General features: G+C 39.6%; 1 pseudogene; it reads left to right on the top strand.

The window, feature by feature from the left end:
* Positions 1–13512: 13512 nt before the first annotated feature.
* On the top strand, positions 13513–64348 carry LOC121458679 (annotated as a pseudogene).
* Positions 64349–72089: the final 7741 nt, after the last annotated feature.

Genomic DNA, 72089 nt, shown 5'->3' with positions numbered 1-72089 from the left:
CGGGAGAAATACAGAATGGGCAGCAGAGTGTGGCAGCTCTAAATACCATCTAAAGTCACGTGACTATTGCAGCAATGAGAACTTTAACTGATATGAGTGCTTCTGTTGTATTTTGTTGACAATGTATTTGTAAAGTTATTTCTATGTCTTTTAAATTTCCTTATCATATGTTGCAACATCAATTAAGAGAATATTTGTGGTTATCAGAACTTTGAGATACTAGAATGATATCCTCCATGAGACCTTGCCAATATTCTAAATATATAATCACTTGTATTTGACATAATTATGTTATGTTTAGTCATAATTACAACCCAGTTATTGATTTTCATTTGGAAATTAATAAGGTGATATGATTGTATGTCATGTTGACAATGAATTGATTATGACAGTTGTTCTTGGTTTTCAACTGTATTATATCGGGAATGAACTACAATTCAAAACTGGAGGGCACAGTTGTGATCTGTACCTTAAGGGAGGAGGACCACAGGCCAATGATCCAAATAGTAAGGATGAATGACACTCAACGTTGATCTAGACCTTGAAGCTAGAAGGCACAACTTCAATTTGTGTCACACCATGCTGGAAGGACAATGGAAGAAGAAAGATGGGGTATTATTTCTCTCTACCAGGGAGCCTTGAGTGCCAGCCTCAGTACCCCCAGAATGCTTAGAATTGGATGTGTACAACAGGCAAGTATCTGAGTGTAAAAGTTAAACTGAAGTACATTACCACTGCATCTTCTTTATTTTTCATGTAAGGGGAGAGAAATAAAGTGAAGAAGGGAAAAAAAAGAAAAGAAAAGAAGAAGAAGGAGGAGGTGAAGGGGAAGGGAAAGAAGGAGAAGGGGAAGGGGAAGGGAATCAAGGGGAAGGGGAACAAGGGGAAGAGACTAAGAGGAAGGAAAAGGAGAAGGAAGGAGAGTAAGTGGAAGAAGTAGAAGTAGTGAGGAGAAGAAGAGTAAGAGTAAGGGCTGGTCTCCATGAGGTTTCTAGTCTTTACAGACACAGTTGGAATATTCCCCAAGCAATAACAATGATAATAGGCATATCAGAATGACAAAATCAGGTAGAACCAGACAAAGCAGTACTCCTGAACAGGTGACCTGAGCCAAGAAAGAAAGAGCTAGCAGTCAAGGGGAATACCTGACATTCCAAACCATTAGATAAAGTTAATAAACTTGCCTAAATCCTGGATTCACCCATTCTCCTTATCTAATCTCTTTGTGATAACCAGTTTTGGGACTGCCCAGATTTGTTTTTTAGTAAAGGTGGGGCATGCTGTCTTACTGCTCAATGCCTGCCTTCTATAGAAATTTCTATGTGGTCTGTTAGAGGGTAAATTTGTGGGACTGACAAATGTCAATTTGACTGTTAGAAAAAGGAATGAATGTTATCACTCTAAAGCCCACTGGTGTGGCGAAGCAAGGTCACACCATTGCGCTGCAGAAGTCACACTGCTGAGGTGTTTCGGGAAGAATCATGGCTCCACAAAGTTAACACAGAAAGGTACGACAGTGACTTTTGCAAAAGAGAAGTGTTTCCGCAGCTCAGCAAAATAGCTTGTTCCATGTTTGGGTGGATGTATTCACTTCCTGTGGATCTGCCTAGTGCTCTGTCACATGTGCATTTCCTGTATAGTCATGGGGTCTTCAACATCTCTGCATTCCCTTACCTCGTCAGCACAGGTATTCCTTCATTGTCATTGAAGTCTACTTCTTTGAGATTCCAGCATATACACAAAACAGCTGAGAAACCCGGTCTTGTCGGTCTGAGGTAGATTCCTGAACCTTCCTTTCACTGACAGCCATTTTTGGACTGCACTCTGAAAGTTATTCCCCCAAAAATCTTCATATGATCACAGATGATAGATAGATAGATAGATAGATAGATAGATAGATAGATAGATAGATGGATGGTAGATAGGTAGGTAGATAGATAGACAGACAGACAGAAAGGCAGACAGATAGATAGATAGATAGATAGATAGATAGATAGATAGATAGATGAATGGAGAGGGATTTGGTCCATAAGTCTATGACTCTAGAGAACCCTAACTAATACACTGTAACTTTTAGTCAATTAAATTTTTAAACTTTTAGTTTCTAATTTTTCAATTTATACTCTGTTGGACTAGAAGCCCAATCATTAGGGAGGAGTTGCTCCAGACACCACTCACAAAGCCTCAATTGATATAAAAGCAAGAGGATTTTTATTCTGTCATGACAGGACCCTTCAAGTTCGGGATATGAAGGACCTCTGATGCCTGATACAGTCCATCTTTTAAAGCAAAAAGCCACAGACACAAGGGGGGAACCTGTAGGTTGTTTTCCACCTTATTGGATTGGCTTATTCAAAGGGTTACTAGCAGTGATTGGTCTATTCCAGGGCAGGAGAATAGCTGCGTGGTCAGGTGATAAGGGAGAGCATCTCTGTGGTCTTCCTGACCTTGTTCTAGGGACTAAATCAACACATCAGGAACTGAGTCACCATCTGTGGGTTGTCTTTGCCTCAATTCCGAGAGTGGAGTTATGTTTGAAGATTATTAACAAGGACATAGGAAGATAAGCAGTCCAGCAAGTGTGTGTGTGGGCAACTGTCCCATTTCCAAGAGTGAATGTAAGGTTTTAGAAGAATGTCTTAGGGTTGAGGGGGCTTAGAAATGCATTTAGAATCTTTCATTCCCTTCTCTTGTTTTGTCAAATCCCAATCTTGGGATTTCCTGAGGTCTCTCTTGAGAGCCTGAAATTGTTGAGTCAGTACTAAAACTTGGGTAATATTGAGTTGTTCACAAATGAACGTCAGGAGTTGGTATTTTCTACAGACCTGGGACTCAAAAGAATCTAGCTGGGGTTTTTAGGGCGGGAGCTGGGAAATGGCAGGGCCTTAGGGCTTGGTGTGGTGCTTAGGGCCCCTGCAGGAGGGGGCTAGTTCAGCTCCCCCCACCTTGTCAAGTTTGCTTACATCCCCTCCCCCCAGACAAATATATCAGTCATAATGTCTACATGTAGGGAAGAGTCCTGGGAGAGTTCATTTGGTATTTTTTTAAGAGTTCTTAGTTTAGCTTTGGGTGTGCTGAAGCTTTTACCTGGAGGGTCCTGAGTCGTCCTGTGGAGGTGTCAGCATTATGTGAGATGTGTTGATCCAAATCACAATGTCATCTACTTTGAGAGCAGTGGTTGTCATAAGGAGTATGGTGTAGGGTCCCTTCCAGGAAGGTTTAAGGCTCTGGGACTGATGGCTCCAGACATATATGGAATCACCAATGGATGATCTCTGGGTGTCTGGACTGGTAGCCAGCAGCCAGAGGCTTCCACACTGGGCTTGGATGATCAGGAGGGCTTTAGGTGGGCAGATAACAGTCTGGGAAAACAGCATCAGGATTATATACCTCATTTGCCTTAGTGAGCAGTGGCAGCCCTCACATAGGATCTCATAAGTAGTGAATTTAAATAGCCCAGGGGTGTTTTGAAGCCAGAACAGGACAGAGGGATGGAGGTCTATCCAGTCATTTTGCCAGTCTCTAGGGCCAATTTTTGTTAATTTGTAAAAATTTTCTTTTAGAATTTTATTTATCTTATCTATCTGACATGACCTTTGGGGTTGGTAAGCACAATTTTCAATTGATGCCCAATGTCTTGGCCACACCCTGATCTACCTGGGCAGCAAAGGCAGGTCTATTATTGGACATGATTACCTTGGGCATTCCAAACCTCAGGAAGATTTCTTTTATGATCTTCTTAGCCATTACATTGGCTGTCCCAGTCCAGGTCAATGTATGATGGCTATCTTCTTTGTCAACTGTGTGGCCTCGAGGAGGCTCAAAATAATTTCCGCAGATGTCAACAGTCCTCTTTGTCTGTATATTGCTCCATGTATGTGGGTAGTGGCAAAAGCATACCTGCCGTCAGCGTAGACATTCCCTCTACCATCTGTAGAGCTTGTATCAAAGCCACAAGTTCTGCTTTCTGGTCGGGCCAATGTCCCTTCAGGGAGATTACTGGCCCAGATCATTTGCTTCCTGTCCACCATTGCTGCCCCCCACCTTCCGCTTACCTTCAGTCTTGTATACCTGCTTGGCTCAGACCCCCAGCCTTGTGCCACTGGCAAGCTTCGCCATCATTTCCGGCTCTGCCTGGCACAGCTCAGTCTGCCATTCTGCCAGTCACATGTCCTTTCTGCAGATGCTGGTAGGATCCATAGTCCATCGGTGTGAGCAGGGCACAGGAGCAGCAGCCCAGTGCAGGAGGGCACCTGTGGTAGCATTGGGAGTGCTCTATCACAGTCTGACATGTGTGAGGGGAGTGAGACTGCAGGGTGAGCAGCCAGGGCTCATGCAGGCTTTAGGGCAAGCATGGCACCAAGGCACTTGCTAGGAGGCAAGGAGTTCTCTGGTGGTGTGGCAGGGGGAGGTGGTCATCCTGGTGAGGAGGGTGTGGTGGAGGTTGAGGCAGACAAGCAGCCTGCATCTCCTATAGATCTGAAAACAGCAGGGAAAGCAAAGTCCCTCGTTTGGTCAACAAAAGGCTTTGATCATACATTTAGGGGTGATCAGGGAGGAATGAGTCATTTATTTGTTCTTGTCCCAAATTTATAGTTCGTAAGGTGTCCATTTTGTTCAACAGTTGTTTTAGTACAGAGTGGTCAGTCCCTGTGTCCCTTAGAAAATCTATAGAGGAATCTAATTCCTTTTTCTTGCCATAAGCACATTGGCCTTTTTCCAAGGAGTGCCTCTGTCCATCTTCATTTGTCTTTGATCTTCTGTTGCCCAGGCTCCCTATCTGTCTGAGTCCTCTTTTTTTTTCTAGTCAAATTTCTTTCTTGCTTATGATCCCTCTGTTTTTTTTCTTTTCTCTGCCTCCCGCCTTTCTCTTTCACTTCCCTCCTCTCTCTCTTTCGCTACATTTTCTCTGTCTCTCGTTTAACATTTTCTCTGTCTCCCCAAATTCTGCAAGCTATAATCTTGCAACCTATCTACTTGCTGTAACTTTCTCCTTATATCTGATGCTGACTGTCCTATGAAGGTCATGGCTACCACTGCCTGCTGACCTTTAGTGGCTGGGTAAAATGCCTGTAAACCTCCAGTGAACATTTAAGAAACACAGATTTTAACTTGCCCCTGAAGAACCTGTTTTACCTTGGCCAAATTAGTGGGGTGCCTTGACCCTGAGATTTCCCATGAGCCCGGCATTTTGACTGTCAGTTTCTCCCTTTAAGAATTAATTAGACATAGAAGAATGAAAATAGATCCATATTTATCTCTATGCACAAAACTGAAACCCAAACAAATCAAGACCTCAACATAAAACCAACAATACTGAACCTCATAGAAGAAAAAAGTTTTAAATACATTTTCAAACACAGCCTCAGTGGCATAGATTGAGAGAAACAATCAATAAATGAGATCTCCAGAACTGAGAAGCTTTTTGTGTAGCAAAGGATATAATCAACAGAACATAATATCAACCTATAGAATGGGAAGGTATCTTTATCAATTATTTTTTTTTTTTTGGTTTTTTTGAGACAGGGCTTCTCTGTGGTTTTGGAACCTGTCCTGGAACTAGCTCTTGTAGACCAGGCAGGTCTCAAACTCACAGAGATCAGCCTGCCTCTGCCTCCCGAGTGCTTGGATTAAAGGCATGTGCTACCACCACCAGGCTGTATTAATTATTTTTAAAAAACATAAAGAACAAAAAAACTTAGTCCTAATAAGAACAAATAATCCAATAAAATTATGTTACAGACCTAAACTGTAAATTCTGAACAGATGAACTTAAAATGACTGAAAGATATTTAAAATTTGCTTAAATATAACATCCTTATTCATCGGGGAAATGCAAATCAAACAATTCTGAGATTTTATCTTATCCCTTTAAAAATGACCAAGATTAAAAATATTGTTTGGCCGGGCGGTGGTGGCGCACGCCTGTAATCCCAGCACTCGGGAGGTAGAGGCAGGCGGATCTCTGTGAGTTCGAGACCAGCCTGGTCTACAAGAGCTAGTTCCAGTACAGGCTCCAAAACCACAGAGAAACCCTGTCTCGAAAAACCAAAAAAAAAAAAAAAAAAAAAAAAAAGAATGTGGAATAGCTGGGTGGTGGTGGTGCACGCCTTTAATCCCAGCACTCAGGAGGCAGAAGCAGGCGGATCTCTATGAGTTTGAGGCCAGCCTGGTCTACAAGAACTAGTTCCAGGACAGAAACCAAAAAGCTATGGAGAAACCCTGTCTCGAAAATCCAAAAAAGAAAAAAAAATAAAAGAATGTGGAATAAAATTCCTCCATTTTTGGTAAAAATGCAAACTGATACAGCTACTTTGAACATTAGTATGATGAATTTTCAGAATTAGGTAACATATTACCTCAAAACTCAGCAATATCCCTTTTGGGCCTATTTTACATTATTTTCTCATAGACAGAATCTGAAAATAACTGAAAATGTACCTTTTTTATATCAATAATAAATGAGAATCGTCACCATGTGGGGCAACTCGGGGTCCCCACCTCATCACAAGTATTGCGAGCAGTCAAATGTTAAATTCAGATCTGAACATGGGCACATGGGTGGCTTAGAAGCTCAGCTGGGCTGTTTACATGGCCCTGTCCTGGGGCCAGGGCTTTTACAGCAATAGTTCTTGAAGGCAGTGTAGTTCTGTCCATCTAACAGAGCTGGGAATTTACTTTTTTCTGTACACACTGTTTAGTAAGAAATATAGAAACCAACAATCTGTAGTTTTTTATAAGCACATTTTTAAAAGTGACTTAGCTCAACTTTCCCCAATTTTTAAACCTGAAGCTTTACCCTGAACACAGCACGTGATGACCAGAACAGAGCATCCCTAGAAGAAAGATGTCACAGGGCTGGGAGGCCCTTCTGATGTTGGCTTGCCCTACTACCTGTTGCTCCTGAATCCACATTTGTGGTTTACCAAAAGCCACAGGGATACTTATTTGCAATCTTTCTATCTGCTGCCAAAGTGAAAAGGTCCAGGCTCTTTACAAGACTTTAGCTTTCTAATAGGGTATCTGACCCCAGAGAAACAGCCCCCAGGCTTACTGGGTCCTGTGGGGAGGAATTAGCACCAGTTTGGACCCTGCTGGCTTGTGGGCCGCCTGCAGGGAAAAGAGACGGGGGAGGGGCAAACTGCTGTTATCAAAGTCAGAGGGAAGGCAGCCTTGGTGCCCGCACTGTGCTCTGTAATGAAATGGTTTGACCCAGAGTAGGGGGGTTCTCTGGACAAGTTCTCCCAGGTGACAATATAGGGAACCTGGTCCGGGTGGCCATAAGGGTAAGGCTGGAAGACTTTTTCTTTTACCTGCAAAATAGTATCTAGATTGAACGTCCCACCCTGTGGCCAGCCCACATCAAAAGTGGGCCATTCCAGCCGGGCAGCAGTGGCACACGCCTTTAATCCCAGCACTTGGGAGGCAGACACAGGTGGATCTCTGTGAGTTCGAGGCCAGCCTGGTCTATAAGCGCTAGTTCCAGGCCAAGGAACCAAAAGCTACAGAGAAACTCTGTCTCGAAAAATCCCCCCTCCCAAAAAAAAGTGGGCCATTCCAGGAAGCAGACCACTTGCCAGTATTTCTTTCGGATTTCCACAGCTTGGTCTACAGCTTTTCTGTCAAGTCAGAGTTAGGGTCAGAGAGGTGGTTCTCACTGCCCCATCGTACCAGATTTAGACTCGAATACAAACAGATATACAAAAACAAAGACACGACATAAAAACAAAGACACAAAAAGCCAAACCAAACTCAAAATCAGAAACTGCACAGCACTACAGATTCAGAGGAAGTGAGTGGCAAAAAGCCCTGCCTCTTGGGAACTAGAGGAGTGACCTGGTCACTTTTAGCCCCTTTGGATACTGGAGTGTCCTCCAGATTTACAGATTACTGGAGCATCCCCCAGATTTACAGATTACTGGAGTGTCCTCCAGTACAGATACTGGCCCTACATAGGTACAATTTCAGAAGCTCTGCAGCACTACAGACTCAAAATAACAACAAACACAGACTACAATAATCACAGAAACAAAGCAGACAGACAAAGACAATAAGAGCACTCGATGTTACCTCCAACTGTGCCTGGATTGAGTCCAGAAGCAACTCAATTCCTGACCAATGCATCAAAATGTTGGACTAGAAGTCCAATCATCAGGGAGGGGTTGCTCCAGATACTACTCACAAAGCCTCAATTGATTCAAAAGCAAGAGGATTTTTATTCTGTCATGACAGGACCCTTCAAGTTCAGGATATGAAGGACATCTGATAGCTGTTACAGTCCATTTTTTAAAGCAAAAAAACCACAGACACAAGGGGGGAACCTGTAGGTTGTTTTCCACCTTATTGTATTGGCTTATTCAAAGGGTTACTAGCAGTGATTGGTCTATTCCAGGGCAGGAGAATAGCTGCGTGGTCAGGTGATAAGGGAGAGCATCTGTGGTCTTCCTGACCTTGTTCTAGTGACTAAATCAATAAATCAGGAATTGAGTCAACATTGAGTATGCGATGAATTAATTCATGTAATGGAATATGATTTTAAGATGTGTTACATGAATTTATGCTGTGGAATATTTGTTTAATGATGCAAAGATGTATTGCATTCATTTTTTTCATTTGTTTAACTATATAAAGCTGTATTACTGTGCCTGCCTAAAACACCTGATTAATCAACTATAGAGCTTAATAGCCAATAGCTGTACTAGAGAGAGAAATATGTGGGGCTGGTGGGCAGAGGAACTCTAAAGCACAGGCTGAGAGGACACAGAGCGGAACAAGAGGTGGGTAAGCACCCACCCCACTAGGCACTCACTCTCTAGGCCCTTGGCTCCATACAAAACCCTGGGCCCTCCCCTACCTGCATCAGCTTCTCTAGTCAGCCAGCTGGTAAGATTCCTACAGGTAGGATGCTCCAAATCCACCACCCTCTCTATTGCAGCCTGTAAGCTACAAGTCCCAATCCACCCCCGAAACCATCATATCTCCTGTGACCTAAGAGGAACTTGCAAGCACAGGCTGCTACTGCACACAGCAGACAAAGAGGTAAGTGAACACCCACCCAGCTTGATACCCCACTTTAAGTACAGTAAGGTTCTGGTTATCCAGCCAGTCAGAAGACAAGCTTCCAGCAGTTTGGCTGTTCCAAAATTCTCAGAGTAGGAGGCTTCAAGCTAGAAGTCCTACTCTGGCCCCAAAACCTCTATCCCACATGGCTTCAGAGGAACTCTGAAGCATAGACTGTTAGTGCACAGAGAATATCAAGAGAGAAGACCAAGACAGTGGACCAAGACAGAAGGCCAAAAGAGTCCTCCGTCACTCCATAAGACACAAACAGTGTCAGTACAGAGCACGTAAAAACAGCTCCCAAAGACACAGACAGTAACTGCAATGATTGTACCAAGAGGCAAAGACTCTGTTAGCAAAAATTTGAGGAAGAGATGGGTAGGTACCAATGGAAGAGCTTATTCAACAACCTAAAAAGCAACATGGTATCACCAGAACCCAATAGAAATACTACAGGAAGACTTGACCAGCCTAACCCAGAGGAGGCTGAGAGAAATAATTTTAAACATAACTTTAAGAGGATGATGGACAGATTTAAAGAGGAAATAAAAAATTAATTTAAGGAAATGGAGGAAAAGGCAAACAAAAAAATTGGAAGAAATCAACAAATATCTTAAAGAAAACCAAGATAAAAGAATCAAACATGTGAAACAAAGAGTGGAAACACTTAAGACTTGAAAACTGAAATAAAGGCAATAAAGAAAACACAAATAAGGGGAATTCTATAAATGGAAAATCCATTTAAACAAATGGGAACAACATACATAACATACATAACTAACAAAATAGAAGAGGGGAAAGGAAGAATATCAGTAGTTGAAGGTACTAAAGAACCAATAGATTCATTGGTCAAAGAGAATTTTCAATTCAACAAATTTTTAATGCAAAAGATCCAGGAAATCAGGGACATCATGAAAATTCAAACCTAAGAATAACAGGGATAGAAGAAGGAAAAGATCTCCAGCTCAAAGGCACAGAATCCATATTCAGCATAATTGTTGAAGAAAACTTTCCCAACCTAGAGAAGTATATCACTATGAAAGTAGAAGAAGCTTACAGAACACCAAATAGATGGGAACAAAAACAAGTCCCCTCACCATATAATAATCAAAATGCAGGGCTGGAGAGATGGCTCAGCAGTTAAGAGCACTGCCTGCTCTTCCAAAGGTCATGAGTTCAATTCCCAGCAACCACATGGTGGCTCACAACCATCTGTATCGAGGTCTGGTGCCCTCTTCTGGCCTGCAGGCATACATGTAGAAAGAATATTGTATACATAATAAATAAATAAATATTTTAAAAAATAAATAATCAAAATGCAGAGCATACAGAAGAAAGAGTGAATACTGAGACCTGCAAAAGAAAAAGAGCAAGTAATATTAAAGCAAACCTATCAGAGTTACACCTGAATTCTTAAGTGAAACCATGAAAGCTAGAAGGTCGTGGACAAATTTGCTGTAGACATGAAGAGACCATGGATGGAACACAGACAATTAGCCCCAGTAAATCTTTAAATGACCATCGATGGAGAAAACATAATATTCCATATAAACCCAGATTTAAACAATAATTACTCACAAATCTAGCATAAAAAAGGAAATAAGAAAAACTCCAACTTGAGAAAACTAATTGTACCCCCAAAAAAGCAACAGATAACTCCCTATCAGCAAACCCCAAAGAAAGGAAACACAAGCATTACCACCAAAAATAATAGTGATTATCAATCACTGGTTATTAATATCTCCAAATATTATTGGACTCAATTCAACTATAAAAAGACACACAGGCTAAGAGAATGGATATAAAAGCAGAATATATCCTTCTGCTGTATATAAGAAACACACTTCAACCTCAAGGACAGACAGTGCCTCAGAGTAAATGGTTGGGAAAAGATTTTCAATTAAATGAACCTAAGAAACAAGCAGGTATAGCTATCCTAATATCTAACAAAATAGAGCCTTCAAACTAAAATCAATCAGAAGAGATGGGGAAGTACACTTCATAGTCGTCACAGGAAAAAATCCATGAAGACTAAATCTCAATCCTGAACATCTATGCCCGAAATACAAGAGGACATACATATGTAAAAGAAACAGTGCTAATGCTTAAATTGCAGTCAAATTCTACACATAAATAGTAGGAGATGTTAAAGGCCACTTTCCGCAGTGAAAAGGTCAACCACACAGAAACTTTTTTTTGTTTTTGGTTTTTTTTTTTTTTTTTTTGAGACAGGGTTTCTCTGTAGCTTTGGAACCTGTCCTGGAATTAGCTCTTGTAGACCAGGCTGGCCTCAAACTCCCAGTGATCCGCCTGCCTCTGCCTCCCGTGTGCTGAGATTAAAGGAGTGCGCCACCACTTCCAGCTTAACCACACAGAAACTTAACAGAGAAATAAGATAACTAATAGATGTCAGGACTCAATTGGACTTAACAGACATCTAGAGAACATTCCTCCCAAACACAAAAGAATATGAATTCTTCTCAGCACCTCATGGACCTTCTCTAAAATTGACCCCATACATGGTGATAAAGCAAACCTCAACAGACACAAACAATTGTAATAAGCACCTGTGTCTTATCAGATCACCATGTTTTAAAGTTAGAATTCAACAACACTAATCACAGAAATCTACAAACCCTTGGAAAGTGAATAGTGCTCAGCTGAATCAACAATGGGTCAGAGAAGAATGAAGGAAAGAAATTAAAGACTTTCTAGAATACAATGAAAATGAAGGCACCACAAACCCAGACCTATGGGACTCTATGAAAGCAGTGCTGTGAAGAAAGTTCATAGCACTAAGTGCCTGCATAAAGAAAGTGGGGAAATCTCACACTAGTGGGTCAACAGCACAACTGAAAGCTCCAGAACAAAAGAAGCAGACTCACCCTGGATGAGTAGATGACAGGAAATAATCAAATTTGCGGGTGAAGTCGATAAAATAGAAACAAGGAAAAGACTATAAAGAATCCATGTAAAAAAAAAACTGATTCTATGAAAAAGAAAATCAAGAAGCTAGACAAACCCTTATCCAACTTAGTCAAAAGGCAGAGAGAGAACATCCAAATTAACAAAATCAAAAATGAAAAGGTGGGTGGAGCAACAGATACTGAGAAAATCCAGAGAATCATTTCATCATACCTCAAATCCTGTATTCCACAAAATTGGAAAATGTAAAGTGAATGGACAATTTTCTGAATAGGTACCACATACCAACATTAAATCAATACACAGTGAACAATTTAAATACAGCTGTAACCTTCAAGTTAATAGAAGTAGACATCAAATGCCTTCTTCCAACCCCACCTCTAAAAAAAATCCCTGGACTTGATGGTTTCAGTAAAGAATTCTACCAGAACTTCAAAGAAGAGGAAACAGCTGTACTCCTCAAATTGTTACACAAATTAAAAACAGAATGAACATTTCCATACAAACATTTCCATTTTATGATGTTACAGTTACCCTGATACTAATCCCACACAAAATATCAAAAAAAGAATTACATATCAGTCTCCCTCATGATCATTAATGCAAAATTATTCAGTGAAATACTGACAAACTGAATCTAGGAATACACCAAAAAAATTATTCACCATGATGAAATTGGCTTCATCCTAGAGATGCAGAATAGTTTAACATATGAAAGTCTGTCAATGTAATCCACCATATAAATAAATTGGAAGAAAAAATATAATCATCTCATTAAATGCTGAGAAGCATTTGACAAAGTTCAACACCCCTTCATGATAAAGGTCTTGGAGAGATCAGGGATACAAGAAAGGTATCTTAACATAATGAAAGGAATGGACAGAAAGCCTACAGCAAACGTTAAAAAAATGGGGACAAACTCAAAATGAGCCCACTAAGATAAGGAACAATACAAGACTGTCCTCTCTCACCATACCTAGTAAACTTAGTCCTTGAAGCTCTAGCTAGAGCAAAGAGAAAACAAAAGAAGATCATGGGAAATCAAACTGGAAAGGAAGAAATCAAGCTTTTGCTATTCACAGATGATATATTAGTATACATAAGTGACGCCATGCACTCTATCAGGGAATTGATTATACCTGAGAGAGATTTTACTTAACGATTTTGAAATGGGAAAAACCTCCATTAATCTGTAGAATTTGAGATGATATGACCATCTTTAACTGCTTGGTGGCAGTGCACACTTTTAACACCATGACAATTATCTTTTTTTGTTACCTTAAAATTCTCTTAGCTGTTAATATTCTGAACATCTTTTTCCCTCTGGGACAGGAAATCACTACACCCACCTAGATAAGCACAGTGCACAGTACAAGCCAGCTAGCCACACTGGGTCCTGGAGGAAAAAGGGAAAGTTCCTGTGGAGTGCAGGATTGTGACATTGTCTGCTTTTGTAGCCTAGGACAAGTGCTATTGAAATGCTTACCTTGGCCTATGTAGAAACGATCTTTGAATGGGGTGGGAGAAATGGTCAGGAATCACTCTGCAGAGTCTTTAAGCACGCTACAGCCCTGTGGACAGTGTCCTTGTCACTCAGACTGCACGAGCCAATCAGACCCTCCAGGTGACCTGCCAGTCATAGGCAGTGCAGGGTTCTTCCGGGCAGCCACGTTCAGACTTGGCTTTGCCGAGGAGCTGTTCCCAGTGGTTTCATGTGCTGCAGTGAAATTGCTGCTGCTGGAAGAAGTTGATGACCTGAGAGCTTTGGCGAGCTGGGAAACAATAACATGGTGAGCGGGGGGGGGGGGGGGGGGGGGTGGGGGGGGTGGGGTGGGGGGCGTGGGGGGGGGTGGGGGGGGGTGGAATGCTGTCTCCAGATGGGGAGGAGCAGAGGGTGAGGTGCAGGAGATGGCATGGTGCATCCTCCTGGGATCAGTGTGGGAACCTGCTGCCATATTCCCTGTGTTGTAAAGTCCCATGTGGTCTTTGTTAATTCCTAGATTTAAGGAACAGGCCTCTGAATAACTTTGTGCTGTGGGTTTAATCCGCTTAGAGAATTGGGAGCAGGGTGCTGTGTGTACAAACATCTTTCTTGTCAACTTCAATATGCCATACTCAGAGAGGCCTAGTTTCTCCAGTATCTTCTTGAAATTGAGCACTTTGCATTTAACCTTTACATACAATCTCCATTTGTGTTTAACTTGTGGACGGTATCAAGGCATCTCACCTGTTGGGTAGCACTGCACTTCTAAGCTGCAACATAGAAGAGTTGAGTTGCTGATATAAAGGATTTTCCAATGCCTTGGAAATAGTTCAGTCTCACAAAGTAGAATTAGCTGAGGGAGGACTGCCTCTAAATCACCCAAAAGTTAAATGTATTTTAATCAGGGCTACTAGAGATTAGGATGCTAGGGTACACATTGTTCAATCGGATTGTCCAGATATTTGGCTCCAAAAAATTACAAAGAAGCCACCACTGACTTAAAACCAGACACAAGGCACATCCCCATATCAAAAAACAACCTCTAACAAGCTTTTAAAGGAGGCATGACAGGTTCCTAAGCTATTTTAAAGCCTGGTGTGATGTAAAGTTCCAGTTTTCTATTTGAGAAAAGCACAGTTCTTCCAGATGGGCAATATGACACCAGGTGACATATAAATGAAATGCAAAACATTGTTGTGTGGAGGAGTAACCTGAACAATCAAGGGTTTTCTTTTATGTCCCCTTGAGGAAGGAGGAACAATCCTGGCAGACCTAGTAATAGCCCGGGGCCTTAGCCTTGTGAGTTTCCCTAAGTATCTGATCTACTGATAATAAAACACAGCTCCTTTTCTAAAACCAGGAATATGCTTAGGGGAGCTGGTAATGTTCTGGTGCCAAAGCCTTTGTGGAGGGGTGGCTTCAGATTCTAAGAACCTCACTTGGGAGGCAGAGACAAGGCAGATCTCTGTGAGTTTGAGGCCAGCCTGGTCTACAAGAGCTAGTTTCAGGACAGGAACCGAAAGCTACAGAGAAACCCTGTCTCGAAAAATCCAAAAAAAAAAAAAAAAAGATTCTAAGAACCTAACTCTTCCCACCATATGGAGCTATAGTTATCAGTCCCATGGCCACTCTGCTCGTAGTAAAGTTCTTGAGATACCCTGTGTTCCCATTGTATAGATTTGTTTGAGTAGCCTCCTCCTAAATTCATGTGATAATTTGTACTTATAATTCTCTAATTTCTTTCATTTCTCCCTTGGAAGTATACTGAAAGACCCCAGTGGTGGGCAGTCTTTCAGGCTAAGGAGACAATCCCAAGGAACAGCGAGATCACTCTTCGGATGCAAATAGCAAGAGGCTTTATTCAGTACACAGGTACCTGGGGCGACTTAGTCTCTCGAAAGACAAAGCGCGCCTGCAGACTGGGGGAAGGTCTTTTTATAGGAAAGAGGGCAGCAGAAGCAGATTACAGAAGCAAATGCATCGTTAGTGGTCAGTTGGAATGGGGCAAGGGGCACAGGTGGTTTTTCCTCTCCCAGCACAGATGTATGGGAACAGATATCCTGTTAATTGATGTCCTGCCCGAATCTATGGATATAAATATCCTGTTTTGCAGCCAGGGACCCTGACCTTACTCTGCACTTACAGTCGTTCATCAAAAGCTTTGTGAAATGACGTTACAGCAGCCAAGCTGGGATCTTTCATAGGGGGAGTTGTCTCTTCTGTGAATTACTGATATTCTAAGTTGGGCACATGTGCTGACTATAGGCATCCTGTTTCCTTAAGCAAACGGGAGGTTCTCATTAGAGCAGGCCAGCTGTGGGTTCCTTATCGCTTGGGGCCAGATGGCTGACCGGCTGACCGCAGATATCTTGCCTGGCTTCTCCGCCCTTGTTCTCAAGTTGAACTTCCCTGCTCTAATGTTACTTGTGTTGCTCCAAAGTTTAAGCCTGGCATTGCTGCTGCTTAGCTGTTTGTCTATACTGTGGGGGTCTTTCAATACAAGATGCTATTCTCCATTTTAAAATTCTTTTGAGACAAGGTTTCTCTGTAGGAGTGTCCAGACTATTCTGGAACTCACTGGGTAGAAGAGGCTATCCTTGAACTCACAGAGATTACTTGGCCCAGCAAGGGTGTGTGCCACCAATGCCCAGAAAAATGCAATTTTTCCTAGGAAGCTTTCTAGGCATCTGCAAGACCTCCCCACCCTAGCTTTTTATCTTTTTTACAATTTGGTTTTCCTATCCTTCTCATCCCTGTGACCTTCACCTCAGGACCCTGTCACTGAAGGAATCACCTGCTGATTATGGTTACCAGTTTAATGAAGAAATTACCTTGATAATATCTTTGCTCTGTAACTCTCCTATCTGCCTAAATGTCTAGCCTGGCAAGTTGCCTGTTTCTATTTCAATTGTTCAAAGTGTAACCCAGAGCCTGAACCTAAAGGACACTTAAGGTGAACTGCAAATGTGGAATCTGTCTAGCTGGCACCTCTTTGAGCGTTAGCTAGAGATTGATGTCTACCATCATTAAAGAGGTTTTTCTTTATTAATCTCCTAGTGTGTAAAGTTATTTCTCAATGGAAAGGGATATTAGTTCTAGAACAGCTGCATTTCCATCCTGTTAGAAAATAGTTTCTGAGAGAAGTTCTCTTTTTTTTTATTTATTATGTATACAATATTCTGTCTGTGTGTATGTCTGTAGGCCAGAAGAGGGCACCAGACCTCATTCCAGATGGTTGTGAGCCACCATGTGGTTTCCGGGAATTGAACTCAGGACCTTTGGAAGAGCAGGCAATGCTCTTAACCACTGAGCCATCTCTCCAGCCCCCGAGAGAAGTTCTCTTATGTTGACTCAGGTGCCCTAGGTCTGCTGCTGTCCAGGGCAATGACCTTGCTGTCCTGTACATTAGACTTTCAAAACCAAAAGCTATGGAGAAACCCTGTCTTGAAAAATCCAAAAAAGAAAAAAAAAACACAAAATTCCTAAAAAAAAAAAAAAAACCTCACAGTTTTAAAATTATGCATTTGTGTCATGTAGTTGACTGTGCATTGCAGTTGCAGGGAAAGGATTTGCATATGGTGCATATGGAGCATTCCTTATGTCTTCAGACCACAATAGGATGAATAGTTTATTGTGTACACTGCAGGGGAAACAGTGGAGGCAATCAACTATTAGAGCCACCATTATGAAGATGTTCCTGGCTGGGCAGAGGTGGCACAGGCCTTTAATCCCAGCACTAGGGAGGCAAAGGCTGGCTGTAAATTCAAGGCCAGCCTGGTCTCCAGGAGCTAGTTCCAGGAAAGGCAATTAGGCAACAATTCTATGCAGACATGGTTGATCTTGCTTGACACAGTTTTGTCTGCTTAGAGATTTGAGAAACAGGCCATTAACTAACTTTATGTGTCAGGTTACAGATCTCAGTAGCCAACATATGTATATAGAAACCATTAATCTATCTCTTATTAATGACATTCCCTCTCCTATACAAAGGCCAACTCTGTTTCAAAGTCAATATAGAAAGTTTTATTTAATCTCAAGAGTGCAATATTTTTATCATTTTAAAATCTCTTATTGGTATTTTTTTTTGGTTTTTCGAGACAGGGTTTCTCTGTGGCTTTGGAGCCTGTCCTGGAACTAGCTCTGTAGACCAGGCTGGTCTTGAACTCACAGAGATCCGCCTGCCTCTGCCTCCCGAGTGCTGGGATTAAAGGCATGCGCCACCATCGCCCGGCTCTTATTGGTATTATTTTCAGATGTTTTCATTAAGTGTATTGCTGCACTTGTCTCTATTTCTGTTCTCCAATGTTTCAAAGTTATTAATAGTTGCATTTTATGTCTCTCAAGTGATGTTAATTATTGATTTCTGTGGAGAACAATGTCTCCTCTAGTTTAGGCTTGCCTCATACTACATAATTGAGAATCATTTTGAACACCTAATCTTTCCTCTGCTCCCCAGTGCTGGGAAAACAGTCCTGCAACTTCTTATAGGCTTGGCCTTGACTTGTCAATGAAGAAGAAATGTAGAGTAGTTACTGAGTGTCTGCTAATCTTTCTAGTTTTTATGGGGACTTAGAAGAAAAGGAACCTGTGCAAGAGGTGAGCTCATTGACCAATTTTGAAGCTGCTGGAGACACAGGGCACAAAGGGAGAAGTTGTACTGAGGGTGAAAGCTTTCTTCCGTCAACAGTAGTTGAGATTAGCTATGTGGAATCAGGTAGTCAATTGTAGATATTTCATGAATGTTCAGATTGACAATTGTTTTCAGTCCACAGACCAAGGCAATCAAGAATCTGGGAAAGAAACTGACATTATCTTTAAACCACATTGCTATATTTACAGTAGCTCAGCTAAAATACAAAATCTGGGTAAAAGGTTGTGGCCCTGCTTAACAGGACTGTTATATTTCTGCATTAAGATGTTCATCTTTTGAGAAAATGTATGAGAAATCTTTAATGTGCTCTAATACAAATCCCTAGTCTCTGGAGCACATGGCCATAAAGTCTATTTCAAGTTTTCAAAATAATTTTAGAGATGAAATCCACATTATACTTACATTTTCCTGGTTGCCTTCAAACCCAAATATGCCTGGATTGTTTTCTAATTCATGGTATGTTTTTCTTTAGCAACAGTTACAAAGTAACCACAGTTACACAGTAACAGGAGTTACTTTATGAATGTGGCCTGTGTTAGTCTGCAGGATTTCCCACTTCTGATGCAATGGGATGGATGCACTGTAAAGTGAGTGTGCAATGGAATGTGCAACAAAGGATCCTGTACTTTGGATGTGGAACAGGATGTGCTCTAGGGTAGTGGAATAATGTATACTAAATACAATCTTTTTAAACAGGGGCCCTGTCTGCTGGGCTGGGAGGGCAGAACTGGTTGGATTGTACTGTCTGAGTCATTTGGTCTCTGATCCTCCAGTAGAGAAGCTGCTAATATTGTGAGTCCCAGCTGGGTGGCCCTAGCCAATGAGGGATTCTGGGAAGCCTTAGCAATCAGGAGTTCTAGTGGGAGAACAGGATTAATTTGGCTTATATTGTCATATTGTCATTCACTACTTAAGGATGTCAGGAAAGAACTTAAAGAGGGCAGGATTCTTAATAGATTTTTGTATGTTGAACCATTCTTGTATCTCTGAGATGAAGCTGACTTCATCATGGTAGATGATTTTTTGGTGTGTTTTTGGATTTCCTTTCCTAGTATTTTATTGAGTATTTTTTGAATGTATGTTCATCAGTGAGATGGGTCTATAATTCTCTCTTGGTTGAATCTTTGCATAGTTTTGGTATAGGGGTAACTGTAGCACCATAAAAGGGGTCTGGCAATGTTCCTTCTGTTTCTATTATGTGGAACCCTTTGAGGAGTATTGCTATTGGGTCTTAGTTCTGATGGAATTCTGCACTGACACTCTCTGGCCTTGGACTTTTTTTGGTTGGAATGACTTCTCTTTCCTTGCAGGTTATAGGTTGATCTAAATTATTCACCTGGTCTTGATCTAATTATGGTATGTGATACCTATTCAGAAAATTGTTGATTTCTTTTTTTCTCAAAATCATTGATTTAGTATAATACAAACAAGGAAATCTTAACATTGAAATACAAAGATTACAATATTGACTAAAGAATTTTTTCTTTACTACACAAAACATGACCCAGCATAAAAAACAAACCATTTTCCTTTTCCCATTAAAAGAAATGATATTGTTAGGAGCCAATTTCCTTCTAAAATCATTACAGGAACCATCACCCTGGGGAGTCTGCAGAGACCCCCACACCCTTAATTGTGTTAGGAATCCTTCTATTGACAGAGCCTACCCCACACCCAAATTGGCTGTTTATGGAGAGCTATCTGTTAGCGGAACCCACCCCACATTCCAAACTATCTAGGGAGCTAGGTGTGTCAACTCGTGACTTCTTGGCCTACAGTGACCTGACCTAAGACAACCTCCTGCCTACGTGACCAACTCGGACCATGTGACCAACATGAACCACGCGGCAAGAGCCCAGGCCCCTGTGCCCATCCCCCAACTCTTTACCCTATAAAAGTTGTACCCCGTCTCTAATAAATGGAGGCTTTGACAAGAACTCTCGCTTAGCCTCCTTCCGCTTTCCTAGCTCATATCTTCCAGGTAGTGCCTCTCCGTGACCCTGGAATAACTGACTGCCGGGTGGGTTACTAACCCTAGATTGAGTAACCCACCCAAAGGCAATCGACATGATATAATTAGTGTATTAAAATAATTTTGAATATAGCCCAACTATATTTACCTATTATCCAGTCAGAAAGTTTTATTATCATTTAGTGTATTGCTTGTATCTCCACTAACAAAATATTTAACCCCTAAAGCAGCAGTCATTTATAGCAACTCTGGTACCAACATCAAAGGGGAAAACTGGTTTAAAAAATTTCACAAAAGCCATTCTTGACTGTAAAACAACATATCACAGAAAGAGTAGGAATACAAGTTTGTAATTGTATATATACATACTCCAAGAAGTTTGTCAGTACTGAAATTCTTTTTATTGCTGTATTAGCAATGGAATTTTTGGAATATATTTTCAATGCCACATAGAAATAGATTCAAGAAACAAATTAAATTGAAGTCCTAGATAAAATGTTTCATTTAAAATATTTTCTACATCAAATTTCATGTTTATGTATGAAAAGTTATATAACATTATATGAAAAAAAATGTCATGAAGTATTTTTCTACACTATACTAAATGTATTTCCCAAGAGGAAAAAGTTAAAAATATCTAAAATATTTTAGATTAAGATTATAAGACATCATAGATCTTATGAACATGCATCTGTTTACAGAATTAACTGTATACAAAATGTATTTTTCTTTTTTTTAATTTTCTATGGTTTATTTAACTTTATTTTATGTGCATTGGTGTAAGGGTGATCAGATCGCTGGAACTGGATTTTCAGACAGTTGTGGACTGCCATGTGGGTGCTGGGAATTGAACCTGGGTCCTCGGGAAGAGCAGTCAGTGCTCTTAACTGCTGAGCCATCTCTCCAGCCCCCACAAAATGTATTTTTCATTAGAGATCATAAAGAAATGAGTTGGGGACAACCACCCTTTACACCACATTATCAGCTCACTTTAACCACAAGTGTGTCCTTGGTATTTGAGTATATGAAACATTCACTCTTCATGAAATCATCCAAAGATTTACTTAGAAGATGAAGGTGCAGAAATATGAAATATGTTACTTATTTTTTTTCCTTTCTTTCCAACAATATCCCAAGCATGGCATAGCAGCCTGAAATTATAAAATACTTAACTCTGCTTTAGTTATCTATACAGGCTGCTTGAATGTGAATTAAGTTCAAAAATTAGCACATCAAATAACAAAACCAGCCATAAAGCAGGCTGAAAGCATTAAACATTTCATATATAAGTTTTAAATCATTTAATTTCTATAGAACAATTTTATTCACAATATAATGTGACAGAAATCACCACAGGAATGATATACTCATTGCAATCAGGGTGCATGCAGCAGCAGCTTTGCATTTTTATAACTATTATTTGTTTATAAAAATTAAGCCTCTCCAGTCATGCTTACCACATTTTAAGTTTGCAAGGTATGGGAATACAACATAGTTCAAAGAGAAAATGTCTCATCAATTTGAATGTAGCTTATCTGTATGAAACATGAAATATATTACTAAACCCTGAAATGTGCATGTCTAGATTTGCTTTTGTCCAATTTCAGGCCATTTGCAATCGTGTTCTGTTTATATAATATCAAGAGGACCTATTAGCAATTGTGGGTGAATGAGCTGCGGTTCCAACTGTGGTGGCAATGAAGTGTTATCATTGACTCCACCAAGTCCTGGATTTGTGGGTGAAGGAAGAGCCAAAATGTTCTTAGTTTCTACAATTCCTCCATTGGAAAAGAAAAACTGACACTGTTGAAGGAATGTTTCAATGACAGATTGATGGATTATAGTGGTAGACAGGAACTCCCGATTTTCAAAATCAGGTCTCATAAAAGTTGGTCAAAAACAAATGGATAAGTTGCCTGCTGTCATTGGGTTGATTTTATTTTGCTGACTAACCTTGTTTAAATGTGTTTAACCTTTCCAGTTTTGTGGAGAACAGCTTTTTTATAGTATGTCTTTATTTTCTCCTTGACACAGGGGTAGTTTAATAGAGCACTGTTCAATTTCCATGGGTTTTTAGGCTTTTTGTGGTTAGTGTTGTTGTTAAATTGTAAATTGCATATCATCATAGAACCTTCATCTGGTGATGGATGGAGATAGAGACAGAGACCCACACTGGAGCACTGGACTGAGCTCCCAAAGTCACAATGAGGAGCAGAAGGAGGGAGAACATGAGCAAAGAAGTCGGGACCACGAGGGATGCACCCACCCACTGAGACAGTGGAGCTGATCTATTGAGAGCTCACCAAGACCGGCTGGACTGTGACTGAAAAAGCATGGGATAAAACTGGACTCTCTGAACATGGCGAACAATGAGGGCTGATGAGACGCAAAGGACAATGGCACGGGGGTTTGATCCTACGTAATGTGATGGCTTTGTGGGAGCCCAGCCAGTTTGGATGTTCACCTTCCTAGATATGGACGGAGGTGGGAGGACCTAGGACTTACCACAGGGCAGGGTACCCTGACTGCTCTTTGGACTGGAGAGGGAGGGGCAAAGGAGTGGGGGGAGGGGGAGAAGGGTGGGAGGAGGGGGCGTAGGGGGGGAGGAGGGGGAGGGAAATGGGAGGCTGGGAGGAGGTGGAAACTTGTTTTTTTTTCTCCTTTTCTCAATAAAAAAAAGGAGATAAATTACAGTTAGTGCAAAAATAACTAAATTTATATAATTATATATGTATATATATTATTGTGTGATGGATAATTTCAATTGTCAACTTGATGGGATTAGTGCTCAAGTTATTAATATGACACATTATTTGTTGTGCTCATGAGAACTGTTTTTCCTAAAGAGAAAAGACTTAATGGAGAGTAACCATGTTGTGAGGGGAGCAATCCACATAGTCAAGAGAGAAGACGCAGCATTGAAGAAAGTGCTTGTGGGAACAGCCAAGGCTAGTGGAACACAGAAGAGAATATCACAGGCCCAGGTGCCACATCCGGGCATTTGGTGTTGAGTCGGCTGGGATTCTGCCTGACTGTGGCCCAGTATTTCTTTGATCTTCTATTCCTTCCTTCTGGGGATGGTTACACTGTGCTGTTATATACTTGAAGTATGCAGTATGGTGGTCTTCCTTTCTTTGTTTTTGATCTTACAGGCCTCACTGTCAAGAAACTGCCTAAGTCTCAGTTGAAACACTGACCTTAGACATTTGAGCAATGTTAGAATGTTAAGACTTTGGGAATATTGGAGACAAACTGAAGGCATTTTTATGTAATGAGTGCAATGTTATCTTTTGGAATAAAGTATTTGTTTATCAAGTTGATAACAGATACGCTTGCTATGGTTACTTTCCATTGTCAGCTTGATTAAATGAACAAATGCCTAGCGCATTTCATAAGACATGTCTCAGGAATTTTCTGTGAGTGCTCTCCCAGAGAGAGCTAACTGAATGGAGAAAACCTGTCACAAACATGCAAAGGACTACCCCATGGGTTGTGATTGAAATCAGTAAAAATGAAAACTGAGAAATGCAAAAAAAAAAGAGTTAGAAATGTATTTACAGTATGTTTTATCAAAAATAACCGTGAATTTGCATGAGTATACACAAATATGTTAAGATTAGAAACATCTATAATATAACAAAAATAATCTCAAATATGTATTAATATACAAAAGCCATACTAATGTAAAATATTTAATAAAAATAGTTGTTTTTATTTAAAGTCAATTTAGTAATCTATCATTTATCCTATAATTTATACATCTTCCCTTTTTCTTTTCAAAACAACTGAATATAATCTCCTTTGTTTATATTTTTTACCATTACCCATAGTATCTTGTTACCACCTCCATCTCAATGAACACATGAATCATGACCTAATGCATGTCCAAACTGCTTACCCAAACTCTTGGAAATATGGGCACCATGTTTCAAAAATTATTTTTGGTTGTTTGTGGGCAATGGCATCTATAAGAGACCCTGAAATAAACCTAGGATAATTTCAATTCATGGGAGAATTGTCCAGTCTTTGTGTAATGGGAAAGTGGTGGAATTGTCTCATGTCCTGGCTAGTGTAGTGCATGAGGACCATCTTAGATAGTAATCTTGGAACTGTCCTGAATAATTTATAGCCCAAAGCTGACCTTTGGAGGAGGGTAGTCAGTTTAGTGGCATTACCACACTCTAGGAGGAATCAATGGTGTGGGGCCCTTAGCCCTTGTTTAAGATTTTAATGGTCACTGCTAAGAATGATCATGGTTTACTGTAGAAAACCTTTTAAGTGCTGTATGGCTGTATGTAGTAAAGCTAAAAGAGGTTAAAGGAGCATAGTTTTTTTTATTTATATACATAATTCAAAATCTTAATTTTAAGTTACTTGACAAAAATTTAGACCAAAAATCATGAAGAGGAATTAAGAAGAAGCCTTTCTTAAAATTAGATTTTAGACGTAGTACAAATTGATCTTATTCATAAATCCTGTAGTCAGATAGTAGGGCTGAAGGCTGAAAGATTAGAGAAGCACAGCATCCAGCCACTAGTTCTTAACTTTATGAAATTCACAGTCCAATGTGGGAGCCCACGTGTGACTCAGTTTCCATCTGGAGTCATTTCAGACTTAAAGATTCCATTTGAGGGGCTGGAGAGATGGCTCAGGGGTTGATAGCACTGGCTGCTTTTCCAGAGGTCCTGAGTTCGGTTCCCAGCAACCACATGGTGGCTCACAACCATCTGTAGTGAGATCTGGTGCACTTTTGGCATGCAGGTTACATGCAGCCAGAACACTGTTTACATAAAAAATAAATCTTTAAAAAAAATTCCATTTGAGTTCAAGCATGCCTGCTGTTCTTACAGTAACTCGTGGGCGATGAGTAACATCTCTGTTTCTCAACAGAAAAAGCATTTTTCTCAGCTAAAAGAGCATATTTTTTCTATTAAGATTTGGGCTTGGAGGCCAGCCAGGGGCACTCCTTGTTAGTGATTAGAAGCTGCTTAGCTGGATCAGATAATGCACAGGTTTGAGCTGCCTCCAAGCACAGTGCAGGGAGGTGGGGAGCTGACTGTACTGCTTTTTGATCTGCCTTTTGACTGTGTTTAGTATATATGCTGGCTGAGAAATAAACTCAGGCTGCTTTCTATTGACCTTTCATCCTCTCAGTCTAACCTATGTTTCTGTCTTCATTTCTCTTAATCTAACTTTTCCTTAGCCTCAGCATTCCCTCCAAGGGAAGCTCTAGATAAATGTTGTTAGACTCACCAAATGGGGTATCCTGTCTCTGTAAGTCCTCAGAGTGAATGCTGTTTCTACAAAACACTCAATCCTCAGCTCCTCTCTCGTACCACCTTATATTCCTCTCTCTGCCCAGGCATGCCACTTTCTATCTGCAGTTCCTTAGTGATAGGATTAAAGATATTAGACACCAGCATTGACTCTACAACAAACTAGTGTGACTACTGGGATTAAAGGTGTGTGTCAGTATTGCCTGGGGTGTAAGGCGGGCCATGGAATCTGTTTACTTTATGATCTTCAAGCAAGCTTTATTGTTAAAATATAAATGAAAAAATAAAATTAAATAATTAGAAGCAAGCATCTGAGATCAAGAAGAGAAAACTAAAAATGTTTATCACCAAAGAATATAAAAAATATTCTGAGCTGGGCGGTGGTGGCGCACGCCTTTAATCCCAGCACTCGGGAGGCAGAGGCAGGTGGATCTCTGTGAGTTCGAGGCCAGCCTGGTCTACAAGAGCTAGTTCCAGGACAGGAACCAAAAGCTACGGAGAAACCCTGTCTCGAAAAATCAAAAAAAAAAAAATATTCTGAGTACAAACTGGAGAAGGTCCATCAATTTTGCAAACAATGAATGATATAATTAAATTATGGTTCACAAAATCAATAATATAGATGACACCATTGACAAACACAAATCTACACACACACACACACACACACACACACACACATATTATTGTTTCTTAAAGAAGAACAAGAAGTTTCTATTCAAAATCAATTCATTAGAAATCATTGGCCATCACGCACCCTGTACACTCCTGTTCTCTCCTTTACCAATAATAGAAAATGGGTTCGGTGAGAAGGGCTCTTTCACCAAAATTTACAATATTCACTTGAAGTCTTCTGATGTTTTTCCTTTAGAGAAAATAGATTTGATTACTGAAAGCATCTCATTCTCTTGTGATAAAGAAAATTATGTCTGTTAGGATCACTTACCATGTTTCCTACAATTGGTGATGGAATCCAAGTCTGCATTACAGTGAGAAAATGAAAACTTTTAAATTGGATTATCAAAAGAACAGAATTTTAAAGAATCAGTGTAGGAATGCAAGCTGATACAGTCCCTTTGGTTGTCAGTGTGGAAATTTCTCAGAAAATTAGGAAACAAGCTTTCTCAAGACCCAGTAATACCACTTTTGGGTATGTAACCAAAGGATGCTCAATCGTACCACAAGGACATGTGCTCAACTATCTTCATAGCAGCTTTTTTTGTCACACCCAGAATGTGGAAACAACCTAAATGCCCCTCCATAGAAGAATGGATAAGAAAAATGTGGTACATTTACACAATGGAGTGCTACACAGCAGAAAAAAAATAACGATATCTTAAATTTTTCAGGAAAAAGGATGGAGCTAGAAAACATTATTTTAAGTGAGGTAATCCAGACACAGAAAGACAATTATCACATGTACTAACTTATAGGTGGTTTTTAAGCATAAAGCAATGAAAGCCAGCCTACAAACCACAATCCCAGATCTTAGACAAAAATGAGGATGCTAAGAGAGACTTACATACATCTAATCTATATGGGAAGTAAAAAGTATAAAAAGACAAGATCTCCTGAGTAAATTGGGCACATGGGGATCTTGGGAGAGGGTTGAATGGGGGAGTGGAGAGGCAGGGAGTGAAGCAAAGAGAATTGTAGAGCTCAGTAAATATCAATAAACAAAGATCAATCATATCTGCAGGATAATTGTATAATTGTAAATTCAATGTTACTTGACTCAAGATAACCTTCCTAATGTGGACACCCACACAATCTGGTCTGTGTTCATTCACATGACATTAATTTACACATGCTGGGCAATTACAAACCTCTCCTGCCACCTCAATCAGGCCCTTTTCCATAGTGATGTCTCCAACGGCTGATTGCCTACATTGTGCCCCTTGCAGTGCACACAATAATCTATTTTTCCTATTGTGGTCTGAGGAGAGAATAAAAGCTCCATATGCAAACCCTTTTCCTGTGACTGCATTGCACAGTCAACTACATGGTTCAAATGCTTTATTTTATTTTATTGGTTTTGTTTGAGACAGGGTATCTTTGTAACTTTGGTGCCTGTCCGGGAACTAGCTGTTGTAGACTACACTGGCTTCAGTCTCACAGAGATCTGCCTGCCTCTGCCTTCCGAGTGCTTGCTTTAAAGGCATGCACCACCACTGACCGGCAAATACATAATTTTAGAACTGTGAATTGGTACACTTATTTAAGAACTTTGATGGTGAGCCAGACGGTGGTGGTGCACGCCTTTAATCCCAGCACTCGGGAGGCAGAGGCAGGTGGATCTCTGTGAGTTCGAGGCCAGCATGGTCTACCAGCGTGAGTTACAGAACAGGCTCCAAAGCCACAGAGAAACCCTGTCTCAAAAATCAAACAAACAAACAACAACAAAAAAAGAACTTTGATGGTGTAATATAGAGGACACTCAAGGTCACTGTCCAGGAAAGCAACAGACAGGGAACAAGGCCAACTGAGTCAACGTAACAGAAGTTGCCTCAGCAAAATATTTCTATCAGGATGGAAATGCATCTCTTCAAGAATTAATATGTCTTCCCACTGAGAATTCACATCACAGACTTAGAAGACTAATAAAGAAAAGTCTCTTTAATGATGTTATGCATTGATCTGTCCATTGCTCAAGGGGAGCTAGGTTAGATAGATTGTGCATTCAATATATGCTGTTATCCATAAGTATCCCTTAGGATAATGATCCAGATTATACTCTGTACAATTGAAATAGAAACAGGCAACTTGCCAGTCTAAATATCTAGGCAAGAATATTCCCAGACTATTTTCTCAAGTATGCCCATGACTTGTTACAGCAGGTCATTCTTCACTGACAGGGTTCTAAGGTGAAGATCACAAGGGAGGAGGAAGACTGGACTGGACAAGTAAAAGATAAAAATGATAGGGTGGGGAGGTGTTGCAGAAGATACATGCAATGCCGAGTAAGCTTCTGAAGAAAAATAGCATCTTTGCTGGGCAGTGGTGGTGCACGACTTTAATCCCAGCACTCAGGGATTTTTCAAGATAGGGTTTCTCAGTACCTGAGGAGCCTGTTCTGGAACTCTTGAGAGATCAGGCTGGCCTTGAACTCAAAGAAATCCACCTGTCACTGCCTCGAGAGTGCTTGAATTAAAGGCGTGCTCTACCACCACCTTTAAATCAGTGATGGCTTCTTTGAAATGGTTTGGGGTCAAATATCTGGACAATCCTGGTGAACAATCATTCTAACAGGCATTCTAATCTCTCCCAGCCCTAATTAGCATATACTTACGTTTTGGGTGTTTTAGATGCAGTTCTCCCTCTGATAAATTCTTCTTTATGGGACTTAATTATTTTTTAAGCATTGGTCAATCTATTGTATCACCAATTCTACTATTCATCATTATGATACAGTAGTCGAAAGCTACACAACATGTGAGAAGCCTTTGATAACCTCCACAAATTTAAATATTAATTCAGATTATATTTAAAGCTTAAATGCAAAGTGGTCAATATAGAGAAGATACTGAGGAAACGAGGCTTCTCTGAGTTTGGCAACTTGTATCTATGAATGCATGAACCCTGTTGAAGTTGACTAGGAAGGAGTTTTGGAGCTTACTGCTCCCAATACTCTAAGGAGATGAAGTCACAAAGCAAAGTTATTCAGAGGCCTGCCCCTAGGTTCAGGAGTTAGCAGGGACCATGTGGGACTTCACAATACTGGGAATATAACAGCAGGTTCCCACCCAAACCCATGGAGGTAACACCATAGTGTCTTCCGGACTTCGCCCTCTGCTCCTCCCCATCAGGGGGCAGCATTCCCTCACTCACCATGTTATGCTTCTCCATTTTGCCAAAGTTCTCGGATTATTGTCTCTCTGCAACAGCAACTGCACCCAAAACAGGAATCCACTGGCGCCAGCTCCTCTTCAAAGCCAGGCCTGAAGGCGGCTGCCCTTAAGAGACCTCTACTGCTTCTGACTGGCAGGTCATCTGGAATGCTGATTGGCTAGTGAGTCCTGAGTGGCTAGAGCACTGCCCATAGGGGTATAGTGTGCTGAAAGAGACACAATACTTGTTCCTGTCCAATCCATTTACCCCAACAGAGATCTGAGACCATATGCATTTCAATAGCACTTGCCTTTGTCTACAAAAGCAGTCAACGTCATCTTTTTTTTTTTTTTCGAGACAGGGTTTCTCTGTGTTTTTGGAGCCTGTCCTGGAACTAGCTCTTGTAGACCAGGCTGGTCTCAAACTCACCGAGATTCGCCTGCCTCTGCCCCACCCCCCCCCAAGTGCTGGGATAAAGGCGTGTGCCACCACCGCCCAGCTCAATGTCATCTTCTTGCACTCCTAGGAACTTTCCCTTTTTCTTCCAGCACACTATGTGACTTGTACGGTGCACTGTGCTAGGTGGGTGGAGTAATTCCTGTCCCACAGAGGTAAGGATGCCTGGAATACTAAGAACAAAAGAGAGTTTTAAAATTACAAAATGAAATATTTGTTCTGTGGCTTCATTCTGAGGTCAGATGAACTGTAGGTACTTTTTACATGGTTTTCACAGGGATTTTACACAAAAGGAAAGAGAAAAGCAGGACCCATGTCTCAATCAAGATGATTAGTCTTTCCCCCATCAGAAAGCTGGATAATGGCTCCATTGCTTTATGGGTTTTATTCCTTAAATTCGAAGCAAACTCCAGGCAACTGAATAGTAATAAAAAGAGCAGTGTTCATGAAAATTTGAATACATAGAGAATAATGGAGCTAGAAAAAAATGTCTTTATGAGCACTATTGTTAGCCAGCACATCTCCCTCCTTGGTCAGGTAAATAAAATATACAACTGCAGTATTCAAGATTCTCTACGTGAACAGGACAGATAGAATAAATCTCACCATGACGTAAAAAGTAAGCTTATTAGAATGTCTGACAAGCTGTTGTTCAGGTGCCTTAAGAACAGCTGCTTACCAATGGCAATTGAAGAATCCAATAGCTTGCTTCTCAGCCTTTTGAATCCAGTAGCTGTTCTGTCCACAAGGCTCTGTGACTCAGCTAGTTTTAAGTATTCACCAAAATTACAATGAAGTAGGCACTAATGCTAGTAAAGGAATGAGCTTGGTAAGCAGAGCTAGAGCACAGAGGCAAAAAAAGGACTTTTCACTCGGGAGGCAAAGGCAGGCGAGTCCAGCCTGGACTACAAGAGCTAGTTCCAGGACAGGAACCAAAAGCTACTGAGAAACTGTGTCTCGAAAAATTTGAAAAAAAAAAAAGGACTTTGCTTCTTCATCAAAATACTTTATATGTGACTGCTGTTAGCAGAATGGGAGTTACTGATTAAAGTTGGGTCATAGTCTTTGTATAATTCAGTTTTTTTTGTGATTTCAAGACAGGAGTTTTCTGTGTATTTGTAGAGCTCATTCTGTAGGTCAGATTGATCTCAAACCAGAAAATCCCACTACCTCTGCTCATGAGTGATGGTGTTAAAACTGTGCACAAACATGGGCTGAAGAAATGGCTCACTGGTTAAGTGTACACAGAAACCAAGAGGGTTAAGGTGGGTCTAATCATCTCAAATTATATGGATTAATGTAGGATTTTCTGATTTCTAAACCTTAAAGTAAAATCTCTCAGGTATAATCAATTCTTTGTGTATAACATGATCCCAGGGGTAGTCAGTTTTGACTACCAAAAATAGACATTTCAACAGCCAAGACAGAAGAAATGAGAAAAAAATTCTTGCCTGCAGAAGGCACAAAAAGCATGGGAGTTGTTTTCAAAACAGTGTTTTCCCCAACAAATGAAGCATGGGGATTTTATATAGGGAGTCTGTTTGTATTATTTTTATTTTTTTTGAGACAGGGTTTCTCTGTGGTTTTGGAGTATGTAGGGAGTCTGAACATGGTCATGCAAAGTTCTCCCTTTCCTGGAGCATGCTCAGTTAACAAATCCACTTCTAACCATAATCACAATGTAAAAGCAGAGACTCTTAGGGACGTTATCCTACTTAACCAAAAGGCAGAGAGAGAACATCCAAATTAACAAAATCATAAATGAAAAAGTGGGCATAGCAACAGACACTAAGGAAATCCAGAGAATCATTTCATCATACCTCAAATCCTGTATTCCACAAAATTGGAAAATGTAAGGTAAATGGACAATTTTCTGAATAGGTACCACATACCAAAATTAAATCAAGACCTGGTGAACAATTCAAATACACCTATAACCTTCAAGTAAATAGAAGCAGACATCAAAAGCATCCCTTCCCCTAAAAAAAAGCCAAGGACTGGATGGTTTCAGTGAAGAATTCTGCCAGAACTTCAAAGAAGAGGTAACAACAATACTCCTCAAATGGTTACACAAAATAAAAACAGAAGGAACATTTCCATACAAACATTTCCATTTTATGATGTTACAGTTACCCTGATACTAATTCCACACAAAGAATCAAAAAGGATTACATGCCAATCACCCTCATGATCATTAATGCAAAAATATTCAATAAAATACTGACAAACTGAATCGAAGAACACACCAAAAAAATTATTCACCATGATGAACCTAGTTTCATCCCAGAGATGCAGAATGGTTTAACATATGAAGCATGTGGTCTGTCAATGTAATCCACCATATAAATAAATTGAAAAAAAATAATCATCTCATTAGATGCTGAAAAAGCATTTGACAAAATCCAACACCCCTTCGTGATAAAGGTCTTGGAGACATGAGAGATACAAGGAAGGTATCTTAACATAATAAAAGAAATATACAGAAAGCATAGGGCAAACATCAAATTAAATGGAGAGAAACTCAAAATGATTCCACTAAAATTAGGAACAATTCAAGGCTCTTCTCTCTCACCATACCTAGGAAACATAGTTCTTGAAACTCTAGCTAGAGAGAAAAGAAAACAAAAGAAGATCATGGGGATCTAAACTGGAAAGTAAGAAGTTAAGCTTTTGCTTTTCACAGATGATATGACAGTATACATAAGTGACCCCACAAACTCTATCAGGGAACTCCTACAGCTCATAAATACCTTCAGTAATTTGTCAGGATACAAGATCAGCTCAAAAAATTCAGTAGCCCTCCTATATAAAAATAAAAAAGCTAAGAACGAAATCAGAGGAGCATCACCATTTACAATAGCCACAAATAATTTAAAATATCTTCAGGTAACAGTAACCAAAGAAGTGAAATACCTATTATTACAAAACTTTAAATCTTTAAAGAAATAAACTGAAGAAAATACAAGAAAATGGACAGATGCTCTTGGATAGGTAGAATCAACTTGATAAAAATGGCAACCCTACGAAAAGCAATTAATATATTTATGCAATCTCCATCAACATCCCAAAACTCTTCTTCCCAGGCCTTGAAAGCACACTACTCCAATTTATAGCAGAAAACAAAACACACACAATAGCCAGTCTCGTCGACAGAAAAAACTACTGAATTCTTCACTTGATCTTAGACAAAACGTTGAGAAGTGATGGACTGGATTTTTCCAATTACCATTGCTAGCAAGGTATTTTTACGTTACCTGGACTACAGCTTGTGAGACATTCTAATAAACCCACTTTTTACATAATGGTGAGATTCATTCTACCTGTCCTGGTCATGTAGAATGATAAATACTGCAGTTGTATATTTTATTTACCTGACCAAGGAAAGAAATGTGCTGGCTAACAATAGTGCTCATGAAGACATTATTCCTAGCTTCATTATTATCTATGTATTCAAATTTTCATGAACACTACACTTTTTTTTTTTTTTTTGGTTTTTCGAGACAGGGTTTCTCTGTGGTTTTGGAGCCTATCCTGGAACTAGCTCTTGTACACCTGGCTGGTCTCGAACTCACAGAGATCCGCCTGCCTCTGCCTCCCGAGTGCTGGGATTAAAGGCGTGCGCCACCACCGCCCGGCAACACTACACTTTTTTATTAGCATTCATTTGCCTCGAATTTGCTCTGAATTTCAGGAATAGAACCCATTAGGCAATGGAGCCATCATCCAGCCATCAGTTGGGGAAAGACTAATCATCTTGTTTAAGATCTGGTTCCTCCTTTTCTCTTTTCTGTTGTGTGAAATCCCTGTGAAAACCATGTAAAAAGTACCTTACGTTTATGTGACCTCAGCATGAAGCCACAGAACAATCATCTTTAGTGACCTTAAAGTTATTTTTAGCTGTTAATACTCTGTGCACCCATCCCCCTGTAGGACAAGAAATCCCTGCATACACCTAGCACAGCACAGTGCACAGTACAGGCTAGCTAGGCACACTGTGTCCTGGAGGAAAAAGGAAAAGTTCCTATGGAGTGCAAGATTGTGAAAGTGTCTCCTTTTGGAGCAAGGGGCAAGTGCTATTGAAATGCAAAGCTTGGACAATCTAGAAAAGATCTTTGACTCAGGTGGAAGGAATGGCCAGGAACCACTGTACTGTGTCTTTAAGCACACTATAGCCCTGTGGAGAGTGTTCTTGCCACTCAGACCGCACCAGCCAATCAGGCCCTCCAGGTGACCTGCCAGTCAGAAACAGTGCAGGGTTCTTCCGGGCACCCGCCTTCAGACTTGGCTTTGTGGAGGAGCTTGTGCCAGTTGTTTCCTGTGCTGTGCTGAAGTTGCTGCTGCAGGGAGATGACGATGTGAGAGCTTTTGCGATCTGGGGAACCACAACATGGTGAGCTAGGGAATGCTGTCTCCAGATGGGGAGGAGCAGAGGGTGAGGTGCGGCAAACAGCATGGTGCATCCTTGCGTGATCTGTGTGGGAACCTGCCGCCATATTCCCTGCCTCGTGAAGTCCCTTGTGGTCCTGTTAATTCCTAGACCTATTGCTGTGTGCTTAATCTGCTTAGAGAATTGGGAGCAGGGTGCTATGTATACAAACATCTTTCTTCTCAACTTTAACTTGCCTTACTCAGAGAGGTCTAGTTTCTCCAGTGTCTTCTCAAAATTGAGTACTTCCATAAATCTTGATTTGTGTTTAACTTGTGAATGGTATCAAGGCAGCTCACCTGTTGGGTAGCGCTGCACTTCTAAGCTGCAACATAGAAGAGTTGAATTGCTGATATAAAGAATTTTCCAATGCCTTGGAAATAGATCAGTCTCACAAAGTAGAATTAGCTGGGGGAGGACTGCCTCTAAATCACCCAGAAGATAAATGTATTTTAATCAGGGCTGTTAGAGATTAGGATGCTAGGACACACTTTGTTCAACTGGATTGTCCAGATATTTAGCTCCAAACTGCTACAGAGAAGCCACCACTGATTTAAAACCAGACACCACGCACATGCTCATATAAAAAAAAAACCCTCAAGCAAGCTTTTCAAGGAGGCATTACAGGTTCCTAAACAACCTTAAGGCTTGATGTGGCTCAAAGTTCCAGTTTTCTTCTTATGAAAAGCACAGTTCTTCCAGATGGGCAATAGGACACCAGGTGACATATATTTGAAATGCCAAACATTGTTTTGCTAAGGAGTTACCTGATCAATCAAGGGTTTTATTTATTCCCTCTGGCAGAGATCAGGGACATTCCTAGAAGATCTAGTAACAGCCTGGGGGCTAAGTCTTGTGAGTTTCCCTAAAGACCTGATGTATTGATAATAAAACAGAGCTCCTTCTCTAAGGAATATTCTTTGGAGAGCTGGTAATGGTCTGGTGCCAAGGCCTTTGTGGAGGGGTTCCTTTAGGACCAAGAACCCAAGCCTTTCACCATATGGAGCTATGGTTATCAGTCCCCAGGCCACTGTGCTCTTTAGTAAAGTTCTTGAGATAACCTGTGTTCCAATTGAGTAGAAATGTCTGACGAACCTCCTCCCAAATTCACATGATATTGTTTACTGACTTCTTATAATTCTCCCATTTCCTTCCATTTCCACTCTGGAAGGATCCAAGTTGCTATTCTTCTTTTACTCCTTTTTAATAATATTTTGAAACAGTCTTTCTCTGTAGGACTGTCCTGACTATCATGGAACTTACTGGGTAGACCAGGCTGTACTTGAACTCATAGATCTCCCTTGGCTCATCAAGGGTATGTTCCATCAATGCCCAGCAAGTTGCTGTTTTTCTCAGGAAGCTTACTAGGCATCTGCAAGACCTCCCCACCCTAAATTTTTAACTTTTCACATTTTACTTTTCCTAACTTATCATCCCCTGTGACCTTCAACTCAGGACCCTTTTACTGAAGCATGATCTGCTGATTCAGGTCACCAGTGTACATAAGAAATTATGCTGGAAATGTATTTGCTCTGTAACTCTCCTATCTGACTAAATGTCTAGCCTGGCAAGTTGTCTGTTTCTATTTCAGTTATTGAAAGTGTAACCTAGAGCCTAATCCTAAAGGAGGCTTAAGGACAACAGCAAATGTGAAATCTGTCTAGCTGATTCTTCTTTGAGCATTAGCCAGAGATTGATGTATACCATCATTAAAGAGGTCTTTCTTTATTAATCTCCTAAGTGTATGATGTGATTTCTCAATGGAAAGGTGTATTAATTCTAGAACAGCTGCATTTCCATCCTGTTAGAAAAATAGTTTCTGAGACAAATTCTTATTTTGACTCAGGTGTCGTTGGTATACTACACTCTCAAAATTCCTATAAAAAATGACCGTAAAACCTCACAGGTTTTTTTTTTCTTTTGTTTTTTCGAGAATGGGTTTCTCTATGGCTTTGGAGCCTGTCCTGGAACTAACTCTGTAGACCAGGCTGGTCTCGGACTCACAGATATCCGCCTTCCTCTGCCTCCCGAGTGCTGGGATTAAAGGCATGCGCCACCATTGCCCACCCACAGATTTAGACTTACACATTTGAGTCATGTAGTTGACCATGCAATGCAGTCACTGTAAAGGATGTGCATATGGAGCATACCTTCTGTCTTCAGACCAGAATAGGATGAATAGTTTATTGTGTACACTGCAGGGGAAACAGTGGAGGCAATAAACTATTGAAGCCACCATTATGAAAAAGGGTCTGATTGTGGTAGGTTCAGTGAATTTGTAATTTCCCAGCATGTGTTATTAATTTAATCCCATGTGATTGAATGCATATCATTTGTGGGGGTGTACAGATTGGGAAGGTCATCTTGAGCCAATGAACATTGAATTTGCAATTAGGCCACTATCCTGTGCAGATGTGGTTGATCTTGCTTGACACAGTTATGTCAACTCAGAGATCTGAGAAACAGGCCATTGACTAACTCTTTTTTTTTCAATTTATTTATTATGTTTACAATGTTCTGTCTGCATGTGTCTCTGCAGGCCAGACGTTGGCACCAGATTTTATTACAGATGGTTGTGAGCCACCATGTGGTTGCTGGGATTGAACTCAGGACCTGTGGAAGAACAATCAGTGCTCTTAACCACTGAGCCATATTTCCAGCCCCCCCATTGACTAACTCTTATGTGTCAGGTTACTGATCTCAGCAGCCAACATATGTATATGGGCACCATCAATCTATCTTTCATTAATGACATCCCCTCTCTTATTGAAGGTCCTACTCTGTCAAAGTCAATGTAGAAAGTTTTATTTAATCTTAAAAGTGCAGTATTTTTGTCATTTAAAAAATCACTTATTGGTGTCATTTTCACTTATTCTCTTTAAGTGTATTGTTGCTCTTGTCTCTGTTTTTGTTCTCCAAATTTTTTTTTTTTTTTGCTTTTTCGAGACAGGGTTTTTCTGTAGCTTTTGGAGCCTGTCCTGAAACTCCCTTTGTAGACCAGGTGGACCTCGAACTCACAGAGATCTGCCTGCCTCTGCCTCCTGAGTGCTGGGATTAAAGGCTTGCCACCACCACCAGGCAGTTCTCCAACATTTCAAAGTCACTAATATTTGCATTTTATTTCTTTCAAGTGATGTTGATTATTGATTTCTGTGTAAAGCAATGTGCCCTATAGCTTAGGCTTGCCTCATGCTGTGTAATTGAGGATCATTTTGAACTCCTAATCAATCTTTCCTCTGCTGCCAGTGCTGGGAAAACAGTTCTGTAACTCCTTACAGGTTTGACCTTGATTTGTAAGTGAGAAAGAAAAATAGAGTAGTTAATGAGTGTCTGCTGATCTTTCTGGCTTTTGTTGGGGACTTAGAAGCAGAGAGACCTGTGCAAAAGTTGAGCTCATTGACCAACTTGAAGCTGGTGGAGACACAGGGCAGAAACAAAAAAGTTGGCCGGGTGGTGGTGGCGCACGCCTTTAATCCCAGCACTCAGGAGGCAGAGGCAGGCGGATCTCTGTGAGTTCGAGACCAGCCTGGTCTAGAAGAGCTAGTTCCATGACAGGCTCCAAAACCACAGAGAAACCCTGTGTTGAAAGAAAAAAATAAGGTTGGACTGAGGGTGAGAGCTTTCCTCCTTCAATAGAAGTTGAGATTAGCTATGTGGAATGAGGGAGTCAATTGTAGATGCTCTATGACTGTCCTGATTGACCATTGTTTGCAGTCCATAGACCAGAGCAGTCAAGAATCTTGGAAAAGGACTGACCATATCTTTAAATCTAATTGCTCTATTTACAGAAGTTCATCTAAAATAGAAGATGTAGTTAAAATGTTGTGGCCCTGCTTAAAAGGACTGTTACTTTTCTGCATTAGGACATACATCTTTAGTAAAATATATGAGAAATATTTAATGTGCATGAATACAAATCCCTAGTCTCTGGAGCACATGGGCAGAAAGTGTGTTTCAAGTTTTCGAAATAATTTTTGAGATGAAAACTATGTCATATTTACATTCTCTTTGCTGCCTTCAAGTCCTAATATGCCTGAATTGTTTTCTAATTCATGGTCTGTCATTTTGACAACAGTTACAAAGTAACCACAGTTACACAGTAAGAGTAATTACTTTATGAATCTGACATGATTTTCTCCAAAATTTCGCATCTCTCAGACAAGGTGATGGCTGCACTGGAAAGTAAGTGTGTAATGGAATGTGCACACAATGGACCCTGCACTTTGGATGAGGAACAGGATGTGTGTGCTCTAGGAGAGTGGAATAATGTGTGCTAAATACAAAGTTTGTTTTTTTTTTTGTTTTTGGTTTTTCAAGACTGGGTTTCTCTGTGGTTTTGGAGCCTGTCCTGGAACTAGATCTTGTAGACCAGGCATGTCTCGAACTCAAAGAGATCCACCTGCCTCTGCCTCCTAAGTGCTACAATTAAAGGCGTGAGCCACCACTGCCCGGCAAATAGAAAGTTTTTAAACTGGGGCCCTGTCTGCTGGGCTGGGAGGGCAGAACTGGAAGGGCTGTGCTGTCTGAGTCATTTGATCTCTGATCCTCCAGTAGAAAACCTGCTAATATTTTGAGTCTTAGCTGGGAGGTCCTAGGCAATGAGGGAATTCTGGGAAGCACTGACAATCAAGAGTACTAGTGGCAGATAGTTTGTGGGTTATTTCCATGACTCTCCTCTGCCTCTGTAGGAGGTACCTTTAAGGAAGACCACAAGCTATCCCTTGCTGAGTGGGGGTGGTGTATAGAGCAGGTCTGTTGAACTGTTATTTCTGCTGTGATTTGGAAGGATCATGAGCCAGACTGTGGTTATGTTGGTTCATGTGGTTCATGCTGACAGTGGCCCTTGTTCTCTGAGCCTCCCTGTGTGTAGATTTAGTGGGGAAGGGGAGACTCTGCAGCCCTGGAATGGAAAGATATGATGCTGGTTGTATCTATGTCCAGAGTATACACATGGGCACTGCTTTTGTTGTGCAGTGAGAAGAGAGATTAGAAAAGTGAAGTTCTAATTTCTAGACTATTGAATATCTGAATATTGCTTTCCAATTTCAGGTTTCTGTTCTAAAGATTACAAATTGTTTAGGAACTGGTAGAGCAATACTTGAGTAGAATTCTGTTAATGTGATTCTGCCACTTGCCACAATGGTGTGATCCAGTGAAGCTTACCAGGGGACAAAAGGAGTTTCTTTTTTTTTTTTTTTTTGGTTTTTCGAGACAGGGTTTCTCTGTGGTTTTGGAGCCTGTCCTGGAACTAGCTCTTCTAGACCAGGCTGGTCTCAAACTCACAGAGATCCGCATGCCTCTGCCTCCCGAGTGCTGGGATTAAAGGCGTGCACCACCACCGCCCGGCTAAGGAGTTTCTTATGTGCAGAGATTTCTCAGGTGTGCGTTGTGTTAGCCAGGTAGATAGGGCACAATCTACCAATTCCGTCATAATTCATGTAGCAGGAAGCAGATTTTAAATCATTTTTTAGGTTGTTTTGTGATTGGACATTAGTGGGACTGTGTTTACCTTCAACCAGAAGATAGCACAAGGATCTGGAGAGCTGTAACAAGAGATCCTCTCTATTTGCAAAGAGAGCATCTATATCATGTGGCTGCATCTCAGAAGACAGATCTGTGGTCAGAAACAACAATTTAAGGGTCACTTTGAGATATCTTTGTGAAAGTTGAACAGTTTATGTTTATTTAATTTCTGTACACATATAACCAAAGATCGCTGGGTAGCATTGACCAAGATCACACTTTTCCTTGCCTAAGTTTACTTTGATCTTTTGATTTAAAATTGACTACATATTTCTGCTTTTGTTCACGGTTCTTTCTCTTTAACACTTTATTCTTTCACAAATATTGTACACATTCTTGATTGATGGATCTTTGTGAAAAATGCAGAAACCATATCATGTGAATCTGTATATGATTTTTTTGTAATCTACAACTGAAATCTAATTTATTATTCACTTTCTTGAAAATGATGGACCTTCACCAATTTTATTCAGAAAATTTCTTACTTCATCAGTTCCTTAAGTTTGAGGTTTGGGGGATGTTTCCGTGCGGAATTTTTTTTTTCATCTTAGATGCCAGCATCTTTCCATTTCCTGGCATATGTTCCAGTTGTTGCTATCTTCATATTTGAGTCTTTGCTACTTAAATGTTGATGTGATTAACACATAATCCCAATGAGCATTCTGAGTGTTTCCACTGTGAATGTTACTTTGTAATTAGCTTTCCTCTTATAAATTGTTGGAATAACCTTGTTTTCAAAATTCTTTGCGATTTAGAAAGCAGTCTGAATAAAGCAAGTTACTTCACATGTACAGTGATTCTTTAAAAATCTGTTCTCTTAAAATTTCATTTAAAAAGCTTATATTTCCTCACTCTGATACAGACTTAGAGGCAATCACCAATTGTACGAAATGAAATGTTGTGTAAGTGATCCTAACAAACATCATTTTCTTTATCATAAGAAAATGAGGTCCTTTTAGTCATGAAAATTCTTTCCACAAAGCAAAAATATCAGAAGGCGTCAAGTGAATCTTTTGAATTTTGGTGGAATAGCCCTTCTTACAAAACCCTTTTTTTTATTATTGTTAAAGAAGAGAACTGGAGTGTACAGGATGAATGATGGCCAGTGATTTTCTGAAGTTCGATTTTGACTAGAATCTTATAGTTCTTTTTAAGGGACCATAATGTATATTCATAGGTCTGTCTTTGAGTCTTGTTTTGGCACTGGTGACATTTTTGTTGATTTTATGAACCATAATCTATTTATATCATTAAAATTTCAAAAATAATGAACCTTCATCAATTTGTATTCAGAATATTTCTTCTGCTATCATGTTTTTGTTTTGAATAGTTTCTTTGGATTGAAAGTTTTAGTTTTCTCTTCTTGATCTTAGATCCTTATCTCTTTCCATTTTCTGGCAATCTGTGTTTTCCATTTGTTGTTACCTTCATGGGTACGTGCTGCTTAAGTGATTGACAGGAATAATACATTATATTTTTTGTTCTTTAAAACATTCTCATACAATATTGTCTCTGTGTGATAATTAGCCTCAGCTGTCAACAAGACAAAGCCTAGGGTCATCTGAGGAATTATCAATTGAGTGTGTGCTTAGATCAGAATGTCTGATTTCTGTCTGAAAGTGATTATATTGATTGATGATTGATGTTTGAAGAAGACTCTTCCACTGAGTTGGCAATGTCTCTAAGCAAGTGGGCCTGGGCTGAATAAGGGGGCTAGCTGAGCACAAAACAGTGACAAAGCACAAGAGAAAACCAAGAAACAATGGTTCCAAATGTTTTGCCTCCAGTGATTAACTTGAGTTCCTATCCTAAGCTCCCACAATGGTGGATTCTGACTTAGGGGTAACAAATCAACCTGTCCATTACTAGAGTTGCTTTAGGTTAGATAATTTAATCACAGGAACAAAGAAGCAAGTTGAAATAAAAATGGTACCAGAAAAATGGTTTTGTTGCTGCAATGGACTTGGGAATATTGACTGTGGAAGAATTTTAAAGCTAACAGGACTTTAGATGGCAAAAGTCATAGAAAACTCTACACAGCTTAACTGACTGTCGTTGTAGGACCTGAAAGATGGGAGTGTTGGCAGGCACTAGAGTTCAAGGTTATAGGATTTTAGTGGGCAAAGACTCTGCAGGGAACAAAGGAGTTGGATTGGCCCATCTACCCTGAGAGATGTGTGTCTTGGTTATGTCACATTAAAGTCCATGGCTCCTGGGGCACAGTGTGCTTTTTTAAGTTGCTGACATAGGGATGCACTCTCTGGAGCAGTGAGTCATTCAGACTAATCTGTGTTTCTCTGAGTAATCCCTTAGTGGTCAAGGAAGTATGGAAGTTCAACAGTACACTTGATCTGAGACCACAATTCTTTATTCCCTGTATAGCTTGCAGTTCATGATATCCTGGCAACTACACTGTATTGATCCTGGAAATTGCCATTATTTTCTGTTTCTCATAAAGATATAATAATTATGATTGCTCTCATAACCTCATCTTGTTCTGGTCCCTCCATCCCAAGCTTGACTTTATTCCTTGTGGCACTATTGATTTATTTTGGCCTGGTAAGTAAGTAAAGGAACTTAGAAGACTTCATAAAAAGTTTGCTGGAGATCAGTTGTGTGACACTTTGGCCCCCAGTCTTTCTTAATCTTTCCATGTCCCAAGAAAGTGACAAAGGCAGAATTAAAAATTAATGGACTGATATCTTAGACAAAATATTATTTCTGCTGTATGGTTATTACTGCTGACTCCTTCAAATCTACAGTGAAAAAGAAACACATAAAAAGAATGAAAAAAATCTAGGTTTTTGATGAGGAAAAAAAGCACTAGGTTGTTTTAGATGGCTGTCCAGTAGTGAAAGCAAGAGGGATTTTCAAGAATTTTACACAGCTAAGGAGAAGGCCCTTGCTTTACATTTTAATCTTAACAAGGTGCCCTAATGTGTAAGGCTCTATCCAGCTAAGCTCTTAATTTATGGACAGATTATGCAAAGTAATTCCTTGTATCAAAAGCAGCATCATACAGAAACTGCAGTAAATTTTGTTCATGCATAGTTGGATACCCCATATGGTCTGTCCAACAGAATTCAGCTGGGAGTTCTCTGGGAAGGGATGCTGAGGCTGAGGAAATGTTAGATTAAGAGAAATGAAGACATAAACATAAAACAGACTGAGACGACTGAAAGTCAATATGAAAGGGCCCCAAGTTATTTCTCAGCCAGTATAAATACTGGATATTTTATGAGTTATTCTATTTTATTTTATATGTGTTGGTGTGTAGGGATCAGATCTTGTGAAACTGGATTTACAGATATTTAGGAGCTGTCACGTGGGAACTGGGAATTGAACCCAGGTCCTCTCAAAGAGCAGTCAATACTGTTAACTGCTGAGCCATCTCTCTAGCCCAAATTTATTCTTTTTTTTATTTTTCTAGTTTAATAACTTTATTAGAAAGTGTAATTGATTACACGTAGGCATAAATGCAATTAAATTGTTTAGTTTTTTTAAAATTTATTTATTTATTAAGGATTTCTGCCACCTCCCCGCAACTGCTTCCCATTTCCCTCCCCCTCCCCCGATCAAGTCCCCCTCCCTCATCTGCTCGAAGAGCAATCACGGTTCCCTGACCTGTGGGAAGCCCACCTCTATCCAGGTCTCGTAAGGTCACCATCCAAACTGCCTAGGCTCCCCAAAGCCAGTACATGCAGTAGGATCAAAAACCCATTGCCATTGTTCTTGAGTTCTCAGTAGACCTCAATGTCCACTATGTTCAGCAAGTCCGGTTTTATCCCATGCTTTTTCAGACCTAGGCCAGCTGGCCTTGGTGAGTTCCCGATAGAACATCCCCATTGTCCCAGTGTGTGGGTGCACCCCTTGTGGTCCTGAGTTCCTTGCTCATGCTCCGTCTCCTACTGCTCCTGATTTGGGCCTTGAGATTTCTGTCCGGTGCTCCCATGTGGGTCTCTGTCTCTGTCTCCTTTCATCGCCTGATGAAGGTTAATATTCATGAGGATGCCTATGTGTTTGTCTTTGGATTCACCTTCTTATTTAGCTTCTCTAGGAACATGAATTATAAGCCCAATGTCCTTTATTTATGGCTAGAAACCAAATATGAGTGAGTACATCCCATGTTCCTCTTTTTGGGTCTGGCTTACCTCACTCAGGATAGTGTTTTCTATTTCCATCCATTTGTATGCAAAATTCAAGAAGTCCTTGTTTTTACTGCTGAGTAATACTCTAATATGTATATATTCCATACTTTCTTCATCCATTCTTCCGTTGAAGGGCATCTAGGTTGTTTCCAGGTTCTGGCTATTACAAACAATGCTGCCATGAACATAGTTGAGCATATACTTTTGTTGTATGATAGGGCCTCTTTTGGGTATATTCCCAAGAGTGGTATTGCTGGGTCCAGGGGTAGGTTGATCCTGAATTTCCTGAGAAACCGAAACACTGCTTTCCAGAGTGGTTGCACAGTTTGCATTCCCACCAGCAATGGGTGAGTGTACCCCTTTCTCCACAACCTCTCCAGCAAAGGCTATCATTGGTGTTTTTTATTTTAGCCATTCTGACAGGTGTAAGATGGTATCTTAAAGTTGTCTTGATTTGCATTTCCCTGATCGCTAAGGAAGTTGAGCATGACCTTAAGTGTCTTTTGGCCATTTGAACTTCTTCTGTTGAGAATTCTCTGTTCAGCTCAATTCCCCATTTTATAATTGGGTTGATTAGCCTTTTACGGTCCAGTTTCTTGATTTCTTTATATATTTTGGAGATCAGACCTTTGTCAGTTGCGGGGTTGGTGAAAATCTTCTCCCAGTAAGTGGGTTGCCTTTTTGTCTTAGTGACAGTGTCCTTTGCTTTACAGAAGCTTCTCAGTCTCAGGAGGTCCCATTTATTCAATGATGCCCTTAGTGTCTGTGCTGCTGGGGTTATACATAGGAAGCGATCTCCTGTGCCCATGTGCTGTAGAGTACTTCCCACTTTCTCTTCTATCAGGTTCAGTGTGTTCGGACTGATATTGAGGTCTTTAATCCATTTGGACTGGAATTTTGTACATGGTAATAGACATGGATCTATTTTCATTCTTCTACAGATTGACATACAGTTTTGCCAGCACAATTTGTTGAAGATGCTCTCTTTTTTCCATTGTATACTTTTAGCACCTTTATCAAAAATCAGGTGTTCATAGGTTTGTGGGTTAAAGTCAGGGTCTTCTATTCGATTCCATTGGTCGACTTCTCTGTTTTTATGCCAATACCAAGCTGTTTTCAATACTGTGGCTCTGTAATAGAGTTTGAAGTCAGGGATGGTAATGCCTCCAGACAATCCTTTATTGTATAAGATTGTTGTGGCTATCCTGGGTTTTTTGTTTTTCCATATAAAGTTGATTATTGTCTTCTCCAGATCTGTGAAGAATTTTGGTGGGATTTTGATGGGGATTGCATTGAATCTATAGATTGCTTTTGGTAGAATTGCCATTTTTACTATGTTGATCCTCCCAATCCAAGAGCAAGGGAGGTCCTTCCATTTTCTGGTGTCTTCTTCAATTTCTTTCTTCAAAGACTTATAGTTCTTGTCAAATAGATCTTTCACTTCCTTGGTCAGAGTTACCCCAAGATACTTTATGCTATTTGTGGCTACCGTGAATGGTGATGCTTCTCTGATTTCCCTCTCTGCGTCCTTATCCTTAGTGTATAGGAAGGCAACTGATTTTTTTGAGTTGATCTTGTATCCTGCCACATTACTAAAGGTGTTTATCAGCTGTAGGAGTTCTTTGGTAGAATTTTTGGGGTTGCTTATGTATACTATCATATCATCTGCAAATAATGAAAGCTTAACTTCTTCCTTTCCAATACGAATCCCCTTGATCTCCTTATGTTGTCTTATTGCTATTGCTAGAACTTCAAGCACTATATTGAAGAGGTATGTAGAGAGTGGACATCCTTGTCGTGTTCCTAATTTTAGTGGAATGGCTTTGACTTTTTCTCCGTTTAATTTAATGTTAGCTGTCAGCTTGCTGTAAATAGTTTTTATTATATTTAGGTAGGACCTTTGTATCCCTATTCTCTCCAAGACCTTTATCATAAAGGGGTGTTGAATTTTGTCGAATGCCTTTTCAGCATCTAATGAAATGATCATATGGTTTTTTTCCTTCAGTTTATTTATATGGTGGATTACATTGATAGTTTGCGTATGTTGAATCAGCCCTGCATCTCTGGGATGAAGCCTACTTGATCTTAATGGATAATTTTTCTTATGTGTTCCTGGATTCGGTTTGCCAGTATTTTATTGAGAGTCTTTGCGTCGATGTTCATGAGTGAGATAGATCTGTAATTCTCTTTCTTTGTTGGGTCTTTGTGTGGTTTTGGTATCAGGGTAACTGTAGCTTCATAAAAGGAATTTGGCAATGACTCTTCTGTTTCTATATTGTGAAATACATTAAGGAGTATAGGTATTAGTTCTTCTTGGAAGTTCTGGTAGAATTCTGCATTGAAACCATCTGGTCCTGGGCTTTTTTTCAAAGGGAGATTTTTGATAACCGCTTCTAATTCTTCGCGAGTAAACCGGTCTGTTTATCATTCACCTGGTCTTGGTTTAGCTTTCGTACTTATTTAAAAAAATGTCCATTTCTTTTTTATTTTCCAGTTTTGTGGCATACAGGCTTTTGTAGTAAGATCTAATGATTCTCTGAATTTCCTCTGTGTCTGTGGTTATGTCCCCCTTTTCATTTCTGATCTTATTTGCGTGTTCTCTCTCTGTCGTTTAATTAGTTTGGATAGGGGTTTGTCAATCTTGTTGATTTTTCTCCAAGAACCAGCTTTTTGTTTCATTGATTCTTTGGACTGTTTTCTGTGTTTCTATTTTATTGATTTCAGCCCTCAGTTTTATTATTTCGAGTCTTCTACTTCTCCTGGGTGCGTCTGCTTCTTTTTTTTTTCTAGAGCTTTCAGGTTTGTTGTTAAGTCCCCAATGTATGCACTCTCCATTTTCTTTAAGTGGGCACTTAGTGCTATGAACTTTCCTCTTAGCACTGCTTTCATTTTGTCCCATAGGTTTGAGTATGTTTCCTTTATTTTCATTAAATTCAAGGAAGACTTTAATTTCTTTCTTGATTTCTTCCTTGACCCAGGTGTGGTTCAGTAGTTGACTGTTCAGTTTCCATGAGTTTGTTGGTTTTTTGGGGGTAGCGTGGTTGTTGCCTTCTAACTTTAATCCGTGGTGATCTGATAAGACACAGGTGGACACTGATTTTTTTTTGTATCTGTGGAGGTTTCCTTTGTTTCCGAGTATGTGGTCAATTTTTGAGAAGGTTCCATGAGCTGCAGAGAAGAAGGTATATTCTTTCCTATTTGGGTGGAATGTTCTATAGATGTCTGTTAAGTCCATCTGCTTCATTACCTCCAATAATTCTCTTAATTCTCTATTAGGTTTCTGTCTGATTGACCTGTCCCTTGGAGAGAGAGGTGTGTTGAAGTCTCCTACTACTAGTGTGTGTGGTTTGATGTTTGCCTTGAGTTCTAGTAATATTTCTTTTACATAAGTAGGTGCTTTATATTGGGGGCATAGATATTCAGGATTGAGACGTCATCCTGATGAATTGTTCCTGTTATGAGTATAAAGTGACCTTCTCGGTCTCTTCTGATTGATTTTAGTTTGAAGTCAGTTTTGTTAGAAATTAGTATGGCCACACCTGCTCTTTTCTTAGGACCATTTGCTTGAAACACCTTTTCCCAACCTTTTACTCTGAATAGGTGCCTGTCTTTGTGGTTGAGATGTGTTTCTTGCAAACAGCAGAATGTTGGATCCTGTTTTCGTATCCAGTCTTTTAGCCTGTGCCTTTTTATAGGTGAATTGAGCCCATTAATATTAAGTGATATTAATGACCAGTGGTTGTTTACTCTGGTTATTCTTATTGCTTTTGGTAGTAGAGATTGTGTGTCTCCCTTCTTTGAGATGTGCTGGTGAAGGGTCACTAGATGCCTGAGTTATTGTAGGCAGTGTTGGCAGTGTTGGATTCCTTGGGTTGCGATTTTCCTTCTATTACTTTCTGTAGAGCTGGATTTGTGGCTACGTATTGTTTAAATTTGTTCTTATCCTGGAATGTCTTGTTTTCTCCATTGATAATGAATGATAGCTTGGCTGGGTATAGTAGTTTGGGTTTGCATCCATGGTCTCTTAGCTTCTGCAGTACATCTATCCAGGACCTCTGGCTTTCATGGTTTCCATAGAGAAGTCAGGTGTAAGTCTGATAGGTTTACCTTTAAAAGTTACTTGCCCTTTTTCCTTTGCAGCTCTTAATATTCTTTCTTTAACCTGTATATTTTGTGTTTTGATTATTATTGGCAAGGAGATGTTTTTCTTTTTTTGGTTTTTTAAAGACAGGGTTTCTCTGTAGCTTTGGAGCCTGTCCTGGAACTAGCTCTTGTAGACCAGGCTGGTCTCGAACTCGCAGAGATCCGCCTGCCTCTGCCTCCCAAGTGCTGGGATTAAAGGCGTGCGCCACCACCGCCCGGCAAGGAGATGTTTTTCTTTGATCCAGTCTGTTTGGTGTTCTGTATGCTTCTTGAATATTTAAGTGAATATCTTTCTTTAAGTTGGGAAAGTTTTCTTCCATAAGTTTGTTGAAAATATTTTCTGGGCCTTTGAGCTGTGACTCTTCTCCTTCTTCTATTCCTATTATTCTTACGTTTTTTTTTATTGTGTCCCATATTTCCTGAATGTTTTGTGTTGAGAATTTGTTGTCTTTGCTGTTTTCTTTGATCTGTTCGTTTATTTTCTCTATGGTGTCCTCAGCATCTGAGATTCTTTCTTCTAGCTCTTGTATTCTATTGAATGTGCTTGTTTCTGTAGCCTCTGCTTGTTGACCTAGATTTTCCATATCCAGCTGGTCCTCAGTTTGTATTTTCTTCCTTGCCTTCATTTCAGTTTTCAATTCTTGAACTGTTTCCATTGCCTGTTTGATCGTTTTTTCTTGGTTTCCCAGGTATCATGTACGTATTTACTCATTTCTTCAAACGTTTTGTTATACTTCTCATCCATTTCTATAAGGACATTTTTTACATGTTGTTTAAGGGACTCTATTGTCTTCATAAAGTCAATTTTTTCCACTTCTTCTGTGTTAGGTTGTTCAAATACTTCTGTTGTAAGATCATTGGTTTCTGGTGTTTTCATGTTGTTTTTCAGATTATTGGGTGAATTCTTGCCTTGGCGCCTGCCCATCTCCTCCTATTGATCCTATCTAATGGGTCTTTTAAAAAACCGGATCAGGTTTCCCTGCTGGCCAAGGGCTCCGCTTACAAAATGCCCTCGCTCTGTTTCCTGGTTCCTGCTGCAGACCAAGAACCCTCTCACCCCTCTGAAGGGTCTTCAGGACAGGACCAGGCTCCCCGTGTGCCAGTGACCTGGCCAACCAAAGGCCTACCTCTTTGATTTAATTGTAGTAGGGCGATCTGCTCTGCTTATCGCACGCCGGTCCCCCAAAGCCTCTTCCTGAATGGTCTGGCTGCCTCGCCGCTCCACCTCTGTGTGTCTAGCTGTGGCGCCGCTCTGCCTCTGTGCGTCTGGCCGCCCCGCCGCTCTGCCTCTGTGCGTCTGGCCGCCCCGCCGCTCTGCCTCTGTGCGTCTCCCAAATTTATTCTTCTTGGGAAATTTACTTGACATGAGACATAGCTTGTGCAAGACTTCCCTAACCTGTTTTTATCTTTTCTGCCTTATACTTTTCCTATCCTTCACATCCCCTGGAATCTCCATGTTGTAATTCTGGACAGAAATGTACCAAAATCAGGCCATCAACTCATTTAAGAGGCTAATGAAAAGCTTGTAAAAATGGAAGAAAAGTCTGACATCTCATGATCTTGTCGATGAAGATGGTCTTACTGTTTAAGGTCACTGGTTTATGTAAGAAATAATGCTGAGAAGACTTTACTGTGTAAGTATTCCATCTGTCCAGGTGGGTAGACTTGTAGCCTTCCACCCCTATTTAAATTGTTCAGAGTGTGGAGCCTGAACCTAAAAGACATAAGGATAAGAAAATATGTGAAATGCAAAAATTTATTCCAGCCTGGGTCCTCTTTGAGCATTAGTCAGAGATGTATGTGAATATTATTAAATGATTTTTTGTTTATTAATCTGGCAAAGATGTGGAGTGATTTCTCCCTAGGAAGTCATATTAATTCTTGAACTGCTGTACTTCTAGTATTTCAGAAAATTTTTTAACACTATCTATCTTATCTTGACATAAAAGGATTTGGTCCCTGTCTTCTCCTCTCCTTAGTAATGACCTTGTCCTACTTTACACCTTTAAAATCTTAAATGATTCTACCACAGTTTCAAAGTTATAAATTTGAGTTATGAAACTGAATATCCATTGCAGGTAACGGAAAAGGATTTGCATGTGGAGAGTGGTTTCTACCTCAGTCCAGAATAGAAGCAACAGTTTTGAGTGTGCACTGCACAGGAAAATAGGACTGCTGGAGTCCCAATTATGAAAAAAAAACCTGATTGTAGCTGGAGACCAATTTCATTACTTTCCAGCATTTGTTACTTGTTTTTTTTTTATAGAGACAGACCAGACTGGTAGGTGCACTATTTGGGAAGATCAAAGAGATGCCATGTATTCACTGAAGGTGAAATATCCCAAAACATTACATGGTGATACATAGATGAATAGAAATGGATGAATTGAACATGTAAAATCTAACTAAGAATATGCCTGAGGCATTTTTAAAATGCTGATATAATTATATAGTTTATGTGTGATTATTTGGGTCTAGGCAGCCAGAAGATGAAAGTGTAGTCCCCATTTACATTAGGACACCAAATGTTTGGCAACTAAATCCACATAAACCCTAAGAAAGTTAAAAATGAGGGGTTGTAAAAGCACAAAAATGGAAGTCAAATGCAGCTTCCAATTACAAAAACACTCCTCATCAGAAAAGGATTACAGATACACAGTAAAAACATTCAGATAAAAAGGCCTCTGAGTGGGTGTGATAGTTTATTTGATAAATGTCCATGGGCTTAAGACAGAGAAGATAAATATAGACCGAGTCATGGATTCAAAATAGTTTTTAAGGAATTTACACTAAGGTTCTTAAAGAAAAAAGTAAGTAAAACAATTAATGGACCTTGAAAAGATAGAAAATACACACAGAGTCTGGGTTATACTTTGTGCTTTCTTTGAATTTTTGGACTGCAGAGAGAGACATTTGATTTGGGGCTGCTATGGTAACCCCACACATACTTTAAAGTTATCTTGACTTCAAAATTTGTTACTTTGGAAAATAGGCTCTGCTTTTGCTGCCACAGACCTTCCAGGCTAATGTTATGCCCTGGGTTTTTTGATTGAGTTGAAAACAATTATATCGTTAACGTTTTTCTTTCTTTTTTTTTTAAATATTTAGTTATTATGTGTGTATGCCTACAGGCCAGCAGAGGGCACCAGACCCCATTACAGATGGTTGTGAGCTACCATGTGGTTGCTGGGAATTGAACTCAGAACCTTTGGAAGAGCAGGCAATGCTCTTAACCTCTGAGCCATCTCTCCAGCCCCCAACGTTTTCCTTAGTTATGGTGTGTGTAAATTATATATAAAAGTTTAGACTCACAAAGATAGGATAAACTTCACCTTAATTTGCCAGTTTTTTCTTTTCATTTATCTAGTTTTTTATCTCCAGAATTCCTTCAGCTTGTGGTTTTTTACATCCTTCTATTTCAATTTTCACTTCTTGAACTGAGTTATTCATTTCTGTCAACTGTTTGCTTGTTTGACTTTCTTTAAGGGGTTTATTATTATTCTCCAAAATTTCATTTATCTTTCCCTTTGCTTTTTTTATGATTAATAGAATGGATATTTATTTAAGGGGGGAAAACTTACAGATCACCGTCCCAGACAACAGCCCTCTGTGTAATCAGGAAGGGAGCCCAGTTGCCAAAAGCAGAGCCGGAAGCCAGAGAGTGAGCTGAGGGAAGTAGCAGCTTTTTTAAAGGGAGAGATGTCGATTGCCTTTGGGTGGGCTACTCAGTCTAGGTAGGGGTTGTAACCCACCCTGCAATCTGTTATTCCAGGGTCCCGGAGAGGCACCACCTGGAAGACATGGGCTAGGAAAGAGGAATGAGGCTAAGCGAGAATTCTTGTCAAAGCCTCCGTTTATTAGAGACGGGGTACAACTTTTATAGGGTAAAGAGTTGGGGGGTGGGCACAGGGGCCTGGGCTCTTGCCACGTGGTTCACGTTGGTCACATGGTCCGAGTTGGTCACGTAGGCAGGAGGTTGTCTTCGGTCAGGTCACTGTAGGCCAGGAAGTCGCGAGTTGACACACCTAGATCCCTAGATAGTTTGGAATGTGGGGTGGGTTCCGCTAACAGATAGCTCTCATTAACAGCCAATTTGGGTGTGGGGTAGGCTCTGTCAATAGAACTATTCCTAACACAATTAAGGGTGTGGGGTTCTCTGCAGACTCTCCAGGGTGATGGTTCCTGCAATGATTTTAGGAGGAAATTGGCTCCTAACAGAGAGAGAGCCAGGCAGTGGTGGTGCACAACTTTAATCTCATCACTCTGGAGGTAGAAGCAGGTGGATCTCTGTGAGTTCGAGGCCAGCCTGGTCTAGAAGAGCTAGTTCCAGGACAGGAACCAAAAGCTACAGAGAAACCCTGTCTCTTAAAATCAAAAAAAAAAAAAGGGAGAGAGACCACGCTCCAATGGTCTGTTATCTCATCGGCTATTGGCTGAAGGAGCAAAATGAGCTACCGCAACACGTGTATCTTTGTCTTAAACAAAATTTGCAAGATATCTGATGTATTTTCCTATAGGATATATAATTTCATTTTTGTCAAATATTAATTGCTATATCATTAAACCTTTTTTGTAAGGTTAATGAACTATACATATCTCACAAACTATGAATGGAACGGGTGTTATCATCACATTTAGTTCTGACTAGTATCCTTTTTATATCTTCTCTTTCTATAACCAATAGACACACACAATATAAGGTTAACTTAAATATAATAAATGAGAGCTAATTTTAAATAAACCTGAGATTTAGAAGTAACTTGAAGGGGATGTACTAGACAGGTGCCAACTAGAAGACCAGAGAGCACACCCAGCATTGCCACTGATCTGTTCGAGCAGCTAATGTGGGATATTCAGTTTCTTTGATAGTATAAAGCAAAGGTGGTTATTATATCACTTATTTCCAATCTATTGAGTTTATTGTTTTTTAACTTGTAGTTTCACTATATCATTGCCTATTATTTTAGGTAACTTCTCTGATCTTACATCATATAAACTGAAATTCATAATAATATTTATTGTAAACATTATCTATTGAAATGATGTGGGATGAAACTCAAAGAATATGATACTTCTAAAAAAAAACATAACTCAGCCGGGCGGTGGTGGTGCAGGCCTTTAAACTCAGCATTCAGGAGGCAAAGGCAGGTGGATCTCTGTGAGTTTGAGACCAGCCTGGTCTATAAGAGCTAGTTCCAGGATGGACAACAAAGGTACAGAGAAACCTCATCTCGAAAAAAACAAAAATAAATGAATAAATAAAATCAACAACAACAAATAAAAACATAACAAAGAATGTGCTACTACTTAAAAAACATGCAACAATACAAAGCCAGTGTTGAGATCACTACAGTTTGATTGGGGGAACTGAAATTATGGTTTACTAATTGTTCTTTTTTTTAATTTATTTTTTATTGAAAAAAAATTTCGGCCTCCTCCCAGCCTCCCATTTCCCTCCCACTCCTCTCCCCCTCCCTCTCCAGTCTGAAGATCAGTCAGGGTTCCCTGCCCTATGGAAAATCCAAGGTCCTCAACCCTCCATCCAGGTCTAGGAAGCAGAGCATCCAAACTGGCTAGGCTCCCACAAAGCAAGAACATGACATAGGATCAAAACCTAGTGCCAATGTCCTTGGCTTCTCATCAGTCCTCATCATCTGCCATGTTCAGAGAGTCCAGTTTTATCCCATGCTTTTTCAGTCATAGTCCAGCTGGCCTTCGTGAGCTCCCAATAGATCAGCCCCACTGTCTCAGTGGATGGGTGCACCCCTCATGGTCCTGATTTCCTTGTTCATGTTCTCCCCCCTTCTGCTCCTCATTGGGACCTTGGAAGCTCGTTCTGGTGCTCCAATGTGGGTCTCTGTCTCTATCTCCATCCATCGCCAGATGAAGGTTCTATGGTGATATGCAAGATATTCATCAGAATGGCTAAGGATAAGGCCATTTCAGGTTCCCTATTCTCAGCTGCCCAAGTAACTAACTGGGGACATTGCGCTGGGCACCTGGGAGCCCCTCTAGGTTCAAGTCTCTTGCCAACCCTAAGATGGCTCCTTTAGTTAAGATATATGCTTCCCTGCTCCCCTATCCACCCTTCCTTTATCCCAATCACCCCGTTTCCCCAAGTTCCCCCCATCCTCCCCTTCTCACTTTTCTCTCCCCATCTCCCCTTACCCCCATCCCACCCCACCCCCAAGATCTCAATTTTTTGTCCGACAATCTTGTCTACTTCCCATATCCAAGAGGATAACTATATGTTTTTCTTTGGCTTCACCTTCTTATTTAGCTTCTTTAGGATCACAAGTTATAGACTCAATGACCTTTATTTATGGCTAGAACCCAATTATGAGTGAGTACATTCCATGTTCATCTTTTTGGTTCTGGGTTACCTCACTCAGGATAGTGTTATCTATTTCCATCCATTTGCATGCATAATTCGAGAAGTCATTGTTTTTTACCACTGAGTAGTACTTTAATGTGTATATATTCCATACTTTCTTCATCCATTCTCCCATTGAAGGACATCTAGGTTGTTTCCAGGTTCTGGCTATTACAAATAATGCTGCTATGAACATAGTTGAACAAATGCTTTTGTCATATGAGAGGGCATCTCTTAGGTATATTCCCAAGAGTGGTATTGCTGGGTCCTGGGGTAGGTTGATTCCGAATTTCCTGAGAAACTGAAACACTGATTTCTGAAGTGGTTGCACAAGATTGCATTCCCACCAGCAATGGATGAGTGTACCCCTTTCGCCACAACCTCTCCAGCAAAGGCTATCATTGGTGTTTTTTTATTTTAGCCAGTCTGACAGGTGTAAGATGATATCTCAAAGTTGTTTTGATTTGCATTTCCCTGATTGCTACGGAGGTTGAGCATGACCTTAAGTGTCTTTTGGCCATTTGAACTTCTTCTGTTGAGAATTCTCTATACAGTTCAATGCCCCATTTATTAATTGAGTTAATTAGCATTTTAAAGTCTAGTTTCTTGATTTCTTTATATATTTTGGAGATCAGATGTTTGTCTGTTGCAGGGTTGGTGAAGATCTTCTCCCAGTCAGTAGGTTGTCTTTTGATCTTAGTGACAGTGTCCTTTGCTTTACAGAATGTACTCAGTTTCATTTATATAATGTTACCGTAATGTCTGTGCTTCTGGGGTTATACATAGGAAGTGATATCCTGTGTCCATATGAGGTAGGGTACTTTCCACTTTCTCTTTTATCAGGTTCAGTGTGTTCAGATTGATATTGAAGTCTTTGATCCATTTGGACTTGAGTTTTGTTCATGGTGATAGATATGGTTCTATTTTCATTCTTCTGCAGATTGACATCTAGTTTTGCCAGCACCATTTGTTGAAGATGCTTTCCTTCTTCCATTGTATACTTTTAGCTCCTTTATCGAAAATGAGGTGGGTTTGTGGGTTAAAATCTGGATCTTCTATACGATTCCATTGGTCAACTTCTCTGTTTGTGGGTTAAAATCTGGATCTTTTATACGATTCCATTGGTCAACTTCTCTGTTTTTATGCTGCTACCACACTGTTTTCATTACTGTAGCTCTGTAATAGAGTTTAAAGTCAGGGATGGTACTGCCTCTAGAAGTTGCTTTATTGTATAACATTATTTTGGCTATCCCGTTTTTTTTTCCATATAAAATTGATTATTGTCCTCTCAAGATCTGTAAAGAATTTTGATGGGACCTTGATGGGGATTGCATTGAATCAATAAATTGCCTTTGGAAGAATTGCCATTTTTACTATGTTGATCCTCCCAATCCAAGAGCAAGGGAGATCCTTCCATTTTCTGGTATCCTCTTCAATTTCTTTCTTCAATGCCTTAAAGTTCTTGGCAAATAGATCTTTCACTTCCTTGGTTCGAGTTACCCCAAGATATTTTATGCTGTTCGTGGCTATCTTGAAAGGTGATGCTTCTCTGATTTCCCTCTCTGCTTTTTTATCCTTTGTGTATAGGAGGGCGGCTGATTTTTTGGAGTTGATCTTGTATCCTGCCACATTACTAAAGGTGTTTATCAGCTGTAGGAGTTCTTTGGTGGAGTTTTTGGGGTCGCTTAAGTACACTATCATATCATCTGTAAATAATGAAAGTTTAACTTCTTCCTTTCCAATTCGAATCCCCTTGATCCCATTATGATGTCTTATTGCTATTGCTAAAACTGCAAGCTCTATATTGATGAGGTATGGAGAGAGTGGACATCTTTGTCCTGTTCCTGATTTTGGTGGGATGGCTTTGAGTTTCTCTCTGTTTAATTTGATGTTAGCTGTTGGCTTGCTGTAAATAGCTTTTATTATATTTAGGTTTGACCTTTATATCCCTAATCTCTCAAAGACTTTTATTATAAAGGGATGTTGAATTTTGTCAAATGCTTTTTCAGCATCTAATGAAATGATCATATGGTTTTTTCTTTCAGTTTATTTATATGATGGATTACATGCCGGGCGGGGGTGGCACATGCCTTTAATCCCAGCACTCGGGAGGCAGAGGCAAGCGGATCTCTATGAGTTCGAGGCCAGCCTGGTCTACAAGAGCTAGTTCCAGGACAGGAACCAAAAGCTACGGAGAAACCCTGTCTCGCAAAATCAAAAAAAAAAAAATGATAGATTTCCATATGTTGAACTAGCCCTGCATCTCTGGGAAGAAGCCTACTTGATCATAATGGATAATTTTTCTAATGTATTCTTGGATTTGGTTTGCCAGTATTTTATTGAGGATTTTTGCGTTGATGTTCATGAGTGAGATTGGCTGTAATTCTCTTTCTTGGTTGAGTCCTTGTGTGGTTTTGGTATCAGAGTAACTGTAGCTTCATAAAAGGAATTTGGCAATGACTCTTCTTATTGATTTAAGTTTGAAGTTAACTTTGTTAGAAATTAGTATGGCCACACCTGCTTGTTTCTTAGGTCCATTTGCTTGATAAGCCTTTTCCCAGCCCTTTACTCTGAGTAGGTGCCTGTCTTTGTGGTTGAGGTGTGTTTCTTGTAAACAACAGAATGTTGGATCCTGTTTTCGTATCCAATCTCTTCTCCTGTGCCTTTTTATAGGTGATTTGAGTCCATTGACATTAAGTGATATTAATGACTAGTGGTTGTTAACTCCGGCCACTTTTTTAGTAGTAGGGTTTGTGTGTTTTCCTTCTTTGAGTTTTGCTGGTGAAGGGTCTCTAGATGTCTGAGTTATTGTGGTCATTGGTGGACTCCTTGGTTAGTGATTTTCCTTCTATTACTTTCTGTAAGGCTGGATTTGTGGATAAATATTGTTTAAATTTGTTTTTATCCTGGAAAATTTGTTTTCTCCATTTATAGTGAACAGAAGCTTGGCTGGATATAGTAGTCTGGTCTTGCATCCATGGTCTCTCAGTTTTTGCAGTACATCTATCCAGGACCTTCTGGCTTTCATGGTTTCCATGGAGAAGACAGGTGTAAGTCTGATAGGTTTACCTTTATAAGTAACTTGGCCTTTTTCCTTAGCAGCCCTTAATATTCTTTCTTTATTCTGTTTGCTTTGTGTTTTGATTATTATATGGTGAGGGGATTTTTTTTGATCCAGCCTATTCAGTGTTCTGTTTGCTTCCTGAACCTTCATAGGTATATCTTTCCTTAGGTTGGGAAAGTTTTCTTCTATAATTTTGTTAAAAATATTTTCTGGGCCTTTGAGCTGTGACTCTTCTCCTTCTTCTACTCCTATTATTCTTAGGTTTGATCTTTTTATTGTGTCCCAGATTTCCTGAATGTTTTGTGATGCGAGTTTGTTGGACTTGCTGTTTTCTTTGATCAGAGCATTTATTTTCTCTATGATATCTTCAGAAGCTAAGATTCTTTCTTTTATCCCTTGTATTCTGTTGGCTATGTTTGTTTCTGTAGTCTCTGTTTGTTTACTTAAATTTTCCATGTCCATCCGGCCCTCTGTGTGTGTTTTCTTCCTTCCCTCCATTTCAGTTTTCAAGTCTTGAACTGTTTCCATTATCTGTTTGATTGTTTTTCCTTGGTTTCCTAGGGTATCATTCACTGATTTATTCAATTCTTCAAACTTTCTGTTATACTTCTCATCCATTTCTATAAGGGCATTTTTTACATGCTGTTTAAGGGTGTCAATCACTTTCATAAAGTCAATTTTTTCTACTTTTTCTTGATTAAGGTGTTCATGTCCTCCTGTTTTGAGGTCACTGGGTTCTGGTGGTTTCATGTTGTTTTTCAGATTGTTGGGTGAATTCTTGCATTGGCACCTGCCCATCTCTTCCTCCAAATGCTCCCCTATGGAATTTCTTTTACAGGACCAGGTCTCCTTGCCCACTGATGTACCTTCCCAGTGATGGCACTCTCCAGTGATGGCTCTTCTGGTGCCTAGATCAGATCTCCATGCTGGTTGGGTAGCTCGTAAACAAAGCGCCTACCTTTCTTGTTGCAGGCAGGCTCTTGAGACAAAGGAACTCCTGTCTGCCTGGTTGCCCTCACGATTTGGACCCAGAGCCCAAACAGGCTGAGCTGGGTGATGTAATGTGCCTGAAGAGGGGAGGGAGGCAGAAGGGGGGTTCTGGATGCAAGCTGGGTGGGATAGAAAGAGAGAGGCAGTATCTGGGGAGTATAGCCCCTGCAGGAAATCCAGGAAGTATAGGGGGATGAGGAATGTCTGAGTTCCATGTCTAGGGCTGCTGCTGCAGGTGAAACTCATTCACCCTGGTGATGGCTCTCCTGGTGCCCAGATCAGATCTCAGTGCTAGATGGGTAGCTCGTAAACAAAGCACCTCTTCCTTTGCTTTTTTAAAAAAATTCATTCACTTCTTTCTTAAGGACATAAAACATCTACATAGTTGATCTAACTTAATTGTACTTTGACTGGGTTTGAATATTCAGGGTGTGCTGTAGTAGGAGAGTTGGAATATGGTAGTGACATATTGTTCTGTCTGTTGTTGATCATGTTATTGTGCTCTTGTCAGGTGTCTGGGTCTGAGGTGACTGCAGGTCTAGGTGCCAGTATCTCTGTTTGTCTTTGTTGGATGCACGTTTATTCCTTGGTTTCTATCTGCTCTTTGGTATTCTGGTCTGTGTTGGCTATGATAGAAGTAGCTTTTTTCCCCATTTTGGGGTCTGGTAGTCTTTCAGTAGGTGTGACATTAGTACTGCCTAAGAATTCAGAGTCATTGAATTGTAGGTGCTTGAACTTCTTCCTGCTTGTTATGCTTACTTTACATTTTTAAAATTAATATAACAACTTGATGTATCGGCATGACTATGGACCACATGAGTACCTGGTCCTCAACATGATCAAAGGATCACAGAATTTGTGAACTTGGAATAATGGATAGTTATGATTCCCAAATAAGTACTGGCAATTCTGCCACATCTATTCAAGACCATCAAAAGCTAGGTACTACTCAGTCATCCCTCTCCCAGCTGTGTTTATTACTTATGCCCAAGTTTTATATTGCTAATGTTTTCATCTGTCCATTTGTAACTGTTTAAACATAAAGCTCTGTTTGTAAAATGTTATTGGCATTACAATTTAAATTAGGGCACTTCGGATGTTTGGAAGATAAATAGAGAAGTGGAGTGAATGTATATTTCTTTGTAGGAACTCCAGTAAAAACCTCTGAGTTCCTCTATTTTTCTTGCTTGATTCACTGATATTTGCAATGTAGACAGTGTCTTTTTGTTTGTTTGTTTTTTGTTTATTGTTTATTTGATTTTTGAGTCAGGGTTTCTCTGTAGCTTGGGAGCCTGTCCTGGAACTATCTCTCAAAGTACAGGCTGTCCTCAAACTCACAGAGACCAACCTGCCTCTGCCTCCTGATTGGTAGGATTAAAGGCATGCACCACCACTTCCTGGAAGACAGGGTTTTACTATGTACTTTCACCTTCCTGGACCTTATTGCATAGACTTGTCTGGCATTTAACTCAGGGAAAAATATACCCGCCTCTGCTTTGAAGTTCTGAGCTTAAAGGCATGAGTCAATACAACCAGGTTGTCCAACTTATTTTTCTATTTGTAGTTAGTTAATCTTCATAAAATTTTCTCATGTGTACTATATACTGTTGATATGTTTTCTTGTTTCTCTTTGCTAATAGATATTTCACATGTAAGGTGATATCTCATTCAAAGAGTAAAGAAATGACAGAGATGACTCTCCTATACACTTTCCTTCTAAAGTGAGTGTCTATGTCTTAGAATATGACTAGGGAATACCAGAATTTTATGACTATACTATCAAAGAAGTATACATTTACAATGGTGTCACTATCATGTCACTATCATGTATGGCATATTTTAGAAGGCAGTGACCTATGATGATGTGCATATCAACTTCACTTGGGAAGAGTGGAATTTGCTGGATCCTTCCCAGAAGAATCTCTACAAAGATGTGATGCTGGAGACCTACAGGAACCTCACTACTATAGGTAAAAATTAATTTCCTTCTTGTTTCAAAATAAAGGGACAGCTTTTTCTTGGTTAATGATGTTCTTCAATAATTTGATTTAAACCGGGCAGTGGTGGCACACGCCTTTTATCCCAGCACTCGGGAGGCAGAGGCAGGCAGATCTCTGAGTTCGAGGCCAGCCTGGTCTACAAGAGCTAGTTCCAGGACAGGCACCAAAAGCTACAGAGAAAACCTGTCTCGAAAAAAACAAAAAAAAAATGAGAAAAAAATAATTTGATTTAGAAAGGAGAATAAGAATGAGGTAAATAAATCAAAATGGTTCTAAGGTTTAGTTAAAATAGTTACTTAAATGATGCATAGTATTCAATATTATAACATACATTTTCTGGTACTGCATTTTAGGATACATTTGGGAAGAACATAATAGTAAAGAACATTGTCAACATTCTAGAAGACATGAAAGGTAATTTTCTTATGCATGCTGAAAATAATGATCCTCTAATAAAATGATAATGTGTCCTAGAAGATTTAAATAAAAGCAACAGTGTGAATAAGCACAGCTTTAAGTGCATTTATGATTATTAACTTCTGAAAAATCCATATAGAATTTCATGTAGTTGAATTATATTTTCAAGGCATTTTTTTTAATTAAGAAGTCATGAGAAATGGCTAAACAGATATCAGCATTTGAAGCATACAACCATGAGAGCTATTCTGTAGATCCACCAATCCATTTATTTCTTACTACTCATAATACAAAATGTGTATACATTGGAGTGATGATAAGTATATCTGCAAGACTTTCTAATAAATCGAGAGCACATAGTAAATCTTGTATTACTCATATACTTCTTATTACTATATTAAGATTGGTGACAGAAGCAGTTAGAGTTAAGTGGCAGTTGTTGTGAAGAAACTTCTACTGCACATCTATGAGGAACAGAATGTCACACCGTGATGATTCAGTGTGGAAATTATTTGTTTGTGATTCTTCCTTTACCTTGTATACCACAAATTACTCTCAATACAAGCCTATGCGCATGGGAATATGGAAAATCACAGCATATCTCTCTCTAAAAACAATTAGAAGATAAGCATTAGTCCCCATGTTAAGTACCCTTTCTCAAATTGATTGAACTATATAAAAAATTGGTTTTCTCACATAACTGTTAATACATAAAAAAGTCACAGTGCAGAGAAGCCACATGAGTTCTAGAATTGTGCAAATACTTCTTATTGTCCTAGTTTACTTAGCAAATGTAGTATGATTTACAGTATAGGACAGTTTAAGAATGCAATAAAGTTGTTCTGAGGTTATTCAGTTGTCTTCAAATATGTGAAATATGTCAAATTGAAAAATGTTTCTGTAAAGGTGAAAATTTAAACCACATAATAAAGGAATTTACCATGACAAGTGTCTTAAAAAATGCAAAAGAACCCTTAATTACAGAAGAAAGCATGAGTTTAAACAAAGTTATAAAACCTTAATATCTGAATTCTGTTTACTATTAGACTAAATTATAAAAATAATACATACAGATATGTAGGTTCATGAGTGTATTGAATGTGGTAAAACTTTTATGTGTTCCAATTATACTTGCAGGATTAAAAGAAATAATTCTGGAAAGAAATATTCAGTACATCCTCAATGTGATAAAGCCTTGGCATATGATACTCAGCTTCAGAGGAATGAAAGAAAATATTATAGTGAGAAATCCTATGCATCTAATCAGTGTTGTAAAGCCTTTGCTCATCACAGTTCTTTTCAAATGAACACAAGAACACATACTGAAAAAAAACCCTGTGAATGTAATCACTGTGGTAAGGCCTTTGCATATCAGAGTGATCTTCAAAGGCATAAAAGAACACATACTGGAGAGAAACCCTATGAATGTAATCAGTGTGGTAAGGCCTTTGCACGACATGATCATCTTCAATCACATAAAAGAACACACACTGGAGAGAAACCACATGAATGTAGTCAGTGTGGTAAGGCCTTTGTTCAACACAGTCATCTTAAAGAGCATAAAAGAACACATACTGGAGAGAAACCTTATGAATGTAATCAGTGTAGTAAGGCCTTTGCTCAACAAAATGCTCTTCAAAACCATGAAAGAACACATACTGGAGAGAAACCCTATGCATGTAATCAGTGTGGTAAAGCCTTTGCACGACACGGTCATCTTCAATCGCATAAAAGAACACACACTGGAGAGAAACCCTATGAATGTATTCTGTGTGGTAAGGTCTTTGCTCAACACAGTCATCTTCAAATACATGAAAGAACACATACTGGAGAGAAACCCTATGAATGTATTCAGTGTGGTAAGGCCTTTGCACGACACGATCATCTTCAATATCATAAAAGAACACACACTGGAGAGAAACCATATAAATGTAGTCAGTGTGGTAAGGCCTTTGCTCAACAAAATACTCTTCAAAACCATAAAAGAACACATACTGGAGAGAAACCCTATGAATGTAATCAGTGTGGTAAGGCCTTTGCACGACTTAATCATCTTCAATTGCATAGAAGAACACATACTGGAGAGAAACCCTATGAATGTAATCAGTGTGGTAAGGCCTTTGCTCAACACAGTCATCTTCAAATACATGAAAGAACACATACTGGAGAGAAATCCTATGCATGTAATCAGTGTGGTAAAGCTTTTGCACGACACGGTCATCTTCAATCGCATAAAAGAACACACACTGGAGAGAAACCCTATGAATGTATTCAGTGTGGTAAGGTCTTTGCTCAACACAGTCATCTTCAAATACATGAAAGAACACATACTGGAGAGAAACCCTATGAATGTATTCAGTGTGGTAAGGCCTTTGCACAACACAGTACTCTTCAAACCCATAAAAGAACACATACTGGAGAGAAACCTTATGAATGTAATCAGTGTAGTAAGGCCTTTGCTCAACAAAATACTCTTCAAAACCATGAAAGAACACATACTGGAGAGAAACCCTATGAATGTAATCAGTGTGGTAAAGCCTTTGCACGACACGATCATCTTCAATCACATAAAAGAACACACACTGGAGAGAAACCCTATGAATGTAATCAGTGTGGTAAGGCATTTGGATGGCCCCATACTCTTCAATTGCATAAAAGAATACATACTGGCGAGAAACCCTATAAATGTAATCAGTGTGGTAAGACATTTGCTCAACACAGAGCTCTTCAAATACATGAAAGAACACATACTGGAGAGAAACCCTATGCATGTAGTCAGTGTGGTAAGGCCTTTCCTCAACACAGTGCTCTTCACAAGCATAAAAGAACACATACTGGAGAGAAATCCTATGAATGTAATCAGTGTGGTGTGGCCTTTGGACAGCTTCATTCTCTTCAATTGCATAAAAAAACACATACTACCTAGAAACCCTATGAATGTAGTCAGTGTGGTAAGGCCTTTGCTCAACACAGTCATCTTAAAGTGCATAAAAGAACACATACTGGAGAGAAACCTTATGAATGTAATCAGTGTAGTAAGGCCTTTGCTCAACAAAATACTCTTCAATACCATAAAAGAACACATACTAGTGAGAAACCCTATGAATGTAATCAGTGTGGTAAGGCATTTGGACAGCCTCGTACTCTTCAATTGCATAAAAGAATACATACTGGAGAGAAACCCTATGAAAGTAATCAGTGTGGTAAGGCCTTTGCTCAACACAGTCATCTTCAAACACATGAAAGAACTCATACTGGAGAGAAACCCTATGATTGTAATCAGTTTGGTAAAGCCTTTGCACAACACAATCATCTTCAATCGCATAAGCAAACACACACTGGAGAGAACCCCTATGAATGTAATCAGTGTGGTAAGGCATTTGGACAGGCCCATACTCTTCAATTCCATAAGAGAATGCATACTGGAGAGAAACCCTATGAATGTAATCACTGTGGTAAGACCTTTGCTCAACACAATGCTCTTCAAATACATGAAAGAACACATACTGGAGAGAAACCCTATGAATGTAATCAGTGTGATAAGGTCTTTGCTCAAAACAATGCTCTTCAAAGGCATCAAAGAACACACATGGGTGCAAAAAGGTATGCATGAAATGAGTTTGGAAAAGTCTTTTCATGTCTTATTCATCTTCAAATGCAGAAAAGGACACAGATTGGAAAGAAACTTGTGAATGGATTTGTTTCGCAAATCTGTTGTCACAATAATCTCCAAATACATGAATCAAACTATCCTGGAGAGAAACTGTAAACTTAAGGATTATAGTCTTCAAAAACATGAGAATAATCATAATGTAGTGAAAAAAAATAAACTTAGTGTGGTAAATGTTTTGTACTTGTTACAGGAGTAAAACTTTTTGTGTGTAATCAATCTGATAAAGTTTTTGGGTACCTGAAGAAGACACTGAGGGTTTCTTATTGCAAATTAATTTTAAGCCATCACATTTACAGTCTATTATCCAACAGTATTTATTCTTTAAAAAATGATAGTGTCAACAATCTGTTCAAGCATTATGATACCAGCTTTTATTTTATTTGCACCAGGAAACTCATGGACAAAACCTAATTTGTGATTTTATGAAGTCTTTTGGGAAGGAGATAGAGCCAAGATAAGAATCGCAACCTGGTAGTGAAATGAGATACAAAGGAAAACCCTTTGCTCCTAATTCCAGAACTAGTGAAAGATACAACATCACCCTGAAAACACAGTCAAACATCAAATCTGGATACTGAAAGAAATCTGCTTTGGCTCTCAAACCAAAGCAAAAAAAAATGCAATCTACACTTGTCTCTCTGAGCTCAAAACCAACCAACTCCAGAGCACAAAATCCAGCCCATCTCTGAGCTTGTTCAAGCCCAGGCATTTAAATCTCACCAGTTCTCACCTTCTAAATCTCCTTAGAGCTGCTCTGCCTCCAAGAAGCCCTATATGAGTCATATGCTCATTCAGTTGGCAGCTGCCTCTTTCCAGACTTGCAGAGGAACTCACACTCTGGATTCTTCCCTCCTAAATAAATCTCTTGACTGAGATTTATATGAACACCTTCTTTCACTGGAATGGATCAGGAAATCTCTAGTGGAGTTGAACTGAGATACAGTTGACATAACTGTTTGGAAACTCACTTAGCCTAGAAGAGCACAGAAGCAATGGACACCTCTTATGGGAGACTCCCTTAGGAGAGTGGAGCAGATCAGCAACAGACATTTCTGCTGGGAAGCTTTCATGGAAGAATGGAGCAGAGCCCAGCTGTAATGACTTTCTCTCAGAGAGAAAGAGAATTGCTATGTCTAGTGGGGGCAAACTCCTTTTCACAGCTGTTGGTGTTGCCTAACTTTCAGTAGTCAGCGTATCCTTCCTTCCATAATTTTAAGACTTGCAAAATGAATTTGAACAATAATGTAACCCTTTTAGATTTTATACTCTCTTCAACTGCATGGAATATGTAATTCAGGTGTAAATATTTATGGATGTGTACTGCCTCCTTTTCAGTTGTGATATAATGTCTTTCAACATATAAAAGCATCTTCTTCAGGTCATGGTTCTAGAGGATAATAGGATCACCATGAAAGAGCCATGACAAAAAGTGTCAGACATGGCACTAAAGCTGGAACTTAAGAACTCAAAGCCGTAATCTTCCACATGAAGCAGAGTGTTGGAACTGGAACTGGCGTATGAATGTAAATTCTCATAGCCTACTCTCAGTGACATATTTCCTTCAGCAGTGCAGCATGTCCTAAATCTTCCCAAATGATACCACCAACTTAGAAGGATTTATTTCTCTTACTTCAAGTTTTAATTTGATTTCTCTTTACATGAACCAATACTTCATGAAGAAAAACTCTGTAAGTAAGCTGTAATATGCCTGGACTCATCTTTTACATTAATAAATGCTTACAGGAGAAAAATTTCCACGTGTGAAAATTTTTTTTAAAAAATTTGCTTTTATTGTAATGACGTGCATGTGTATGTGTGTGTGAGAGAGATAGAATGTTAATGTGCATTCTGTATTCTGAAAACGTTAACACCTTGCATCTTCTTGTAGCAGAAATTACAGGTAGCTCTTAAAAATTTGACCTGAGTCCTTGGAATGAAGATTTCTTAGTCACCTAGACATGACTCTAGTCCTATAAATATTTTAATGTCTATTTATATTACATTGAATTTTGGAAGTAGGAACAAACTCATAAGCAGAAAACAATTTTTATTGACTTTAGCCATCAACGTTGTCTTCAGCTTGAAGAAAAATTATTTTTCATCATAACTTTGAAAGAAGTAAATTACGTAACATGTTCTCTCAAGATTAATGGTGGAAATCATTGCATTTTGGTTTCTATTTTGAAACATTTGAGGTAGGTACTAAAGTGTTCTATATTGTGACAACTTTATTTACTAAAATTTATTTTTTATACTTTATATTCCTTCTATGGCTTTTGTTCAGCTTCTATTGTGCCTTTCCCTAGTAATAGGTATTTTTATGATGTAATGTATAAGATGACATCCCCATCATTGAAGTGACCCATTGGTTATTAAAATATTAAAACATGTCTGATCATAATTTTCAAGTAAGGAATTTTCAAGTAAGTGAAAGGGTGGTCAGTTGTTGTTTCTGGTTTTGACTTTCATCTTTTCACAAAATTCCTTGAGGTCTTTTTGCTTATAATTCATGCTGGCTTGGATGTCAGTAATGATTCAGAGATACATTTGAAGTCATGATGCTTATGTGTCTGCCACCTGAGCACAAGTTCAAGGGTAGATGATGAACTCCCAATGTGTTCTGTTTTCTCAACACAATTTAACAATGTTAATGTTAAAATGACTGAAAAATGTGATTATAAGAAACATTAAATACCTCATGTGTGTATTCAAAAAATATTTTCATTTATATTATATTGATATAATAAAGCAAAATAATCAGCAATCAGTTGTGTATCTCATACCATAGCTTGATGTTCTGCTGGGATCAATATTGGGTTTCTTGCCTAGTATTCAACAGTTTCTTCCCACAGAACTATATCAGTGATGATCAAATTTGATTTGAAGAAATAGTACATCAGTTAATTATTGTCTTTCAGATTGTAAATGTAAATTCATTCAAGGGTATAAGGACCCAGGATATCTTGAATAATAAATCTTTGCATATGAACTTATTTATACTACCATACATTTCTAATTTGTTCATTATGAAGGCTAAATATATATTTATAACATTTTCTTAAAAAATAAATTATATGGCAGAGAATTGTCTCATTTAGTAAAGTTCATTGCTGCTAATTCTGAGAACCTGAGTTCTATCTCTGGGTTACCGATAAGACTTCTACAGTTGTTTCCCATATTTTCACTTGGGTGCTTCCATGTGCACACTTCTATATGAGCTCATTTGTGAACAATTTTTCAATACAAAGAAGTGCCATTGAGGTCACTTGCAGCCAAATTGTTCCTTAGGTATCATCACTAGAACTCACAAAGTGGAAGTAGATCATAGACCCCTGTTAGTTTTCCTGTCAGTGCTACATACACATCATGGCACAGGTGTATTACAGGTGTATTCACACAGTCACACTTCAAACATTTTAAAATGGATGGAATTAACAATGCAATGAAAATAACCCATTATTGAGAACATATGAAATTATTTGACTGTTCATATTATAGAATTTCAAGAAATATTGCTTGTCATGAAAACAATGGTGCTCCCTCTAAATCTTATTTTATTTCTTTCTCTGATTCAATGATAAGTGCTTTCAAAACACTTATTTCAGCTGGACTTAGAGGTGTATGGCTATAATCATAGCACACAGGAGTATGTGTGGGGCCCATCTCAGTAAGTTTGAGGTCAACTTGTTCCCCATCATGAACTCTTGAAATTCCTGGCTATGTGGACTTTTCCTAATCAAATCTGGCTTGACTCAGGTTTATTTTAACCAAGTTTTTTATCTTTATTCACATAAAGAGATCTGTTTTAACAATGAAGATAAGAAGCAATATAGAAATTCCATTCACATTCAGTCTATTAGATCCTTTGACAACCATCTAGAGGTGATGTTATCTTTCAAGAGACAAGAGACAGAAGGAAACTGGGACACCTTCTCCTTCAGCATTATGACATATGGGAACTGGAGAGTGGTCTCAGGAGTACTGGTCTCAGGAGTACTTGGTACCCAAGTGTGATTCCTAGCCCACACTTCAGATTGGTCAGAACTCCATGTAATTGTAGGTTCTGAATATGTGGTACATTATTCTGGTTTCTTATGGCACAAGATATGCAAATGCTGAACAGAAAGGTCTGTATGTGATTCTTTATTTATAATAGGTTTTCTCTGTGTGCCTGTTATCTTCAAAAAGAATGAAGTTTACTTTAGACGTAGACATGGAGACAGTGTCTAATCACCTCTGACTGGAAGTACACACACTTGTGGGTGCTGGGTATCAATGTTGGTCCCCGTGGATAAGTCACCAGTGTTCTAACTGCTGAGTCTCATGAACATGTCAGTACCAGTGTGGTATGAATGGTTGATCTAAGTTCTTTACCACAGCCTTGATGACCCAGAAGAAATAAAAGAGTGGTAGCATGGCTTTATTTTTTTTCTGTTTGATATTTTTTATTTTATTTTTCATTTTTTTTAATTTTTCCATTCCAAAATTTCCACCTACCCCCTCCCCGTACTTCCTGACCTATCTTCCTCCCTCCCTGTCCAGTCCCAGGATACCCCATCATGTTGGAAGTCCAAGGCCCTCCCCCATCCATCCAGTCCCAAGGACGCAAGCATCCAAATAGACCAGAATCCCAAAAAGCCAGTTCATCCAGCAAACACAAGTCCCAGTGACATTATCAATGTCTTCTCCGCCAGCCCTCACCATCAGTCATGCCCAGAGATTCCAGCCTGACCACAGCCTCGTTCAGTCCCAGTCCAGATGGAATTGGTGAGCTCCCATTAGATCAGGGACATTGTCTCTGTGAGTGGACCAACCCCTCTCTGCCCTGACCTTCTTGCTCATCCTCTGCTTCCCTCAGCCCCTCAACTGGACCCTGGGAGCTCACTCCAGTGCTCCAATGTGGGTCCCTGTCTCCATCCCCAGATGAAGGAACCATGGAAACATGCGAGATACCTGTCAGTGTGACCATGGGACAAGGCAGGGGAGGATGTGGAGAAAGGGGAGCACTTGTCCATTGTTGGTGGGAGTGAAGGCATATGCAGCCACTTTGGCAGTTTCTCAGGGGATTGGGGGTCAGTCTGCCTCAATACCACTCTTGGGAATGTACCCAGGAGATGCCCAGTCATATTACAGAGGCATTTGTTCAACAATGATCATAGTGGCATTGTTTGTGATAACCAAAACCTGAAAACAACCTAGATTCCCTTTAATGGAAGGAAGGATAAAGAAGGTGTGGAACATATACACATTAGTGTAGTACTTACTCAGTGGTAAAAAAAAAAATGACATCTTGAATTTTGCATGCAAATGGATGGAAATAGAAAACATTATCCTGAGTGAAATAACCTAGACCCAAAAAGATGAATATGGTATGTACTCACTTATTAGGAGATTCTTGCCATAAACAAAGGACATTAAGCCTATAGTTTGCAAGCCTAGAGAAGCCTAATAACAAGGTGAACCCAAAGAAAACCATAGATAGATAGATCCTCTTGGAAATTGGAATGAAACAATATTGTCAGGCAAAAGTTGGAAGCATGGGGGTGGGGTTCTGGGAAGGGGAAAGAGAAAGAGAGAAGGGAGAAAGGAAAGACTGGAAAGATCTTTGGGGGAGTGGGGAAGTAGAGATGGAGGAAGGGCAGATATAGGAGCAGGGAAGAAGATATTTGTAGAAGGAGCTTCAGGTTGCATTCCTGCAGCCTGGCCACCTGGCTAGCTTATGCCCTGAAAAAATAATACAGAAATTGTATTCTTGTGAACATTGCCTGGCCCATTAGCTCTAGCCTCCTACTAGCTAATTCTCATATTATGTTTTAACCCATATCTAGTAATCTCTGTAGCACCATGAGGTTTGGCTTACCAGGAAGATTCTAGCCTAAGTCTATCTTGGGCTGGAGCTTCGTTGCATCTGACCTGGAGAGGAGAGGCATGGCATCTGCCTCACTTTCTCCCAGCATTCTGTTCTGTCTACTCCACCTACCTAATTTTCTGACCTATCAGGGCCAAGGCCGTTTCTTTATTAACCAATGAAAGTAGAAGGCCCACCTACATCATTTCCCCTTTTTCTGTTTAAACAAAAAAGTAAGACTTTAACTTTAACATAGCAAAATTACATATAACAAAGCAGTTACAAAGCAAGAATTAAAGTGACAATATTTACATCTACTTTATCTTTTATCACAACTAAGGAAAACTATATCTATATATTATTTAACTTCATCAAAGACTCCAGAAGGATATAATATTACCTAAGCAAACAAGAAATAAGCAACTTCCAAACTCTAGAAATGACAGAGACATCTCACTGCCTAGACAGTCACCCAAAGTTCTTTTGGACCATTGGGGCATCCATCTTTGGCTTTTAGGCCCATAGTATCCAGAGACATTTCCATGAATCAAAATATTTTAAAGAGAGTTCAGTCACTAACTTCTGTGTCCTTCAGAATGTCTCACAGACTCTTTCATGAATCAGGAACCCCAAAAAACCATCTCACCTTTAAGCAAGTTCAGCTGTCCTCCCTCTGAGGGTTCTCTGTGTCCAGTTCATGCAACAGTCCAGGCAAGAGCATTTTCTTGCCCAAATGGCTGTCAAACTCCATAAGGAGCCTCTTTGATGCCCATCTTCCTCTTGAAGTAAATTGGTGCTGCCATTTTCATTGTCATGAAAAGCCCTAAGTTATTAAAACATTAAATGTCATATTCTGTAGTCTTTAAAAGATATGAAGAATTTCTATCTAAAATATATCTATGTACATCTAGAAAATCTAACATGACTACAAACTTGACTATTATAGATGACTATCCATTAACAACCTATATAGATTACATTTTCACATGAACTACACAATCACAATACCTCAGTCAAAGGTCACAAATACATATACATATAACAAGATTGACCTAAAATTTAAATCAATAAGTCAAATCCATACCAATGCAAATTATTCATATCTCTATCATATCTCTCTTTAAATGTAAAATGAATATTGATAAACAATATTTGGGAATATGGGCACTTTATTTCATTCCAAACTGCTTTGTGCTGAATGGGGGCACTGTTAATCAGGTCTTTTAAGGTGTAACCTGTGTGCCAGGTTCATCTCAGTCAGCAGTTGACTGAAGTAATTTTTTGAGGGTTTTCACAGCAACCTTTCAGGAGGGTGTGGTCTATCATACCATATTGGGATAGAAGCAATCCGCAGGGTCTCATTCTCTGTGAAAACAAAAGAAGAATCTTTTTTTCCAAAGCATCATATCTTTAGATCCAAATTCTGAAGTCAAGGTATTTTCAAAATATGTATGTTGGATTAGTTCAGCAGGATTCATAAACAAATATCTTTTAGCATCTGTTGCTCCATCTTCAGCATTCAAACAATTCAATGAGAGCATAATAGCATACAGTATTAAGATAATATGTGTATTTTCCATCTTTGTGTGGCTTTATTTTTAACCTCTATTTCATTTATTTTTACTTTTTGAGACAGGTTCTTTGTAAATCTTTGTCCTGGAATAACTCTGTAGACCAGGCTGTCCTTGAACTCTCAGAGATCTGTCTGTCTCTGCCTCCCAGGCATTGGGATTAAAGGTGTGTGTTACCACACCTTGAAGTCATAGAGGTCAATCTACTTCTGCCTCACAAGTGTTGGGATTAAAGGTGTGTACTACCACACCCAAGTACTCT

This window comes from Microtus oregoni, unplaced genomic scaffold (assembly GCF_018167655.1).
Source record: "Microtus oregoni isolate MIOR12 unplaced genomic scaffold, Mior012 000018F_ref0000195, whole genome shotgun sequence".
Classification (NCBI taxonomy): Eukaryota; Metazoa; Chordata; class Mammalia; order Rodentia; family Cricetidae; genus Microtus; species Microtus oregoni.
The sequence above is the reverse complement of the archived record's forward strand: the minus strand, read 5'-3'. Positions and strand labels throughout refer to the sequence as shown.